Here is a 72,089-nt window from a genome sequence, read left to right as displayed (position 1 = left end):
TCCAATCTTCCTGGCGATTGTGGTATTGGTAAATCTATTAATCGACTAGGCAGAAGTGATTCGGAAATAACGGCATCTGGATTACCGTTTTCCCGTGATACTCGTCTCCGGGGATAACCTCTCATGTTGGGACGTCGGGCAGGTTTGACTTCAGCTGGGGCTCGACCTTGTTGCACCGGGCTAGGGCGACAGAGCCTTAATCTTCCTTCGGCCTGAGTGGATCGCTGTCCATATCTTTCTACTTCGTACGTATGATTTTCGTGACTCCTTAGTACGCGATTGGGCCCCACATACTTGGCCGCTAATTTCGGATTTTCCCCTTTTCTTCGCCGCTTGCTTAGCAACCATACGAGGTCACCCTCATTGAACAGCGGAGGCTCTCTCATATCGGTTGATACAATTTCTTTCTGTCTATCTCGGAGGAGAGTATGAGCTTGTATCAACCGGTCGTGAACAGTCTGGGCATACTCGTGTGTGCCCGTAAATGACTCCAACCTATTTCCATGCAGCAATTGGTCAGGAAGACGAAGCTCTCGACCCAACATCAAATAATTGGGTGTTTCCTTAGTGGCGGAGTGCGATAGCCCTCGCAGCGTCTGCATGATCTGTGGCAATAATTGATCCCAGTCCTCTTGTCCTCTGCCCAGTAAAAGTGCTCGTAGGGAGTCACCCAATATTCGATTGTTTCTTTCAACCACACCATTTCCTTCGGGGTGGTACGGAGTGGTCCTAGATTTGTCGACTCCCTACAAGTCACATAGCTCTTGAAACAAAGAGGACTCGAATTGGCTCCCCTGGTCGGTGTAGATAATTTTGGGCAGACCGAAGTAACTGAATACTCTTTCATCCAAGACTTGGGCCACCGTTGGAGCTGTAGCCTCAGGGATAGCTAAGGCATCCGACCACCGAGTGAAATGGTCAGTGAGTAACAATCCCCAGCTATTTCCTCGAGGTGTCCGAGTTAGGGGTCCCACTAAATCGACTGCTAGACGTTGCCATGGCCTCCCAGCGTACAACCGTTGTCGATTCCCGGAGGTCCGGGCCTTTCCCGTCTTAGCCCGCTGGCAAACTTCACAGGAGAGAACTGCCTTCCTGATATCTCCAGTCATGCCCGGCCAGTACCAATCCAGCTGGACGCGCTTCAGGGTCCTTTCCACGCCGCAGTGAGTTTGTTCGTGGGCCTTCCACAAGATCTCCTGTCGCAGAGTTTGGGGGCATACCACCACCACCCTTTCTCGCCCATTCTGAATGAGATGAAGGGTCAATACACCTGATTCGTCAATCTAGAGCTGATGGAACATCCGGGCCAACCGCTGCAACTCGGAGCTGCCTACTTGTAATACTGCCTCTTCGACTCTTTTCCGGTTCCTGACGGCCTGGTAAATTATCCCTAGGTCGATAGCGGGTTTCTGTTGCAATGCTCGTACTTCATCTAGTGAGGTTTGCACTACTGTCAACAATTCCGGAACCTTTGGAGCAGCTGGCGGTGAGAGATCTAAACTCGTGGCTCTAGCGTCTGATTGTACTGCAACTTGGTCATTCTCCACGCCGAGTCCTGGCTCACCTGCCACCTTGATGGCCCGTAACCGAGGGTTTTGAGACTTTCTGAGGGGGTTGTCCAACACTCTGGGTGACCCCGCACCTCATGGCAGCCGTACTGGAACTTGGCTGGCTGGTGTGGGAGTCGGGAGGCTGGGCCCTGATGTATGTCTGCTGCTGGGTAGTCGAGGCCATTCGTCTTTGTCCAACTGGTGGGCGCTAGGACTTGGTTCTCCCGTACCTCTTGGTGGTTGTACTGGAACTTGGTCCACTAGTACAGTAGTTTCCCAATTAGTCCCTGGGGGTACTAGCGAGTCACACACTTGTAACCTAGTTGGCCCCCGATCCCGCTTCTCAATGGCAGCACACTGCCGGCACTCGATGCACTGTTGTCGACTCAACCCATCGGCGTTACCGTGCTTAACGCCTTTTCGATGGATGATTCGATATTTGTGCTCGGCTAGGCTTTCCAGCCACCGGGCCACCTGGCTAGAGGGTTCCTTTCTCCGGTGCAGCCAAACCAAGCCTCGACAAGGTCGACAAAGCGACAAGGTCGACCGGAGGTCGACGAGGTCGACAGTGTTTTTATGAGTTTATCCCCACAGCACAGTCCATAGACTAGGTCCTTGGAGATAGCTATATGCCGGGGTGGTTCTGGTATCACGCAAGGTAGCAGAAAGAGTATGGTTCCAAATGCACTGCATGTATTGAACGAACATAAAGAGCCGAGGCCCTGCCTTAAGTACATCAAATTATGCAAATGAGATGCTAAGACCAGCCTCCATTAGGGGCGTGGCTACAAAAGGATAAAAAGGGAACATAACTCCAGTTAGAAACTGTACAAGAAGGATAGAAACTTGGTGTTCCACCACAGTTGTAGGGCCCAAAAGTGTAGAAATGTGATTACAAGCTCTAAAAATCTCAAAAACGAAAAGCCAGTGTAAATTGGAATCTTTTTATTTCTCTGACGTAGTCATGATAGTTTGGTTATTGTCTTGTGGCGCGATGTTCTCACGTGAATTGAAAGACTAATAACAAGCTCAATAAAAACTTATCGTAGCACTAGTATATGACAAACACTTCGGGTTTTACCAAAGACCCCGTATCAACTATAGATGCTCGCTACTTTACAGTTTTGTTTCGGCTTGAACTAATTGTCGAGTCGTAATCTGATCATGAGACCCAATACTTTGAAAATAATTTTTGCAGCACTTTTCAATTATCACAGTTGACCAACAGGCTCGTCATGCTCATCAGACAATGATATGTACGCCTTTGAGCTAAAGTTAAAAAGGTTAACAAATTTTTATGATTCGTTACAAGAGATCAGTGCTAAATCTGACAACATTACAATGAGGATGAAACAGAAGTGTAATAACAATAGACATGGTTTTATTGAATGCGTGAAGTATATTTGTGAAAATATTTTGACATATAAGGTTGCATGACAGTGTAAACAAAAACCATCTACCACAGCTATGTCATATTGAGCCGTTTTGGCAAAAGAATCCAAACTTCAGTGATCTCGTGTGGCTGCAATTATAACTGTTCCTTTTTTGGCTTTCGAGAGCTTGTAATCACATTTCCACGTATTTTGCACCTCCAGCGCAACAGGGTAAGCCATGGTGAATCTTTTCATATTAAATAACTGTAATGTGAATTTTGTTACAAGTCAACCTTTAATTAAGCAAAAAGAGTTTTGAATTAGTTAGTATCACACATGATTGCACTGTAATGTATCTTTGTGTCTAGTTTCCTCATAAACTGCAAGTATTATCAACAGACTCATTTGATTATCATTATGAAATAAAAAACCTGTTAGTATTCAGTACAAGAGCTATTCTACAGAACTAAACATTCCCAATTTTCAATTACCATAATTATTGCAGGTCTACCATAAACTATTCACTCACTGAGTGTCAGTGTGTGGTACAGCACGTAACTTAAAGTGTGATCTACTGCCATATGTGTAGCAGTTACGAAAATGTTTCTCAAACAGTAACTTTATGATAACAAATAGTTATGACCCATGATAGTGGTTACTGCCTATAATATTCCATTCGCTCGCCTTCTATTTGAACACAGGTAAATGTAATTTTCAAGTTTAGTTACCAAACCTCAACTCTGTCCACACTAACAGGAGTTTGATTCATTGTTTAGTGTAAAATTGAATATATTAACATAATGTGTAATTATAATTGCTTGAAGCTATTAAACAGTATCAGGACATTTTAAATAAATGACAATATACCTCAAGGTCATCATTGCAAACTTTCTCTCCACAGTCTACACAGAAGTTGTATGCTGTATTATTACATGTCGGTCTATCACAGGCCACTGTTGTTGGATGCTCTGACTCATGAAACATCGCAATCAGCAGACTCTGAATGTCAAGCTTCTTGTACACCTTTGCTAAATATATATGCAGTCAAATTTCAAGATGTATCACACCGACTAGTGCCAGCTATAGCATGTAAGTTGGTGTAAATTCGGAATATATATTAACTATAGCATCTCATAACTATAGTTATGAGATATGAAGTTATTATGCGCTGTAATGGACTCTATTGAATCATATTTACTTCTTGAACATAAATAGAAATTGTCAGATTACCAGAGTGAAAGTAGCTTTTCCTATAACAGACCAATAAGGTGAGAGCATGTTTTTACTATTACCTACAGTACTTAATGATGGACATTTGCAAATTCAATCACAGAAAGCCTCAGATACTAGATAAAAGTTTCCATCCTATTTCATACAGCTTTGCTGTTAGGTATTACCATGGTACATAGTAAAAGGGATGAAGTAAAGCTATGTGGTAATATATTCTATTGAATATTCTATTAGGTTTGCGACCTTGTTGAATATTCTATTGGCTCACTTTCAAACAATACTTCAGTACTATTGCTATTCAAGTGAGTGTAAATATCTAAAAATTACATTGACTACATATTACAAGGTTTTACTTACTGGCAGGTTTCACATCTAACACCTTTATGTATCTTGTACTTTGCCTCTAAACACGGGGTGCAGCTGATACGACCACATGGTAAGACACGAGGTTCTGTCAGCTTTGGTAGCTTTCCCCAACAGTGAGAACACTCTTCTTCTTTGTCAAATGTTGTGGCTGATGCCATTTTGAGAGGGAATGATATTTACTTGTTCTAACCGCTGATTGGCTGTCGTTATGAACTGTGTGTTTTACACTTAACTCTATATTCTTATCAGTAATAGATAAGGAATTGATTAGTATTCCATATTTGGTGATTACAATTCGTAATCAGTGACGATGATGTGTAGATGCCACCTACTTAATTTCTATTTAGTCAAGGTCATCTCCTTTAAGGGTCAGCAACAGGAAGCCGACTAAGTGCAGAGCCAGTAGTGAACTGGGTGGTGAACTTGGTGGTGAGATAATGTTCATTAGAAACGAGGCAGAATAAGCATAAGGTGTGTTCAAACTAAGAAGCAGTAAGTCGTATCTAAACATTTAAAAAGTTTGGACATTAAAAATTGACTACTACACGGTTATAACCCAGTAATAGCACAGTAAATAATAACGCAAATTCTTTCAGATTTATTCACAAACACTGACAAAACATTTGAAAAGTTCGCCTATACTCTGGAACATGCAATGCTAGCAACATAACAAGTTTTCTATTGGTCAAGTCATCCTTCGGATAGAAAAAGTTGCAGCGAACCAGAGTCTAAATTCGAGATATTGCCTGAACAATTTAAAGTTGAAGAAAAAGAAATCTGAAAGAGGGGAGGGTTGACCGTATTGTAAAAGCATAGGGCCAACTGAAAGGTAAAAGCGGAAGGTCGACTGTAAAGTAAAAGTGGAGGGTCGACTGTAATGCAAAAGCTCACATAATGCAAATACTGATCAACCCCAGAGCTCTATGTCAGCTATTTGTAGCCTTATCACTATTTTATGGTATCACAGGTGGTATATACCTTATTCTGTGCCATGTATGCAACAAAATACCTTATATTGCTATATCAGCTTCATCAAACTAATAAATCATGCCTAAAACTTTCTTACTGAAAGTGAAAATGTTTAAGATTGTTGATTTGAGTAACAGAAGGATTTTATGTTATTAGCTATATATAAACATGGATTCATGATGTACTAATTCTATGGCCTTTTGTTTACATTAGAACTTTTACTTGGCTTAAGAATATTAGAAGAGCTATTTCAACAGAGAAAATTTACTAAGACTCGGTTATGATGTGCATTATAAAAACAATATGGTGACAGCACATTCGTATCTAATGCTAAAACTAGTGTTTCGTTACATCACTAAGGTATTCTTTCCTTTGCAGTATGAAAGAAATGAGTTTAGAAATGATCATGCATCCAAACCTTGACTTGTTAAAGTGATGTGTACAAAAATATCACTACACAGACTTGACCTATGTAAGTATGAGGTCCCTAACAGTATTAGAAGCCAGAGATAGCTGGTTTCAGTCACACTCCATAAGAGGAAAAAACTGCTTCGACCTAATCTTATTCAAGTTCTAAAGTGTTTGGTAAGAGACCAAGACATACATGTAGTTAAACAGAGCTGAATAAAAAATAACTTCAGGATAAACTGACTTCTCTAAGCAGCCACCCAAACTAGCTAGCTAGTACGTCATTTTTTACTACCTAGTATTAAGAAGTAGGGTTTATATTAAACCCCCAGTCACATAACACCCTGTAGATTAGAAGCTATTAACAACTTCACTATGTACAAATCTCGGAAATAGTGTCTGAACTTCCAAAAAGTGATAAGGTGTAGCAAAAATCTGGGCTGGATGAGAATATGCTTCACCATCATATAATCTATGGCCTTGACCCTGTAGAAACTTACTCATGTTTATACTAGTCATTTTGTCACAAATTCTTTATCTCAATCCTCTTACACGAAAATATAGGATTTTAATCAATGGGTTGTGATGCGCTCAGCTATATCTGCACCAGGATAATCCTGACAATGAGTATTGGATAGGCACAGGCATCATGAATAGTTTTGATAATATGCAAGAATGAGCAATGATGACTTTACCATTCGAGATATAGTTTTTGTTGTCGCAATTTTGATGATTACATGATATAGTAATCATTGTGATCTAAATGACAATCACATGCTCATCCCACTTACAAAGGAGTCTAAATGGTTGTTACAATGATGAGAGTACAAAGTGGTGTATGATAACTGAGTGGAGTTTCTATACCTTAGACATGAGCACTAGTAATAATGTATCATTTCTGCTGTAACCTGAGTCTTGTTTGTAAACTATGATAACTTACCACTTACTGTGTAACAAATATATTTGGTAACTACTAAAGTGTTTGCTTCTAGCAGCTTTGAAGCTAATTCAAAACATACAATCACAGAATAGTCAGAGACTGATGAGTGTCATGCGCAAAAAAATGTTGGAAATGTCACACAAAATAAATTTCAGTAATAAACCATCTAGCATATAATAATGAATCTAAATTAATATCGGTGTTTGTCTGATTGTTGGTCACTGAGTTTTGTGTCAAGTTATAGCGATACAGTTGTAGGAGTGAAAAATCTACATCGCACTGAATTTGAACTCCGATCCTCCAAGATTACAAGCAGAAATTCTCTTTACTAGGCTAAGCGGCTAAATAGCTAAACATAGTAATAATCGTGGTCATATTCATTACTTAACTATTCATTACTTATTCATGACACGTAACGATTACAAACTGGCTGCATGGCTCTTAGAATAGTAAATATTTAGACAAGTTTATGTTACTCAAAATAGTCATCTTGCTTATTTTGACATTGGCTAATTAGTCAACTTAGCCAGTACTGACTACATGACCTGTCACTTTTTATAAGCTGGCACTGTAATATACATGTATGTACTAGCAACACTACTACTGTATCAACACTGCACACTCTGCACTAGGTAATACCACAAACACTGGTTATTATGTATGAATAAAAAGTTGTACTGTGTTTATACGGTACACTGCATGTTCGACTTACACTCCGCTGTTACTCGACATAAGAAAGAATGTACATATATGTACTTCCTGTTGCACGCATAAAGCTAGCATTATGAAGGAAGATTTGACAACTCATCGATTGCATAATGAGTTTTCTATGAAATATTTACAAATATGTGTTACATGAAGACCCAACGCACCAGGTTTCATCTTGCAAGCAAGCGCAACAACAGCAACAACAGCAACAACAGCAACAACAGCAACAACAGCAACAACAGCAACAACAGCACCTTGCTATGCTACATGCCATCAGATAGCATTATTCCAGCCGTTACTCTAGAATGGAGTCAACTTTTGTAAAGTAACAAAAACAATAGTTTTACATTTTTATGCTACAAGACGTATTCAGGCTACGCGTTAGCAACTAGAATTTATTATATACAAACATAACCGATGGCAAGAAACAAAACAGATTAAATATTTCACTAGATACTAACAGAAAACGACTAGATTTTGTACAGTACATGGCTAAGCCAAGGTTTAGATAGGTAAATGTTTGCTAGATCGTGAAATGATACGCTGCAGCGAAAGGTCTACCCATTCAGATTTTGTGAATCAGCTGCTACATCAAAATGCTTGTTCTTGATGTCAAAGTGAAGCTCAGAATGTGCTTCCAAACGTCATAGAAACAGAATTTTGATATCGACTACAAAACTAATTTTTGAGCATAAGAATTGATACCGATCGATATGACAAAACTGTAACCGATGATTTACAGAATAACAAAAAAGGTATCGATTTCAGGTATGCAAGCAAAGTTTCTCGAATCTTTCAAGAGAATGTTCCCAACCAACTGCGAGAGAAAGTCAACCTTACCAATCCTATCTTCAACTGCTTGTTTGTAGTTGCTGTTGACTTACTTCAGCAGTTGGTCAATTCGCTACTCAACCTTTTCAAGAGTATGAAACTGAGCAACTGCGAAAGAAAGTAAACCTTAACGATTCCCTTTTCAACTTCAGCTCTTTATGCCACTGTCTCTGTTGCTCAGTTGTTTTGCAACTTGCTGTTGATCTACTTTGGCAGATGGATGAAAATAATCTCAACTCTTTCAAGAGATTGTTCCTAACCAACTGCAAAAGAAAGTCAACCTTACCAATACTATCTTCAACTTCTGCTCTTTATGCCGCTGTCTCTGTTGCTCAGTAGTTCTGCGAGGTGCTGTTGACTTACTGCTACAGACAATTAGCCTTTTTTTCAAATATTTCAAAACAAAAAGGCCAATGACCTACAGCAGGAAGTAAACCATACCATGCTATTGACTTATTCGGTCTTGACTGATTCTCCTTATCTTCAATCTCTGCTCATCTCGCATGCAACTATTTCTTCTTACCTACAACCCAACCAAAATAAGTTTGCACTCTATATACTTTAATCTTACTGCTATTGAATACTACTATGTATAATACTCTTACTAGCATTTTGCTATACCTCTGAATTAGACACCAAATCTTCCGGCCGCATAGGTTACTCCTTCTTTATGCCGCTGTCTTTGTTGTTTTGTAGTTCTGCGACGTACTTTCGACTTCCTCTGGCTGCCACTGACGATCTTTCTCTTCAATCTGTCCTCATCTTTGGCATCTGCATGCAGTAATGACTTCTCACCTACAAGCAGACCGAAACACTTTTGTACCCTAAATACTTCAGTTCTAACACCATTGAAGACCATCACAGCCATCGTCAAACCCACTGTCACTGCACGCTTACCATACCACTGGGTCTTTGGGCAGCGTCACCAGATTTTCCCATTCAAGCATTCGTTCGCATTCTGAGTACTCACATTCGCACACCGCTCCAACAATCTCTCGTCTGACAATCATTTGTATACGAGATCATACTCAACATCGCAATCGGCAAGTCAGGTTTCGAAGGCAACATGCTGAGATTCTTATACCAGCACTAGCTATCACGAGGGCAATAATCATGCTGCGGGTGCGAGTAATCATACGTGATGTGATACAGCGCGGCAGAAATTGCTTTTTTCATTCCGTCAATGTCGCCTGAATTCTGAGTGATGGCGTTGCGATAATAAGACTGCAAATCTCGCATCAATGTGTCTGCAAGCTTGCCTTTACCGGAAATTGGCGTCGACGTCTTTTTATATAAAACGTTGAGATTTTTCAAGTGAGTCCTCAAACGTTTAGCAACATGATTTATACACTCTTCCTTCTTGACACTGACATCACCGTATACGTTTAGACTACACACCGCATCATACGCTAAACTGTCACCATCACCAAGAAAAGCAGTATATCGTAAAGGCCCTGTTGTAGATCTCTGCCAGATGATCTTTGCTGCGTCTCTCCATAGCACCGCTCGAGCCCCCATGGTTCTTCTCGCAAGCATCTTGGTGTTTCTTCCAGAACTCATTGTAATCACTGTCATCCTTTTTCGGTCCTTTCTCACATACCTGGCAGTAGTTTGACATCACTTCAAAGTCTACAACAGATCCAGTAAGAACATCTATAACAACAAATACACCATTGTGTGAACTATTTCCACGCTTCTGCCATGTACCGTCATAACTTACAGCTATATCTACAGTATCTACATCAACATCAGTCCTACGTTCCTCAAGCTTTAGATGCTCTTCCTTTACAATAATCCTAATGATTCTAAAATGCTTCTCTAAAGCTTTAGTGCATGCAGTAGTTAACTTATCTAACTTAGTGTAGTATGCACAAGAAGTAGTAGGCTGAGGTAAATTTAGATCTGAAATAAAGCTACACGCCTGTGCATATCCTACCCCGTTACACTTACAAGAATAAACATCATTGATATCATAAGCCCTACCAATTACCACACTCGGGGATGTGTGCTGCGACATAATTGTGGCCTCACAATCTTGACAAACTACTTCAAATAAACTAGACATACCGTAGACATTAGCATTCTCAACTAACCTTACATTCGTACTAGAACAGGTGTAACAAACTATATAAGATACTATGCTATTTAGAAATTCCAAACTAACTACCCTATAGCTGCCTGCACAGACACTGCTTGCGGCAGCATCACCAGAAAGAATGTCGGCACTAGCATAAATAGGGTGGCCAGCAGTATATTCCCTGAAGGTCTCCAGCTTGCGCTTGGACGCAGCAACTGGAGTAGCAGCAGAAACTGGAACAGCAGCAGAATCTGTAGCAGCAGCAGAATCTGAAGCAGCAGCAGAATCTGAATCAGCACAAACTGGAGCATAAAATGTTGATGGTGCTGGTGACAGAAGAGATGTGCTCGGCGGTGTTGTGGCGGCATCAATTTTCTAGAAATAAAAAAAATAATGATGCTTAGGAATTATCGGTTACGGATAATTAATTTTTTTGCTGAGCCATCACATTTATCTTGAGTTCATATTCGGCCCTGTAGACAACATAAACAGCATACTGAAGCACCATAGCTAACTTCACCACTGATAGAAGCGCTAATAGGAAATCTCCAACACGAATGTTTTGTAGCGAATAGCATAACACCAACTAGGTATTATCGATACATAACCAACATTTTATATTTGATACTGTTGAATTCTTTGGTTTAGCCTAATGAAATAGATAGACGCTGAAAAGATATCTAGTAACTAATTAAAACTAGTCATAGCGACAAAAAATTGAATCGAAATAAATAAGAAATAGCAAGACGAGAATACTAACATCATCATCAGTTTTTTTAGATGAAAGACTCTTTTCTTTTTCTTCTTGCCGTATGAACTGGGTGTATATGTCTTCACCATCTTGTAATTCGAAATAGCAACTTGTAATAATGTGTGAGAGTTTTAGAAACGCGTACGTTTGGGTCTTCGGTCAAAGACAAAAGGAATGAGCTTATCAATGGCTTCGCAATGTTTACAATCGCTACCTACATCCGCACCGCGGCATTCCATTGGTCAATTTTAATGATGCGTTGATTTCATTTGATAAGAAAAAAGCAGCTCCGACGCAAATCAAACTAGCAGGTTTCACTTGCTTCAAGGTTATTCTTTTGGCGGGAATAAAAAGGCTCTCACTCTTTATTGGTTGATTGAAAGTGAATATTATCAGTACGATTGAAAAGATCACGTGTTGAGCTTTCGCTTGGTGTATAGTTTTCATTTGATAACGGCCGATAAGGAGCCATTTATTATGCCAATAAACAGGTCGTAAGGGTTGCATTTTTTGCGGTTTTCTTGCGGTTTGGTTTATTACAGGGTCGCAATAAAAGGCTTATTTGTATAGTTTGCATTAGTTTCTGTCAATAAAATGCATACCTGTTGAAAGAGCACATTCTACTGCTTACAGTACTTATAAATCTGCAATTTTAGAAAATTTGACAAAAAGTCAAAGATTTTGTACAAAATTGCCATTACATTACATTGGTTGGATAGAAGACTGCCCATAAAGTACATCTAGTGATTCCACCTGCCATAAAGAGATACCAGATTGGTCACTCTCTATGAGAATAACAAGTCCTTAGCTGTAAATGAGATAGACAGGCTGATTTTCAGTATGTTGGGAGAATACAGAAAGTAGATTAATGTTCTAAGGAAACTAAACAAACAAACAAGGATTTAATATTTGTTTCAAACAAATTTATACCAAATGTTAATTGTATATTAGATCTCTTTTAACAAAGGTAATTCATTATAGAAAACCCATTGATAAAGGAATTCATCGTTAAATAGGTCCATCTCATCCTCACTCGGCAATATGGTGCCGTTATATTTGTTCCTCTTTTACACATTAGATTCCTATTCACTGCTTTGGTAGTATATTAAAGTATCATATTAAATATGAGAACTTGTTTAGTAGTATGAAGTAATTAAACTCAATTAAAAATTGATTATGTTATTCTTCTAGTTCAGAATCTCATATCAATCAGAGTGAATGTGTAAACATTGTCTATGTGAGGAAGTCTATGAAACAAAGCTCCACCTACCTGGTGGTGTGACCTGTTTAGTTGATGAAGGTACTCATTAGTTAAATTATTTCAACTAAATAATAGGATGATTATGTTAGTCTTTTAGTTCTGAATCACATATCAAACAGAATGCATGTGTAAACAATGTCTATGTAAATAAGTCTATGAAACTAAGCTCCACCTACCTGGTGGTGTGACCTGTTCCATCAATGCAGGTACTTATGAGTGAGATGCCAAGCCAGGAGAGCAACACAGTAGAGTTGGCAGTATCCCTTAGTTTAAACCACGGCAGCCATCTTTCTCGAATATCATCTGTCCACAGCTAAAGGGCAAGTTGAAGAGATGCATTAGTTTCAAAAAATCGGTATTTGTTCTACCTACAAGGGAAGATAAATACTCTGTATCATTTGAAGAATACGATAGCAAAATACAAGTTGATCAAAAGTAGATCTATGTATGAAAGAACCTGTCTGCCGAGAGGGTGGGTAGCCATGCTACAACATCCCACAAAGATTATGGGTTAAATATTAGTTACCCTAGGACATAGTTACCCTATAATTCGCTAATATTTAGTTTCGTGAGTAGCATACAGAGTAAAGTATTACTGCAACTTAACTTCGCAGCGCTGGAGAGTGCGAAAATATAGTGATGTGAAAATAAAAGCAGTGGAACAAACAATTAGATTCCACAAGTTCAGTTCACTGCAGGCCTGTATTCACTAGTTGCAAGTTGGGGTGGTTAATGTTAGGCGACTGGTTATGAACACCTGGGGGTGTGGAGGGGGCGGTGTAAGCCACCAACAGGTTTTTCTTAAGTAGGGCCTCAGCCGGGCCTCTTGTGTTAGGTTTTAAAAAAAAATTATCGGAAAATATCAACATTTTTCTATCTTTTTGAGATTTGTTTTGTTTTAGGTGATGTAATTGACGAGACGTCTTTAAATTGAAATAGGCAAAACTTGACCACAGTTGAAACGCTCGGAAAAAAGACATCTTTTTCTTTTGAGCGTTTTAACAAAGATCGATTTTGCCGATTTTATTTTAAGTTTATACGGAGATTTCCACGCTTTCGATGGAACATGGCCAAACGGATGTTTGATAAAATTGATATTTTGCAAACCTTTATAAAGATCGCGAACAAGAATATTTTGCCACTGATGAGGATAATAATGATGCCTAAGAACTACTGAAAGGTGATGTTTGTCTGTATGGCTTCGAATGAAGTGATATTCTACAGCGATAAAAACAGTTTCCATAGCCGTTGGGCAAATAACTTTTCGAATAAACGGGGCTGAGGTCGAGTTATCTGAAGCAATTTATCATTGCGTGGGAATGGACCAAACAAATCCGTTCGAGTTAACCTTGTGTTTGAGATGAAATGTTACATTTTATTTGAGGGCGAGTTATCCGAGTTTGACTGTACTTAGCCGCAGAAAGTTCCTAAAAAGTTGGAATGGCTCAGCCGGCCAGCCGCCCCAGGGAATACGGGCCTGGTTCATCGATAAGAAAAACATTTCAATTTGGGAACTGTGAATAATTGCGGGTAATTGTGAACTGCAGGTAGAATGGCGTGGGCGAGGTCGATAATGCAATTTGATCGCTTGCTGCCATTTGTTTCTTCGACTATCAATGAACAAAGCTATTTAATTTCGCGTTTTCGCTCATTCGTTATGATAGTTTAGTTTCGCATATTAAATTTTCGCGGGAGGATGACTCCGCGAAAACACGAAGGTTAGATGCGTGCATCTGATGTGGTGAATACACAAATGTCCTAGGGTATATAGGTCTGACTACAAGATTAATCCATCCAATCACAGAAGCTGTTGTAAGACTACCATGTGGACATATCTAGAAAAGATTTTGTTTTACAAAAGGTCACTAGTCTGCAGTATGCCAATAAGATGGCAATTTGCCAGATTTAACAAGTTCTTCCATAAGCCTGGTTCCCATATCGATTGCAAGACTCCGGCAGTAACACGCCCAGCAAATCGCTTGCGCCGCTCGCTCGGATCTGTTCACATAAAGCCACATCGTTAATAATATCGTAAACATAATTGCGTTATCAAATAAAATACTCCAATGCCGTTTCTATAATGGTGACCTGTACCCGTACAGTGCATTTCGGGAAAGTTTTGTCTGCGGTCTTTGGCGAAATTTGAGCAGTGCAAAACTATTGCGATGCCGCCGGCAACTACCGGCCGTACCCGGCGCGTAAATTCCCATTTCATCGCTAATAGCTTGCGGTACTGATGGGGTGCTTTGCGACGTATATAAGAACCAGGCTTTACTGAATTACTTGGGACCACCAAAGTTGTTCACAGTGTCACAGTTGTTCACAACAAGTCAGTTAGTTTTACCATAGTAACTATGGCACGGTTGGATATTCACATCTAGTTGAATGCTAAGGGGAGGGGTTGATGATGATACCCAGCTATGATCATGATACCATGTGACCCGTTATGATTTTGATACCACGTGACCAGCTAAGCCGTGATACCATATGGCCAGGTATGCCCGTTATACCATGTGACCAGCAATGACTACCAGAGCATTCGACTAGCTATAACCATGATAGCTTGTGACCAGCTGTGATCATGATACCGTGTGACTAGGTAGGGGAGTTATACCATGTTACCAGCTATAAAAATTATATCCTGTGAGCAGCTATGAATGTGATACGATGTGACCAGCTGTGACTGTTATACCAAGTGACCCGCTATGACTGCAATGTGCTCGACAGTCAGGACATCAAAGAGTTAGATTGAAAGTGAGTCCATACAGCGAGGAGATCAAATATCCTTTTTAGTCTGTAGTTATTTTAAGAGCAGAAACAGAAGGTCTATGACTATAACTGCTATCAAAGTTGGCTGTCAGAAGATACGACCTGATTAAAAGCTATAATCTACTCAAGTTTTAAAAAAGTGATATACAGTACATACCTCCTAAACAGCTAGCTATAAAGTACACCATGATGGTTATAGAAACCTCACCTCTTCTGATCTACAAAGTAAATACAAATAGAGTGATAGTATGTATGTCCAGTGCTTATAATGATACAAAGGCCTGAACTAGTTACAACTAACTATAGATCTAAATATTGTTATTAATAAAGTTAAACTTACAAGAGATGATGTGAGTCTATGTCAGCCTGAAGCACTTTATTGCTATAAACTATTATAAAAGTATTTTTAAAATAAGAGCAGTGACAATAACCAGAGTAAGATGTACACACGTTATATAACATTGAGGCATGACGTCATGCAACCTTTGTTAGCCCTGTGTAAGGACTGCTGAATTTTCGTAAGTAGAGTTTAGGTGAATCTTGATATGGCTGGTTTAACCAGCTTCGAAAATGACCACCATATTGACTTTGTTCTTGCTACATTGATATCGCTATCATCAGGAGTTGTGTTTACCTTCTCGTGTTATCTTAACCTAATATAAACAAAACAAGTTGTGAAAGTCACCAAAATGACTCAATCTTTAATTATTACCATTCTGGCCACCAACATCTACATTGTATAGATGGTGTGTAGATAACAGAACAAACAACTACTCTGGTATTAAAGATTCTCTTTTTAAAGACAAAGGGCTTGTTATTAGTTACATTCTTTGTAACTATTTTAAAGCACGTAAATTACATAATATTTTTATTATGTATTTTAATGCATCAGAGTCTTGGCTTTCGAATGAGCCTATATTCAATACACAAAGAATGATAGAACTATAAAAAACGGGGTGTCAAAAGTACGTCCTGCAAAAAAAAACACTTGGTTTAGGTACTCAAAATGTGACGCCCTAATTCTCATTTAGCCTTAGGTCGTCAATCCCTTTTGCCGCCATTGAGGCTGCGTTTTTCTGTGACAATCGATGCTGTTAAATCCGGAGAGCGCTAATAATAAACTAAGATTCTAGATAATCAACAATGCCCGCGATCGTGCTAACGCCCAACCAATACAAACACATGTTCTGGGTTAATTAATTATGCTTCAATAAATGTACTGTTGTTGATAGAGGTAATGAAATCACATCGATTAAATTATGACCTGCGTGGCCCTTAGACTAAATGTCAACCGCATTTTCGCGAAATCACGCAATGCTTGAAATTAATTAGTCTCAGTCGTCACCCTCAACATTACATTAAAAATAAAGAGCTAGCGCATAATATCATCGGGAAATTATAGTATGGTGCTTTGAGTCTGAGGTACTTATCATAGAAATAATATGTACGTGGAGAACTAATGACACTGACTGATTTGTCATCTTCATTCGTTCTCTGGAGTTATCCTACCTTGGCCTGCCACTAGCGTCATTATCGCCATTATCGTAGTTGATAAATAAACAATAAGAGCACACAACAACGAATATGAGAATTGCGACATCACAATTTTCGAGACTATGCCAGTAAACTCTTTCGCGGTAGAGCTCTAGGGAAATCCTATAAACACCAACCAATGTCTGTCTCACTATGGCAAACAATAGCTAATTTGAAAGCCAAGACTCTAATGTATTGAAATATACCATAAAAAAATTATGTAATTTATGAGCTTTAATGTTAAAGGTTGACTTGCAACAAAATTCACATTACAGTAATTTGGTATCGGAAAATTAGCTATGTCTTACTCTGCTGTGTTGCAGGTGCCAAATATGTGGAAATGTGATTACAAGCTCTAAAAAGCTCAAAAACGAACAAATAATCGCCGCCATCACAAAACCGCTGCAGATTAAAATTTCTTTAAAAAAGATCTTGAGCTTTTAAGATCTTGTAACCACATTTCCCCATATTTTGCACCTACAACACAGCAGAGTAAGACATGGTGAATATTTTGATACCAAATAACTGTAAAATGAATTTTGTTGCAAGTCTATCTTAAACATTCTTTGAAATTCTCTTCATATGGGGGATATCTATTTAGCACGTGTGCATACTAATGTATTTAGGAGGTGTCATTTATGTTACAACCATATCACTGTACAATAATTGCAGCCGTTATATTCTAATGACTTGGGCGCGCAATGTTACAATTGTCCTTGACCTTGCACACATATTAATAACCACCAATATAGTCAGTTTGTAAACCATGGGGTGAAGGAGATAGCGGTAAAACAAAAATATACAGACGCATAGATATGTTTGGTTCATCTTAGGTTTTATGCAGACGTTACCATCAATAAATGTTTGTGATATACCTACTTTCAAATGTTAAAAAATAACTATGAGTGGGAACTGTCAAAAAGCTTTTGGGATCCTACAGTAAGCTGAGGGATCCCAACAGAAGATCTCGCAGTGAGTGGGATTCTCTGTTGGGATTCCACTCACTATAGCTGGTACCCTGCTCTGGTGAATGGGACCAGTTCACTAGAGTCCAAACTGTTAATGAACTATTTTAATGGTTTTCCATAAATACTGATCAATATGTTATGTTTACACGCCAAATAAGAATTAACTGCAGTCACAAAAAATGGAACAAATCTTGGAACGTACCTCCAGCTGTCTCACTATTTTGCAATTCATGAATTTATACGCTTCCTGATGTGAAAGGCATTCAAATCTGTCACAATCTATAGGTTGAATACGACTGTAGATGGTGAAGGTATAGAACTTGGTCTGGAAGTTGAGGTACTCTTGACAATCCTCCTCAGCTAACACTAAAGGAGACAGGGTAAGGTACAACATGACAGTTCTTTGGTTCAACAAATTACAGAGAAAAACAGCTCATCAGTTGACTACCTGAAGAAAATATAACAAATTTTTGTATTACTAACCACCAGTGATAGAGCTCTGGTCACAGCTTACTGTCTACTAAGCTGTGACCAGAGGAGAGGAGCTTTAATAAAGTGACTAGAACTAACAGAACTACACTCAAGACACACTAACACCCACAATGCACTAGTCTGTTCTTTGAAACTTCCTGTTAGGCACAATCAGTCTTCTCTACTTGAGAGAGATTTTCCAATATCTACACTAATATATTTCTAACCTTCTGATCAATAATATTTTCTCAGTGTATTCCAAAGTTTCTCACATAGTACTCGGTTAGAACTAGCTTGAAAACCTTACAATATACTTCAACTTACGAGTGCCCCAACTTACGAGAAACTTGAGATACGAGTCAGCTTTCAAGCAAGTTTTAGCACTACCATACGAGCCATGTTTGATATACGAGCACCTGAATCAGTTGCCCAGTACGTCGAAGGTGTTTTATGAGAACAGCATCGCGCTATATTTTTTAACTGCTCTGGTTACGCTTTTGTACTGTGTTTTTGTTGTGCGCAATTTTCAGTGCAGAATCATGTGAACTAAAAGTACTGTGCGTCGACCGAGTTTTTGCCAGTAAAATAAATAATAATGCAAAAAAAACTGAATGATAGCAATTGATATTAAATGGACAAGTATTGAAAAATAGGCGAAATTTGTATGCGTGATTGAGCTAGCTCAGTAAAATGACAGAAATACATCCACAATTATCAAACAGAAAGTTTATGTTCAGGGCATTTAGTTTGCTAAAGGCCAACCATAGTTTCTACACAACACAGCGATCTTCACGACCGCTGATGGAGAGACTGCTCAGGTATTGAATTAAAGACAAACAATTGGCCGGCGACAGCGTAACTGAAACGATGCTATGTGAAAAAGCCGGTGATATCTATCACAACTATAAAAAATAGACATTCGGACAAGCTGGTTAGTGGTCGTGCATTAACCCTTTGTGATGACACCTGTGTTTGTCCTAATCGCAACATATTGAAAGGGCGACAAAGGCAAATGTCCTTAGATAGGTTTCGGTTAAACAGCCAGCTGGTCGTGAGAGCGAAACGCAGGAAAATTAGCTAACTAACGTGAAACTAGAACCACCATACCATACCAGAATACCATAGAACCTTACAATAGATCAAACAGCATAGAATGTTACAAAGATCAGCAATCATAGCACCTAAAGCCGGGTTCCCATATACGTCGCAAAGCACCGGCGACACACCGCAGGCTATTAGCGATGAAATGGGAACGTATGCGCCGAGGACCGCCGAGCATCGCCGGTAGTTGCCGGCGGCATCGCAATAGTTTAGCGCTGTTCAAATTTCGCAAACGACCGCAGGCAAAACCTTCCCGAAATGCACTGTACGGGTAAAGGTCACCATTATAAGAACGGCATGGCGAGCGAACATTTTATTTGTTTACGCAATTATGTTTACAATATTATTAATGATGTGGCTTTTATGTGAACATTAAACTGCGCCGAGCACCGCAAGTGTTTTGCTGCGCGATATTACCGCCGGTGCTTTGCGACGTATATGGGAACCAGGCTTAAGAATAGATCAGGTACCATAGAACCTTACAATAGATCTGATAACATAGAACCTTGCAATAGACCAGGTACTATAAAACCTTATAATGGACCAGGTACCAAAGAACCTTATAGTAAATTAGGTACCATAGAACCTTACAATAGATCAAATACCATATAAACGTACAATAAATCAGCTACCATAGAACCTTACAATAGATCGGGTACCATATAATCGTACAATAGATCAGATACCATATAACTTTACAATTTATCATGTACCATTGCGGCTTATAATAAATCAGGTACCATATAATCTTACAATACTGACATTAAATTTGATCTTGATCGAGGATGTAACAATAGAATACATATATCAAAGCAAAAACTTGCATTAGATTATTGTTAGCCTGAGTAACTTACGTTAAAGTAAAGCTAGTTGCATCTCTGGCGCTAGGTTCACGACCTTCAATTAGATTAAAACTAACTTGTGTGCATTGCTCTATGTTAAAGTTAGTTTCAGAAAGTATGAGTTATAGCTTCATTTAAGATTTACTAAATCACAAGATATTTGTACTTACTAATAATACCGGATAGAACGGAGTTGAGATTGACAATCCATCTTTGAAGACAACCCAATGTCCTGGAGTTGATTGAACAGGATCACAGCAATCAATGAACCTCCGATAAAAACATGTGGTTGGCACTATGGATCCAGCTGCAATAGAGGTAACTCTCAAATCTAAGAGACATTCTCTATAGATAACACAAGCTTAACAGCAACATTTTAACTAGTACTCAACTATTCCTCTACAGATTTAGAGTTTATAGAGAGAAATTTCTTATAAGTTGACAGTGAGATAAACATCAACTATTAATCAAATATTATACTGAGTTTATATACTACATGAACATGTCTAATATACCATATTATACAAATGTGGTACTTTATGGTTGAATTATTAAAACATAAAATGATGGCTTGTGATGTTAGAATTACTGAGACAAGCTTGTGAAGAGAGTTTGGTGCTTTGAGTTAACAGCTAGGAGTGAGGCGGAACAATGAATGAAACACCAGTGAGACGATGACTAACCTTAACGGTATTCAGAGAGTGAGTTGCCAGGCAATCAGCTATTCCTAAATCAAACAAAGTTAATGGGCTAGATATTACTTTGTTGATTCTGACCCGCAATGGCTATGACACCGTGTGATCAGCTTTGACTGTGATATCATGTGACTAGTTATGAACATGATACCATATGATCAGCTATGATTGTGATACCATATGATCGAAGTGACCAGCAATGATGCAGGAGCATTCGGCCACATAGCATGATGTAAGGTAAAACAGTCATAGCTGGTCACATGGTAGAACTCCTTAGTTGGTCACGTGGTATCATGGTCATATGTGGTCACAAGCTATCATGGTCAAATGATGGCTTGTGACCAGTTATGACTGTGATACTATGTGACCAGCTATGACCATAGTAATATCATGTTTGCACGAGGATGAAATCTGACAAATATAAATTATTTTTATGTAAAAAATACATTAATAAGCATATATCAAGAGTTACATTGCCAGAAAATGAAAAAAAATTTGAGTTTTACGTGACGCTAAAATAGCTTAAATCTACAAAACTTGATAAAAATAAGGCCCGCTGACCTACTTTAGCGACCTCTGACCCTAAATGACAGCCTCCGACAGAAAAGTTTTTAAATGAAAATGATAGATCACATGTGGAAGAAGACAACTAAAAATTCAGATTTTTAGAAGATATAGTTTTCGAGATATTTGTTATCAAAAAACCTAACAAATCCGACTCGGAGTTGACCCTCCTGAATGGCAAACTTTGAGGTGATGCCGGCAGCGCCACTAAATGTTGAGAGGCTAAGAAATTTAGATTCCCACCAAGTTTGACATGCTCTTTAACATAGAATTAGTTTTAATCATATCTGTGACAGGTCAGCACACACATTGGACCAGTCCCCATGGAATGGCCCTTATGCATGAGATAGCATGGGACTAACTAAGACAGTGATGTGATCAACGGCCAGCATATCAAAGAGTTGCACTTAAAGGGAACACTAAAGTTCACCTCAGAGTTCTAATACCCTTTTTAGCTTCTGCATGTTTTAAAATTGGAGGCAGCAGATTATGTTACTATAGGCAACCCTAGTTGTTCGGACTAATATCGGCACCTAAGAAACTGGTTAAAGATCACTAGCCCGCATCACTTGGCTCGTCTGTCATGACAACATCTATTGGTCAGAGCCATCATTCCTCAGACAGGCCTGGCGTATCGAACGAACGACTGGACAACTGAATGTTCAGAGTTGTCAAGATTTATAGAGAGGATCTATGGGTATATCTACAAACAAAGTTGACTGTCAAAGATGTAACCTTATCCAATACTATCAGTATCTACTCAAGTATAGTAATGACATACAGTACATACATCCTATACAGCCAGCTATAAAGTGCATCATTTTGGTTATAGAAAGATGGAGACAACCTGTGATATCAAACACTACCTTCTCCTGTTCTGATCTACAAAGTAAATACAAATAGAGTGATAGCATGTATACCCAGTGCTTATAATGATACAAAGGCCTAAACTAGTTACAACTAACTAAAGATATAAATATTATTATTAATAAAGTTAAACTTACAAGAGATGATGTGGGTCTATGTCAGTTTGGAGCAGTTTATTACTATAAACTATTATAAAAGTATTTTTATAATAAGAGCAGTGACAATAACCAGAGTAAGATGTACACGCATTACATAACATTGAGGCATGGCTTCGTGTCACCTTTGTTAGCCCTGTGTAAGGACTGCTGGCTTTTCATATGTGGAGTTTAGCTGAATCTAGATTTGGCTGGCGAAACCTGATTTTACAATGACTACCATATTGAAACTGTGGTACGTGTTACTACTATGCGCTACCGTGACAACTATGTGTCATTTCATATAAGCATGCACATATTAGCAAAAGTGTACAAACTATGTATCACATACACAATTTTACATACGACATTTGAAGGTTTTGAAATATTTCAGATAAATCTATCACCAAATTGTAACAGAGACTTCACTTAGTTTACTAAAGCTAACAATAGAGTGTTTGTTGTGATATAAAGAGAAACTTGGAGACATATAAAACTACTTGGTAAGCACACAATAAATTCGTTAAAACAATAGATAGTTTTACACAAGTGTAGATACAGATATGATATATATACAAATACATGGACATGTTGAATATAGATAGCAACTGATCATAAACAGGAAATGAAACTATAGGTAAACAAGTAGAGTTCTCACTGTATGGCCTTGCACGTAAAGCTGACAGAATCTACTTCACTTTTTTGTTCTCAAATTAATTTTTTTTCACTAGGACATACTTACATATTTGTTAAAACCTAATATTTCATTAAGGTGCATCCAAAGTTCAAAGCTTTTGAACAGCACGGTCTTTAAAGGTTGACTAGCAACAAAATTTCCATTACAGTTATTTGGTATCAAAAGATTCACTATGTCTTACTCTGCTGTGTTATAGATGCAAAATATGTGGAAATGTGATTACAAGCTCTTGAGAGCTCAAAAACAAACGGTTAATTGCGGCCATTACAAAAACGCTGTAGATTAAAATCCCTTTGCAAAACGGCTCAAATGGGACGTAGTTGAACGAGATGGCTCCCGGTTACACTTTCATGCAACCTTATTCGTCAAAAAATTTTCACAAATATACTTCAAGCATTCAATAGAACCATGTATATTGTCATTACGCGTCAATTACATAATCATTGTAATGCTGTCATTTTGAGCATCGATATTTCAAAACCTAACGTAAAAATTTGCTTAATCTTTTAACCTTAGCCCCTAGGAGTGCATATCATCCTCTGATAAACATGACGAGCCTGTTGATTACCTGTGATAGTCGAAAAATGCTGCATAAAATTATTTGCGCTGCTTGGCAGGAAGTATGGGTCACATGATCAGATTACGACTAGACGATTAGACCAATCCGAAACAGAACTGCAAAGTAGCGAGCATCTAGATTTGACACGGGCTTTTCGGTAGAACCCCCGAAGTGTTTGTCATAAACTAGTGTTACAAAACGTTTTATATTGAACTTTTTATTAGCCGTTCAATTAACGTGATAACATCGCATGTCAAAACAATAATCAAATTGTTTGAATACGTCAGAGAAATAAACTAATTCCAACTTACAGCGTTTTGTGATGACGGCGATTAACTGTTCATTTTTGAGCTTATAAGAGCTTGTAATCAGATTTCCCCATATTTTGCACCTACAACACAGCAGAGTAAGACATGGTGAATCTTTTGATACCAAATAACTGTAATGTGAACTTTGTTGCGAGTCAACCTTTAAAGTTTATTTAAAGGTGTAAACCTTTTAATGTATTCCGATATACTGTACAGTTAATCAGCATAAATTGGTTTTACCAACCACAAAAATGTCCGAAATGTTTTGCAGGAATTGCTTGGACATTTTCAAAGCCAGTTTAGCTTCTACCGCAAGCACGTTCATCTCAGACGAGCAATTAATATTATTACAGCGTGCAACATTATTATTACTAAAAAAGTAAAATAATAACTTTCAGTAGAATGATTGTACAACTTATATTAATCTGTGAATGATTTGGTCAATCGATACAAATATATACAATTATGCCTATTCATAAGGCTTATGGTCTGAGATGATTATATTTCTTTTAATGTATGTTCATTCATTTTTGGAAATTGAAATATATTTACTGACTATCTCTGTTGAGCTGGTGGCCATAATAGGCCGATGTAAGCAGATTAATTCTGATGATTTATTTTTAGCAACAAGTACAAAGCATTGCCGAACAGAAACAGGAAACAGAAAATGTGATTCACACAATCGTAATACATGAATAGATTGGAGTTGCCTACTCCGTACCGAGAGCATAATTCCTAATTAATAGTGAATATACTATTTATCACATGTCTAGCATACAGTGCCAGATTGTCAGTTCAACATGCCCCCTCAAGCTGGAGCTCGTGTGTTTGGTTGTAATGAGCAATTCGACCAAGTGGTTTAGTTAGGAGGTCAGCTAGGTTGCTCTTAGTATCGACGTGTACATACGATATAGCAGTTTGTTGTCGAACGAAATGGAAACGGATGTCGATATGCTTAGTGCGGCTATGTTTGCTGGCCGTGTCCTTAGTTAGTGCAATAGCACTTTGGTTGTCAACATGTATAGTAGTAGGATTAGATTGTGGCATACCAAGAGAAGAACACAGTTGTCGTAAATACAATGCCTCTTTGGTGCCTTCTGCAATCGCCATATATTCAGCTTCGCTGGATGATAATGCAACAGTAGGTTGCTTACGCGATTTCCAGCTAATGGGTGTGCCTCCGAGATTAAAGAGGTACCCTGTGGTTGAGCGTCTGTCATCGCAGTCACCACCCCAGTCAGAATCAGTAAAGCCTAGCAATGTGCCATTAGTTGGTGTGAATGTGAGAGAGTATGATTTTGTAGCTTTTATGTAGCGCAGAACTCTTTTCACAGCAGCAACATGTGACTTAGTTGGTTTCTCTAAAAATTGAGAAAGCTTGGAAACGATCCAACTGATATCAGGTCGGGTTCCTGTCATAAGGTATATAAGGCTTCCTATAGCTTGGCGGTATGGAAAGTTAGTGTCGATATTGTCGGTATCAGTAGCCTTTCTGAGTGTTAATGTATTCTCGGCTGGCGTTTTAGCTGGCTTACAGCCTGTCATGTTGAAACGCTTGAGTATCGCTTCTGCATAACGTTCTTGACACATTTGGTAATTGCCGCTAGCTAGTCGTCGAAAATCAATGCCTAAGAACCATTGTAACTTACCACGGTCATCCATTCTAAACTTGTCATGTAGGGATTGCTTTGTGGTAGTTATCAGCTCTTGGCGGTTGCTTCCAACTATGATGTCGTCTACCCAGAATAAAATGATTATCTGATCATCTCCATCTTGTTTAGTGTATAAACATGGATCAATATCATTGGCAGCGTAGCCTATAGATTTCAGATAGTCGGTTAGCGTGGTGTGCCAGTTCCTGCCACTCTGTTTTAGTCCATATAGTGACTTGTTTAGATGACATGTGAGATGTGTGTTTCTGGCATCCACTTGCTCATATCCAGGAGGCTGCTGTACATAGATATCTTTGTCTATAAGAGCATTTAAGTATGCACCCTTTACATCAAGTTGATGTAGGTGTAAGTTCTCATTTACAGCTTTCTGTAGTAGAATTCGAATAGATGTGAACCTAGTAGTAGGCGAATAAGTCTCGTCATAGTCTATACCCTTTATCTGTGAATAGCCTCGGGCTACATACCTTGCTTTGTACTGTATCTTGCCTGGTTGGCTACCTTGTTTAATGGTGTACACCCAGCGGCCTTTGGTCTCCTCACGATTGACAGGAAGAGGTTTTATGGTCCATGTATCATTAGCTTGCAGTGTAGATATTTCAGCGTCCATTGCAGCTTTCCACTGAGTAGAGTTATCAGATTTGATTGCCTCTTCATAAGTCGTTGGTATGAGAGGAACCAGGTTTGTAGTGTATGCATAATCAGTTACTGACAGATAATAATCAGATAGATAAGGTGGAGTTTTCCTCTCTCTACGTGGTCTGGTAGCTACATGAATGGAAGTTGTCTGCTCAGTACTATGGTCAGCTTGCTGTAGTGTTACTGGCTGGTTCACTGGCTCAGGTTCCTGGTCCGAAGGCATGGTACCAGAATCATTGTCCCTTGTTATGGCTTGACTTGTACCACGGAGAGGCATGCTACACGGATCTACCTCAGGCATTTCATGGTTTCGGGAACTGTTATCATGTATAGTGACATTACGCGTCGTGATGACTTTGTTGTCACTGAGTACATAATATCCATGGTTTTGCAGATTGACACCTAAGTATATTCCTACATTCCCACGTTTATCTAGCTTTTGTTTGTATCCGTCAATGTAGTGGGTACAAGGGGAACCAAAATTATGAAGTTTTGACATGTCGGGTTTTGCGTTAGTAAATAACTCGTAGGCTGTAGACTTAGTGCGTCTTTGATAGCTCCTGTTTCTCAGATATTGAGCATGTCGCACAGCGTAGGACCAGTAGCTTTTAGGAAGCTCTGTATCAGCTAACAAGCATCTTGACATTTCTAGTAGCGAACGCCAAGACCTCTCGGATTTTCCATTCTGATATGGAGTATGGGGTGCCGTAGTTGTGTGTTTAATACTATTTGATAACAGTATCTTCTTGAATGAGTCAGACATGTACTCACCTCCATTGTCACTGTGTAGTTCCTTTACCTTTCCAATAGGTGCAATGTCTGCGAGAAACTGTTGTAGCGCAATGTGTGCTTCACTTTTAGCTCGTAGTAGATAGATAAATATCATGCTTGAATATTCGTCAATAAAGTTCATGATATAATGATGTCCTTCTCTAGAAGATGATGATATGGGACCACATAGGTCTGAGTGTACACGCTCTAGAGGTTTTGTAGCATAGATAGGAGGATTGTCATGTGACTTTGGTAGATGTGTCATTTTGTTGGTGGTGCATGTAGTACATGTTGGAGTTGATGTAGTTTGGCTTACTTTCATACCAAGTGTTACTTTTTGTAGGTTGAGAACATCTTCGTGGTTTAAGTGTCCTAGGGCTACATGCCATTCATCTAGTGACTTCATAACATTGGCTGATTCGTCAGCGGTGTTGATAGTTGATGGCGTATCGGATACAGTGTGTAAGTAGTACAGTTTACCGTGTTGGGCTATGTCGAAATCTGTACCGTTAGCTGTGAGTTTGGTGTTATCTTTCGCAAATGTTATTTCCGCACCAGTTTGCACAGCAGATTGCACCGAAAACAAACTAACTGGAAACTCAGGGGCTAGTAGTGCATCATTTAGTGTCACATTTTGTTGCCTGCCTTTAGAATCGATTATGGTAAATTTAGCTTTACCTTTGGCTGTCACCAATTCATTTGTCTTGTGTCCATCTGCCATTTGTATGAAATGTCGCTTCGGGTCGAAACTTCTATCGTAAGATACAAAATGGCTGGAGTTGTTGACCATGTGGCATGTGGCCCCACAGTCTACTAATAGTTTATTGTCATTGTGATATATCGTGTTGGCGTATTCAGTGTCATCTGCGCTGACGGTGAATGAGAATTCAGTTGATTCTGTAGCAGTATTTGCAGTTGAGTTAGAACCTGTTTTATGGGCTCGTTCTTTGGTACGACATACCTTTTCAATATGTCCCTGCCTTAGGCAGAAGGTACATTTCAGTTTAGACTTAGAACGGCATTCAGATGAAGTGTGATTGAACTTACCACATGCCATACATCTTGGTTGTGTAGTAGTGGCATTGGCAGTAGCACGCGGTTGTTGTTTTCTTATTGTAGATCGAGTCGCTAGTGCAGATGCTGTTTGTGATGCAAGACGCATTGCTTCGGTATTAGCATAGTTGTGGACGGCAGCTTTGAAGTCTGATAAAGACTTTGCTTTGTCTAGCTGTGTGTGTATGACCACAAATGGTTTATATGCTTCAGGTAAACCTTTTAGTATCATAGCAATGATGAGATTGTCGGAAATGGTTTCCTTTGCACTTCTCAAGCCTGTAGCTGCACGCTCAGCTCTGATAATAAAGTCAGTAATATCCTCGTTATCGTGCATACGTAAGGTTGTAAGTTCTTCATATAGTGTTAATACTCGCGGCTTTTCTATAGACGCGTAATGTTGTCTTAGTACTTTGAGAGCATCTCTGCCATTGTCTTTGGCATCATTCATAATTAATTGTAATGATCTCTCATCCAGAACTTGAACCAGTTCTGCATATGCTGTTCTGTTCTTGGTAGGAAAATCACTATCATCATCATCGTCTCCTTTAGGTAATATGGCTTTGTATACTGCCCTATCCTGTGTGTAGAGATAATTGATGAATCTCGTTTCCCATATTGTGTATGATTGCTGATTTCCATCAAAATATAGTCTGCTTCTAGCACTGGGCCCATAACCTGTTGAGCTGGTGGCCATAATAGACCGATGTAAGCAGATTAATTCTGATGATTTATTTTTAGCAACAAGTACAAAGCATTGCCGAACAGAAACAGGAAACAGAAAATGTGATTCACACAATCGTAATACATGAATAGATTGGAGTTGCCTACTCCGTACCGAGAGCATAATTCCTAATTAATAGTGAATATACTATTTATCACATGTCTAGCATACAGTGCCAGATTGTCAGTTCAACAATCTCAATAAAAACAATTTAATATGGTAACCTGCCAGGCTGTTCTAGAAGGAATTGAACTTACCACAATAATGTGGAACAGATCATTCAATACCAGAGGACGTGTGAAGCCACAAAAAGTAAGTTGTTCCATGAGCAAATACTCTGTACTATAATTTATCAAGGTAAGTATATTAATACTATAAACTAGGACTAAAGAACTGAAGCTTTGTAGACAGTTGTAGATAGGTACTGACACTTAGTGTTCAGTACTAGCTTATGATTGGCTTAGCAAAATGACTAAAATCTCGTTCTTTAGACTTATTTTGTCTTAACTTGTCCAAGTTTTGGACAAACACAAATCTGGTATTCACATGTTACAGATGAGGTTGGACCAACTATTTTGTTGGAAATACATATCATAATCATTATGAATAATATTGATTGTGTATAAAGCAATAGAAGACAATTTTAACAACCAAACTCAACCTTGGTTGGGAATATATATAAATTAATAAGCAACTAACTTACATCTATTATTAACAGTAATTCTCAAGACAGTTTGTGAATTTTCAGTAGAAGTAAATCATAGGGTTTAAAAACATACTTGGCAAATTATTAAAATTTGTCGTTTAATTATTCGATTAATAATCCATAATTAATTAAACATATGACTATATGAGTACCTAATGTGAAAATAATTGAATGCTAAAAAAAGTGCATTTCCTCTAGTATCAGTTCTGTCACAAAAAATCCCAAAGAGATACTATTTGTACATCACCTGGCTTTTTAAAAAAAATTTTTTTATCATACCTTTTTTTAAATAACTACACACTGACATATAGACAAAGATTTTAATGGATATTATTTTACAAATTTGATTCGATGTGGGAAAGGAAATTGTTATCTTATCTCAAACATTCATTACCTTTATTGACACTAAAGTTATAATTATCTGATTTTAGCTTGATATTCTTTATTCTGTTTGATACTTATAGAAAACGTCTGTGCAAATAGGAAAGACAGGCATTGCCATATAACTCATTGGCTTATGGTGGTAAAAGGTTTAGAAGATGTGTTCTTTAAACTGAAACCAGATGTTTCATGTGATAATGGACTCAGCTTTGCTGTAACAATGAACTAGCCAGATGGAGAGCATCAAAAATACAGCTAACTCGTTGTTTTATTGCTTTAAACTTCCTTTTTGATTGGTTAATTCTACACAGCAAAAGTGCTTCGTGATTATGAAACGACCTTCAACAAAACCTTGAATGTTAAATGACAGCATTTTAAAATGATTTTAATTTCTCCAATTATAATAATGATATATCCTTGTTCACCAAAGATTTTGAACTTGAAAAATCAAAACAGTTTGGAAAACACAAAATAATTATGATGGAAGCTCTATGCTGTGACACAAGGTCACTTGTTTGGTAAAACACAGACATATTATATGTGTTGTCAATACCGAGGATGAGCAATGTATGATTGCAATATATTTTTACACACTTTCTATCATCTAGACGTCAAACTGAAGGCTTTGATTGCCAAAAATGGCAGATAATCATAATGTGAGGTGAAAACATATTCCACAAAGTTCGAAAAAGGTTGCTTCGTATTTATACGCCCAGCATTAACTTTTAAGTGGAGGTTATAGAATTATACTAACCAGCTTGTGAGCTAGCAAAATGTTCTTTTACACAAACGGGTCCATTAGAAAACTCGAATTCATCAAAGTCGTAGGGTTCGTAGAATTAGCTATTCTCAAATTGTTTGTTCAAAACACAAGTTTTAAACAATAAGCTTAGAAGATGTGTCAGTTTTAATGCTTGAGAATTGCTTCCATCTTATAAACACTTGCTCTGCCTTCATGCTCAAAGATAGTCAAGTTTAAAAATAAACGTTTTAATATGATTATATAATATTGCAACTATTTCTAGTCAAAATTTCCCAAAGCTCTGTCTATTTTTACAATTTAAAAAAGTTGATAAAAACCAGTACATGTTTAAAGTTACACAACAATATTACTCAACCACTAATCTGTAATGTTATCTCTGATTATTAATGCAGTAACAGTTTGTGTCATCACTGTACTTTTAAACAGGCCATGATAAGTGAGTGTTGTGTCTTGTTACCATATTAGCTGTTGTGAGTGTGTTTTATCAGAGCAGCTAATCCGCACTTGAATATGATAGATTATTCATTGTATAAAATAAACATGTACATGGTAATATTTTTATAGCAGCCTCCTTAATGGGCTTAAAATAGGCAATAAACCTATAGAGTTGCATTTCACCAGATATTATCTACTAAGAAGTTCTTGTTTTACCACCACACTTCAATTTTACACAACATCTGAATTCTCAGTAGTGATTAGCCCATTTCTCACAGCACAAACTACTGCTTCCAATTAAAAGGCGCCCAAACTTTTTCATAGCTTAGCAATGCTGGTTCTTTTGTAATTAGTATTAAATGCTTGTCTTTATTACTATTACTACTATTTTCTTCTGGCAGTTAATGTTTTCATGTTAAAATATAGAAGGTTGTGATCAGACACTCAAATATTAAGTTTGTAGTTTCAGTGTTTTCATGTACTAGGTCATACTTTAAAATTATTAACAAAGACAAATCCTTACAACTAAACAGTCTGCACCCTGAAATATTTTACATGTTACTATCAAATTGTATACTTCTTTATACCCCTAATTGTCTGTTTGTTTGTTTCACCTGACATCCAATAGCAACCCAGAGTGGATGTTTAAACAGTGACAGCAATTATTTCACCAACATCTATGGGAAATGGTTAAACAATGATTATAGTTTAACCTGAATCTTCCCGTTATAAAGGCACAAACAAGCATACTTTTATCTATGACAGGAAATCATAGCATAAACTAATAATAAAATATGATTCTGTAAAAAATTCAGAACAAATTCTTAACAATTAACTTGTTACATACACTTAAATCATTTCAATTTGTCTCAAGGCAGAATTCATATTAGTGCAATCAAGCTAAGAAGTTTCATCTTTCTGAAAAGCTCTTATCACAGCTTTTCTTATCAACTTAAACCATAACTGCCACGAACAACTTTTATCGTATTTACTAGGTAAATCAGACATGCTGATTCCGATTTTGTAATCAAAATAAAGATTAGGCCACTAACTTTCAGAGTAATAAAGGATTTTTTATAGCGTTTTAATATCGGTCTCGAAAACAACACGATCGGCATAACAAGCTCCGCCCATAAATACTTGACGTAACCTAGCTTTTTAGGAACAGAAGTTACGTAAAGATGTTTAGACCGATTTAGAATAATAGAGATGGGTGTTTTAAAATCTATTAATATCTAAATCCAGCTTTAAAAATAATATCAGTTTTTTCTGAAAGATAGATAAGCTATTCAGCATTGCGTATTTAAAAAGCGCGATAACAACGCTAGCTCGTGATAAAACCGCGCTTTTTGAGCTCCTTTTTCTCGGCGTCCAGCCCATTTAAACGTCAAGTAACAAGCTGCGAGCAGTTTTAAATAGTTTATATCCCTTTCATAAAAAACTGAAATTATTTTACAGACTGGATTTAGACAATAATGGGTCTTAAGACACCCATCTCTATTATTTTAAATCGGACTAAACTTTCCTAACTTCCGTTTCTGAAAAAGCTAGGTTTCGTCACATATTTATGGGCGGAGCTTGTAATGCCGATTGTGTTGTTTTCGAAACGGATATTGAAACGCTTTAAAAAAGCCTAAATGACTTTGAAGGTTAGTGGACTAATCTTTATTTTGAGTACAAAATCGGAATCAGCGTGTCTGATTTACCTAGTAAATACAATAAAAGTTGTTCGTGACAGTTATGGTTTAATAGATGATACAGTTTTATCAGCTTATGTATTTACATTAACTGATATCACAATCTACGGTATCTTTTACAGGAACTAAAATTTCCGTTACAAACATTTGCGCACATAATTTTATTCTGTAAGCAAACTGAGCAAAGCAATGAATTTAAACAAACTACAAGACTTAAAACTATCCCAATGACTAGAAATGTTTCAATTAATAATACAAAAATCAGCTTGCATAAAAAATCAAATGACAGAAAACAAGACTTTCTATAAAAAAACAATGGCAACCCAAAATGCTGGTAGAGATAAAAGAGAGAATGAAAAACCTGTGAACAATGAAGCAAAGAGTAGCGAAATTGACAACTACAAAGAAAGGTACTTTTTAAGTCACCTAAAAGACCACACTGTGGTAACAATGATAGACCTCTGCACAGCGGGGTTCGAATATACACCATGTACATGTTTGCATTTGCTTGTGTAACTATTTGGGTACTTACTAATGTACACCCATTTCAGTATTATGTTTGATATTATCCAGATGTATTTGATTGCTATCTACCTTTTCATCCTTACTGTAAAATATGAAGAATGCGGAGCCATACTGAGCAACCGGTGGTGTTGCTTGCAGCGATTGAGGTTGTGCATGAAAGCTCTTACTTATCCCTTGTAAGACAACTCGGACGCCGAACAAACTCACAAGTGGCTGGTCGACACCGACTTTCTCAACACTTTTTATACAAACTAACCATCTGATCTCTTGAAATCTTCTGGTTTTTCGAAATGATATAATGCATAAAAAGCTATTGAAAATTCACTATTTACTATTTTTGATTATAGCCGTGTGATCAAATGTTAAACGAACAAAATGATCATTGAAATTACTATTGAACTTATTGTTTGTTAGTCGTTAGTATGACTAAATTTTCAAGTAAAAGATCAATGAGAATAACGAAAGCAAATTTAATTTTCCTTATCTGTAGAAAAGGTCAGATCAATATTGTAAATCAAGTCTTTTAGGTTAATTCATGTAGCCGTTGTCGCCAGTAAGGCTTACCAAACAACTGAAAAAATAGCACACCTGAAGCAAATGTCATCTGTGACATACAAACAATCCCTCGGGTTTAGTAAAACGCGTGACGCGTGACGAGGCGTGATGGTCAAAAACACTTATAAATAACGTAGAAGCATTCTAGAACACTCATAGATGATATTTTGATGGTTTTCAGTAGGGTCAAAAAATTTTCGTGACAACGCGTGATGGCTAAAATCGCCCAGAATCGTCATAAAATCGTTCCCAATGGCTAACCGGATGCATTCTACGTAATATCTCGACTGACCAAAAAAATTTTTGAGAAAAAAATTTGATCAAAATGTATTAAAATTGTTTAGAAACACTTAAAAATTGACCCTACATAGTCAGGAGACATATTTACAGTGCTTAGAAAAAAAATTCGACCTGTATTAGCCTGAAAATATTCAACCGTCACGCGTTTTACTCAAAAACGGCGACCGTTTAGTACGATGACGGCCACGTTATAGTAAAACGGCAACCGTTTCGCACACGTTTTACTAAACGGGTTGCCGTTTTAGTAAAACGCGTGATGATTTAAAACACTTCAAAATGACATCAAATCTTTCTAAAACACTCCTAGATAATATTTTGATGGTTTTTGGTTGGGTCAAAAATTTGACCAAAAATTGCGTGACAACGCGTGACGGCTAAAATCATGCCAAATCATCGTGAAATCGCTCCTAATGGCTTACTGGATGCGTTTTACGTAATATTTCGACAAACTTTGAAAAACGCGTGATGGTCAAAGTCGGTTTAAAACGACTGTAAAATATTTACAAATGTATTCTACATCGTCAGGTGTCATATTCACGCATGCCTGACAAAAATTTCGACCTGTATTAGCTTGTAAACCGTCACGCGTTATACTATGCGGCTACCGATATAGTAAAACGGCGACCGTTTCGCACACGTTTTACTAAACGGGTTGTCGTTTTAGTAAAACGCGTGATGAGTCAAAATACTTCAAAATGACATCAAATCTTTCTAAAACACTCCTAGATGATATTTTGATGGTTTTTGGTTGGGTCAAAAATTTGACCAAAAATTGAGTGACAACGCGTGACGGCTAAAATCATGCCAAATCATCGTGAAATCGCTCCTAATGGCTTACTGGATGCGTTTAACGTAATATTTCGACAAACTTTGAAAAACGCGTGATGGTCAAAGTCGGTTTAAAACGACTTTAAAATATTTACAAATGTATTCTACATTGTCAGGAGTCATATTCACGCATGCCTGACAAAAAAATTTCGACCTGTATTAGCTTGTAAATCGTCACGCGTTATACTATGCGGCAACCGATATTGTAAAACGGCGACCGTTTCGCACACGTTTTACTAAACGGGTTGCCGTTTTAGTAAAACGCGTGATGAGTTAAAATACTTCAAAATGACATCAAATCTTTCTAAAACACTTCTAGATGATATTTTGATAGTTTTTGGCTGGGTCAAAAATTGACCAAAAATTGCGTGACAACGCGTGACGGCTAAAATCATGCCAAATCGTCGTGAAACCGCTCCTAATGGCTTACCAGATGCGTTTTAAGTAAGATCTCAGCAAACCAGAAGTAATCAGTCAGATTGCTACTTGAGTCAAGTTCCTAAATGATATAATCGTAAACCCAAACCTATATACAGAGTCCCGTAATGATTGTTTACGGGAGCTCGCTCGTTTGCAAACAAACAGGCAACGCCCATTTTTTTTATAGAAGTTACTTGTATAATGGAGAGGCCGCAACATCAGCCAACATAAGTTACTCCTATTTGTGGTTGCTCTTAAATTGATTGTTATATTATACACCAATTGAAAAAGGAGAGAATATCCTACAAGAAGCTTATAAAAAATGTTTTACTTTAAATATATAACCGTTATGAAGCTAAAATTAAAGCACTTCTCACCTAAATTGGCATATAGCTCAAGTTCTGATAGGTTTTTATATTTGTAACCAGTTTCTGGTTTCTGTTTCTAGAAGAATTGTATGTTGTGATGTTTGTGTTAAAGCCTTAGGTGCTGCTGCTAAACTGATGTAACAACATAGTGGCTGTTGACAATATTAATTTGAATACTGTATGTGGATAACTTTCATTCAAAACATGTAATATGCAAAAGATATTGTATACAGTATCGCAATAAATATGTAAAACTAGGCTGAGGTCAGCAGTTACAGATATTATGATTATCTGCACATGATTAAATAAAATAAAATTTATGTAGCAGTAACAAACAACAAAAACTAAACAATATTGCAGTAAAACGTTGAATTGTGTTAAAAAGGTTTACGCTGCATTCGCAACACTGGTTTCAGGTGAGCAATTGGATACTACTAATATTTTGACAATGTGTCAAGATGAATGATATTAATCAAAAAAAAATTTAAACATAGAGGGAGTAATGAAAAGAAAATTCCACTTAGAAGGCGCACTTCAGCTCTGCTTCTCAGACCTCAACAGACGCTTTAAGCTAAGAGTTAATTGATGCCGCCAACTCTGTACACAATATCTCACATTGAAGCATTCCCAAAGCTCACAGGCGAATCATTCTTCAGTACTTCAGTGGCTTTTCTACACATGAAGTGTATATGTACCGTGACAAACTTATTCGCAAGACGATGCGCTAGCTGATGTTGGGAGTTTGACGGTGTCAGTGCATGGCACCCTGCTGCCATGGCAAAAACCGCATCCTTATCTTGCGCTGTCTAAGCTAGGCCTCATCCGCCCTTTTCTCTTTTGTTTTTGGCCTAAAACCAAAAAATTCTAAACACAACCCAAGCAAACGTAAGTATTTTAATATGCATATTACAGAAATATTTAATGTGATTTAATCCATGATTTAATGTGCGAAAACACAACCCACTGTAACAATTGTACCAAAATGGGTAAAAATGTTATTCTTTACAAAAAAAATGGCAGTATGTATAATTACCCGATTTAGTCTTTTTTGAAGGTCAATAACCTTGCGTTTGAGTTGGTCAACCTCCGAATGACTGGTATGATGGACTAGAAATAGAAATGAGAATGACCATTAAGGAATATACATGGAGCTTCTTTAGAACAACCTATAAAATTCAATTACTCAGCTTTCACTCTGTCCTGTGCTTCTCCTTCTTGTGTCTAAACATATGATCTCCGACAGAGAAACTATGGAGAGACCTGCAGGCATGACCAGGCATTCAGCTGCGAGAAGAAAATATCATTGATGTTTAAGGTGGATAAAAGGTTAAATGACAAACATGTCACAACTGTTAGTATTTGGTTAGCATTTTTGGTAGCATCATTCCGTTAGTATTTCTTCAACCAGACAAGCAGAAGAGAAAGTGTTAGCTGTTTGGTGATATGTTAGCCATAGCATTACATTTGGTTATCGTTTTGTCACGCTGTTTTCACGGAAATTGAAAGGTCAATAAAAGGCTCAATCTAAAATGTCTCGTAGCACTAGTTTATGACTATTACTTTGGGTTCTACAGAAAAGCACGTGTGAAATATAAATGCTCGCTACTTTACACTTTTGTTTCGGCTTGGTCTAATCGTCTAGTCAGAATCTGATCATGTGACCCGTGCTTTCTGCCAAACAGTGCGAATAATTCCTGCAGAATTTTTTGTCTATCACAGATGACAAACAGGATCCTCATGTTTATCAGAAGATGATATGCACTCCTTCGAGCTAAGGTGAAATGATTAAACAAACTTTTGCGGTAGGTTTTGAGATAGCAGTGCTCAAAGTTACAGCATTACAATGGTGATGAAATAGACGCTTAAGAACAATGGACATGGTTTTATTTAATGCGTGAAGTGTATAATTAGTGGAAATATTTCGACAAATGAGATTGTGTGAAATGTAAACAGAAGCCATCTTGTACAACTACGTCCCATTTGAGACGTTTGGGAAAGAGATTCTAATCTACGGCGGTCTCGTGATGGCGACGATTAACTGTTTAACTTTTAAGTGCTTGTAATCACATTTCTACATTTTTAGCACCTACAACGCAGCAGAGTAAGACATAGTTAATCTTTTGATACCAAATAGCTGTAATCTGAATTCTGTTCCAAGACAACTTTTAAGGGTATTAGGTTTTATATGAATAAGACATTCATTTTGGTTGATTATATGTAATTGTTATTATGTTAATTGATGCTTTTGTTTGGGTGGTTGGAATAAGAATCCTACTGTTACTCAGTTTAAGGCTACCTTTCGCAAACTTATCAGCAAATGTGGCGCAAAATCAGATGCTGGTAAGACAGGTAATGTTAGTGCTCGAGACGAGATTCTCATCATACAGGCTACTCCAGAAGTTGATCAGTTTTTGGAGCTCACAATGATTACAGATGTCTAAGTTCTGTTATAGGTAACAGTACATTCAATATAGCTGGATACAAAGTGCGGTCATGTAACATTGGCCGTCAGTCCCTGGTTACGACTAAGTCAAGTATCCATTACCGACATCTCTATACTCTACTCGAGCTACAAAACAATGGAGGATTGGTGTGTCCATCAGACGGTGTCATCACAATCCTGCTAGTTACAGAGCGATACTTTCGAATTAATGCAAAGCCAGATCCACTCCATTGCGTGGTGTATGTTACCAGTAGTGTAGGATCTAGTGATGTGTTATGCCTTGGGAAACACCTTACGGACACAGCAGATGGCATACCAAACAACGCTTCATTGATGAAAAACTTTATTCAGTCTTTCTATGATCTCAGACAGCATAATTATGCTAAAATCGTACATTCAAACTGCAAGGTGCATCTTTGCGGCATAAAATACTAAAGTAGTACTTTTTAAAGGGCAGTAATAATGTAATTACTATAATATTCATCTGTAGATGTTGTTGTACTCCTATTTATAATATGATTTAGTTGTAAGACACTCTGACACTGGCTCAATCTCCGGTGGTATCCAAATCTCACCTCTCAATCTCATCTCTCAATTCACACAGTTTCTGTAAGGCTTACTTATAGGTTTAATCATATAATTACACTAATTCCTGCATATCTTTGTTTGCATTCTTTCGATTATCCTCTATTACAACTGTTTTTAATTTCCGTGTAGTTGTTGCGGTAGTTTATTCCATTTTTACAGATTCTACATATCATACATTCATGAGCTATTTATTATCACTTACATCTTAAAAACCGTTTCTGTTTTTTCAGCATGTGTTGTTTTTATCAAGATACTTCATGTGCTAAGTTTCTCCATTATGGTTTATGCATATGTAATATAATTTTAAATATAATGGAACAGTGGTTATTTGCCTGAATATATCATTTGCTGGGTTTATGCATCTGTAATACAACCGTTTGTATGAATAATGTGGTCCACGGAAATCTATTTCACTTCCAGTTCTCATTTATTATAATCCACTCCATTTGTCATAAATAGGAATTCTTCTTTCAGGCATTCTAAACGCTGTGTAGGAGTAGTTTTCATTACCACCAGGTGGAAAATATATTTTCGACATGTGCGTTTATATCATTTTTCACGGTTTGTTTACATACGAAACTAGAACACGATTAGCTCTCCAATATGGCGCTTACATTACGTTTCGCTACCAAAGCAAAAGTCACGTAATTACCATTCCAGGGTTTGTGAAGTTCAAAGGTCATAAAATTACTCCCAATGGCATTCTATGTGTTTTTAAATAATGTCTTAACAAACCGGGGAGTTTGTTTTCAAGGTAAAACTATTTGAAGGCTGATTTAGAAAGATTTGATGTCATTTTGAAGTATTTTAACTCATCACGCGTTTTACTAAAACGGCAACCCGTTTAGTAAAACGTGTGCGAAACGGTCGCCGTTTTACAATATCGGTTGCCGCATAGTATAACGCGTGACGATTTACAAGCTAATACAGGTCGAAGTTTTTGTCAAGCATGAGTGAATATGACTCCTGACAATGTAGAATACATTTGTAAGTCTTTTAAAGTCGTTTAAAACCGACTTTGACCATCACGCGTTTTTCAAAGTTTGTCGAAATATTACGTAAAACGCATCCAGTAAGCCATTAGGAGCGATTTCACGACGATTTGGCATGATTTTAGCCGTCACGCGTTGTCACGCAATTTTGGGTAAATTTTTTGACCCAACCAAAAACCATCAAAATATCATCTAAGAGTGTTTTAAAAAGATTTGATGTCATTTTGAAGTATTTTGACTCATCACGCGTTTTACTAAAACGGCAACCCGTTTAGTAAAACGTGTGCGAAATGGTCGCCGTTTTACTATATCGGTAGCCGCATAGTATAACGCGTGACGGTTTACAAGCTAATACAGGTCGAAATTTTTGTCAGGCATGCGTGAATATGACTCCTGACGATGTAGAATACATTTGTAAATATTTTAAAGTTGTTTTAAACCGACTTTGACCATCACGCGTTTTTCAAAGTTTGTCGAAATATTACGTAAAACGCATCCAGTAAGCCATTAGGAGCGATTTCACGACGATTTGGCATGATTTTAGCCGTCACGCGTTGTCACGCAATTTTGGGTAAATTTTTTGACCCAACCAAAAACCATCAAAATATCATCTAAGAGTGTTTTAAAAAAATTTGATGTCATTTTGAAGTATTTTGACTCATCACGCGTTTTACTAAAACGGCAACCCGTTTAGTAAAACGTGTGCGAAATGGTCGCCGTTTTACTATATCGGTAGCCGCATAGTATAACGCGTGACGGTTTACAAGCTAATACAGGTCGAAATTTTTGTCAGGCATGCGTGAATATGACTCCTGACGATGTAGAATACATTTGTAAATATTTTAAAGTTGTTTTAAACCGACTTTGACCATCACGCGTTTTTCAAAGTTTGACGAAATATTACGTAAAACGCATCCAGTAAGCCATTAGGAGCGATTTCACGATGATTTGGCATGATTTTAGCCGTCACGCGTTGTCACGCAATTTTGGGTAAATTTTTTGACCCAACCAAAAACCATCAAAATATCATCTAAGAGTGTTTTAGAAAGATTTGATGTCATTTTGAAGTATTTTAACTCATCACGCGTTTTACTAAAACGGCAACCCGTTTAGTAAAACGTGTGCGAAATGGTCGCCGTTTTACTATATCGGTAGCCGCATAGTATAACGCGTGACGGTTTACAAGCTAATACAGGTCGAAATTTTTGTCAGGCATGCGTGAATATGACTCCTGACGATGTAGAATACATTTGTAAATATTTTAAAGTCGTTTTAAACCGACTTTGACCATCACGCGTTTTTCAAAGTTTGACGAAATATTACGTAAAACGCATCCAGTAAGCCATTAGGAGCGATTTCACGATGATTTGGCATGATTTTAGCCGTCACGCGTTGTCACGCAATTTTGGGTAAATTTTTTGACCCAACCAAAAACCATCAAAATATCATCTAAGAGTGTTTTAGAAAGATTTGATGTCATTTTGAAGTATTTTAACTCATCACGCGTTTTACTAAAACGACAACCCGTTTAGTTAAACGTGTGCGAAACGGTCGCCGTTTTACTATATCGGTAGCCGCATAGTATAACGCGTGACGGTTTACAAGCTAATACAGGTCGAAATTTTTGTCAGGCATGCGTGAATATGACTCCTGACAATGTAGAATACATTTGTAAATATTTTAAAGTCGTTTTAAACCGACTTTGACCATCACGCGTTTTTCAAAGTTTGACGAAATATTACGTAAAACGCATCCAGTAAGCCATTAGGAGCGATTTCACGATGATTTGGCATGATTTTAGCCGTCACGCGTTGTCACGCAATTTTGGGTAAATTTTTTGACCCAACCAAAAACCATCAAAATATCATCTAAGAGTGTTTTAGAAAGATTTGATGTCATTTTGAAGTATTTTAACTCATCACGCGTTTTACTAAAACGACAACCCGTTTAGTTAAACGTGTGCGAAACGGTCGCCGTTTTACTATATCGGTAGCCGCATAGTATAACGCGTGACGGTTTACAAGCTAATACAGGTCGAAATTTTTGTCAGGCATGCGTGAATATGACACCTGACGATGTAGAATACATTTGTAAATATTTTAAAGTCGTTTTAAACCGACTTTGACCATCACGCGTTTTTCAAAGTTTGTCGAAATATTACGTAAAACGCATCCAGTAAGCCATTAGGAGCGATTTCACGATGATTTGGCATGATTTTAGCCGTCACGCGTTGTCACGCAATTTTGGGTAAATTTTTTGACCCAACCAAAAACCATCAAAATATCATCTAAGAGTGTTTTAGAAAGATTTGATGTCATTTTGAAGTATTTTAACTCATCACGCGTTTTACTAAAACGGCAACCCGTTTAGTAAAACGTGTGCGAAACGGTCGCCGTTTTACTATATCGGTAGCCGCATAGTATAACGCGTGACGGTTTACAAGCTAATACAGGTCGAAATTTTTGTCAGGCATGCGTGAATATGACTCCTGACGATGTAGAATACATTTGTAAATATTTTAAAGTCGTTTTAAACCGACTTTGACCATCACGCGTTTTTCAAAGTTTGTCGAAATATTACGTAAAACGCATCCAGTAAGCCATTAGGAGCGATTTCACGATGATTTGGCATGATTTTAGCCGTCACGCGTTGTCACGCAATTTTGGGTAAATTTTTTGACCCAACCAAAAACCATCAAAATATCATCTAAGAGTGTTTTAGAAAGATTTGATGTCATTTTGAAGTATTTTAACTCATCACGCGTTTTACTAAAACGACAACCCGTTTAGTAAAACGTGTGCGAAACGGTCGCCGTTTTACTATATCGGTAGCCGCATAGTATAACGCGTGACGGTTTACAAGCTAATACAGGTCGAAATTTTTGTCAGGCATGCGTGAATATGACACCTGACGATGTAGAATACATTTGTAAATATTTTAAAGTCGTTTTAAACCGACTTTGACCATCACGCGTTTTTCAAAGTTTGTCGAAATATTACGTAAAACGCATCCAGTAAGCCATTAGGAGCGATTTCACGATGATTTGGCATGATTTTAGCCGTCACGCGTTGTCACGCAATTTTTGGTCAAATTTTTGACCCAACCAAAAACTATCAAAATATTATCTAGGAGTGTTTTAGAAAGATTTGATGTCATTTTGAAGTGTTTTAAATCATCACGCGTTTTACTAAAACGGCAACCCGTTTAGTAAAACGTGTGCGAAACGGTTGCCGTTTTACTATAACGTGGCCGTCATCGTACTAAACGGTCGCCGTTTTTGAGTAAAACGCGTGACGGTTGAATATTTTCAGGCTAATACAGGTCGAATTTTTTTTCTAAGCACTGTAAATATGTCTCCTGACTATGTAGAGTCAATTTTTAAGTGTTTCTAAACAATTTTAATACATTTTGATCAAATTTTTTTCTCAAAAATTTTTTTGGTCAGTCGAGATATTACGTAGAATGCATCCGGTTAGCCATTGGGAACGATTTTATGACGATTCTGGGCGATTTTAGCCATCACGCGTTGTCACGAAAATTTTTTGACCCTACTGAAAACCATCAAAATATCATCTATGAGTGTTCTAGAATGCTTCTACGTTATTTATAAGTGTTTTTGACCATCACGCCTCGTCACGCGTCACGCGTTTTACTAAACCCGACAATCCCTCGCATTACACAGCCTCCCGTTATTACGATGACAGACTGGATTCAAAAAGCTTCGTTACTAAGCTCCGCCTACTTAATTAGTTAATGACATAGAGCGTGTATGTGATTGCACTTGCGAGCTTATGTGTCAAAAAATAATTAGCGTAGCGTAAATGTCAAGGAACTCTGCCGTCATAACGTGTCCATTGTTGTACGTTTATACAAAACAAATCGCTCATAATAACCGTGGCCAGGCTATCAGCAAACCATTCACAGCTAGTATTATGAACGGTTTCCACTGTGCAATAAACTTTTCTATAGTGTAAGTAAAACAAAGGTCAAGTAGCCCTACAACTTTGTATTAAGTCATTATATCTTGTTTTGTTGCTCGCGTGTCAATGGCGTACGTGTCATTTAAACCTCGCCTTGTTACATATGAGCAATCTTTATTGTGGTAATCAATAGTCATATTTTACAATATGTTTTCCACAAGGTACCACGGCAAGTAAACTAACTAAAAAGCGGTATACAACAAAAAAAAATAAAAAGGACTGCAAAGAAACTATAGTCTAACTAAAAAACTAGTGAATAGTCTAACTAATATAATAATATTAGAACTGAATGCATAAAATATGTAGAACACAAGCTTGGAGATTGATATGAGTATTGTTTAAACAAAAAGTGGACAAATAATAGCTCAGTGAAAATAGTATACAAATATATGACAAGTTTTCTAGTCATGAAAACAAAGTGTAATATGAAATGGTTAAAATAGGTAAGGCTATATGGTGAATAGTATTATTGGTCAGAGGAAAGTAGATGTAGTTTGAGTTTTGTTTTAAAAAATTGCAGAGGAAGAGTTCTTAAATGAGTGCAGAGATTATTAAATGAATTTAGCAGGTTGCTGTTGAGTTTGTTGTGGCTTATGGCACTAGGTAATTTGAATCTGTTTCTGGTTTTGTGACTATGGTTTACGGTTTGAAAGCTATAGCTGAGATATTTAGGGCAGTTATCGTGGAGTATTGAATGAGCAGCGAGGCAGGTGAAGTAATGTGATAGCTTAGGTAAGGGAAGAACACCGGTAGTGCTTGTTATTAAGTTGGTAGATGGTAAGTGCTGGTTTTTATGGGGTATGTTTAGGTCTTTGCATATAAGTCGTAAAGCTTTTTTTGCAAAAATAAATAGCGTGTTGGTATATTTTACAGGTGTTGTAGGGTAAAACACATGCAGGCCATATATAAAATAGGAATGGATAAAATTATAGTGATATAGTCTGGCAGTATCAAAGTTCATAAGATGACGAATGTTATAAAATAAACGTAGGTTAGATGATATTTTATTTGAAATGAATGAGATGTGGTCTAGCCATGATAAAACGTCGTTGATGATGAAGCCAAGTAGTTTAGAAGTAGATTGTCTTGTTAGGGTACTGTCAAATATAGAAATTGTCAGAGGGAAATTCAATGGTGGATTTACTAAGATATTGTGAGATTTTGAAATTGTAGCTGTACCTTTTCATCACATTTGCTTGCAGTGCTGGACCATCGTTGTCATTGTTTGCTTATCGTTCATGCGGTGTTATTTTTGGTATATTTTTGTAAGGTATATTGTTATATTGCTCGGGGGAGCGATTAAGCACTCACCGTTGACTCAAGATCACAAGAGGCCTTTGTCAGCTTTGTCTCCAGTCACTATATATCCATGGAGGTCACGTGTCTCCTAGGCGTTTAAGCCGCAGCCTAATAGCCGACTAAGCCGTAGATTCTAGTAGCTATAACTTCTAGTAGTCTATTTAGCCCAGGGGTTCCCAACCTTTTTTACTATGTTCCCCCTCAGACATGTTCAGAAATTTGAATTCCTCCACACATACTTCATGGCTAAAAACAAAGACTAATACAAATTATAATGAGACTTTATTGTACATTTGCAAACACATAACAAAATATTTTTATACAACGTGTAACTATGTAATTATTGAGAATTCTGTTGCCGCTCATTCGCGCACAGTACTTCAACGTGAGGCTTTGTTTTGGACAGAACACAGCGCTGATCATTTTGTACGATCAATTGATCACAAGTTTTAGACTGAATGGGAAGTACGTGTAATGTTGAGAAGCCTAACTCGCACAGTTATGTAGTCACAAATGGCAGCAGTTTGTGGAGTTCAATTTTCACTACCTTGGGATAACATGCGGTCATTGTTGGCTAAAAGTCAGCAATGGACGTTATTCCAAATGAAAGTTTTGCAGCCGACTCAAGTTTTAACTCTAGAAACTTTTTCTGACAGTCATCTGGTACCATGTTGACTTCACACTGAAATGGATGGTCAGATCCAAGTCCTCGCTAGGTATTTTAGGGAAATATCTTTTGGACTCTGTGTGAAGGTGTTCTAGATGTTCTGCAATCTCGTCCTGGATTTCAGGAGGAAGATCCAAGTTGCCACTGTCCAGCAAGTTGTCTAAGCTTTAAACATTGCAAAGTTTCCACAGAAGACTTTCCTCTTCTAGCTCATCAGCTTTGCTTGAAAAGCATTCAGCTGGTTGATAAATATGATCATGTCAGTATTAGGAGGCTGCATATTCAGATTTAGTTAATTAAACTGCTCAAAAATATCTACTAGATATGCAATCTGAATAATCCAGTTGTTGTCTGTGAGATGCTTATGGAAACTCTCTTTTCCTTGTTGCTCGGTAAACAATATCAGTTCATTTCGGAGGCTGTAAACTCGAGCTGTGACATTACCTCGTGATAACCAACGAACATGTGTGTGATACAAAAGTGTTTGGTGCTCAACATCCATGTCTTTGCAAAGTACCTTAAATAGCCTTGTGTGCAGTGCATTGCTCTTCATGTAGTTAATTAATTCGATTACCTCCTGTAAGACAATGGAAAGAGATGAAGGAAGGGTTCTAACTGCCAATGCATGCCGGTGCAGCATACAGTGAGTGCTCTCTACATTAAGTGAAACTTTTTTACAAGAGCTTGAAAGCCTGATTTTGTGCCTAGCATAGCTGGTGCCCCATCTGTACAACAGCTAATAACATTTTCCCATTTTAGATCTACTTCATCAAAAAAGTTGGAGACAACATTAAAAATGTCTTTAGCTTTGGTTGTGGTTTCCAGAGGTACACAAAACAGAAATTCCTTTTTTATTTTTTCGTTGTGTACATAGCGGGCATACACCATTAACTGTGAGCATGAAGCTACATCAGTTGACTCATCCAACTGAATAGCAAAGAGCCCAAATGGAGATAACATTATCTGCTGGACAACGTGATCTTTAATGTCATTGACCATGCTGCAATTTCTTCTCTGCACTGTGTTATTAGACAATGACACTGCAGCCAGCTTCTTCTCAGCCTCCTTTCCCAATATAGGTTTCGCCATCATCAGTGTACATGGCTTTAATAAATCTTCTCCAATGGTATGGGGTTTTTTCTGATTAGCGATTTCATATGCTACCTTGTACGGAGGCTTCCAGTAGTTTGGAGTTTCATTCATGAAAAGCCCCAATTGTGTCTAGCCTCATCTGCTTGAGCGGTTTTCCATGTCGCTCAAAGAAGTTTTGTTCCTTTGCTGAGGAGAGATGATGCTTCAATTTGTTAGGTCGTATTGAATCATTGCCCAATACTTTTATGCATCACATACATTTGGCTTTTCTTCACCCTTGCTAACTAGACATTGAAATAAATATTGCATGTAGCTTGCATCATATTTTTGTTTCTTGCTAGTACTCATTCTGTAATGAAAGATATTATTAGTTCAATATTTAAGCCGCATTTTAACATGAAATCTGTAGTAAGAACAATATTACACACTGTATTACATCCCAAATACACAAATGCAAATTATATAATATATACCGTAAGTTCTCGTGCTCAAGTCGCGCGGCTTGTCGTTGGGCATGGCTTCTGGTTCAAGGTCATAGACAGGCGTGGCTAAGGCCATTCTTTTAAAACTTATGTGGAGCTCAGGGCGGCTTCTCGATAAATGCGGTCTCTGCTCAGTTGCCGCACTATAACCATAGAAGCGCATTCATAATAAACTTTTATGTATGGGGTCTTGGCAACCTACTTGTTTATTTTCAAGAACATGTTTAAGGAATACTTTACACTAAAGAAGAATTTATCGCCCAAGTCGAGATGAATTATCAGTGAATTATCAATGAAAATTTTGTTTAGTTTGAATTCATGACACTCAAATTCTTGGGTGTTTTTTCGGTATTTTTTAAAAGTAAATTTAAATTCCAAACGAAATTTTTATCTATGAAGATGATGAGGTATGTTTAGCTCACCACAGTCATAGATTATTAACACCTTTTCATTCTTGACCGGCATCTTTTCATAAAGATGAAGCCCTCTAACAGTGCAATAATGATCTAGCTGAGACATGGCAAGTGAGTTCTTGATGCAAGGGTTCAGGAATTTTAATTTGAACATGGAAGTGAACGAAAATTCTTTTCACATGCACTGATGTAGCCTGTTTTCTTATTCAAAAGGACACAAGTATAGCGAAACCCGTCTGAACACTCGCTCCCGAAGGAGTCAATGATGACAAAACTTCAGTCGTTAGCCGCGTGTTCTGTGAGCATATGGGGCTTGTTGGTAAGGGCGGCTAGATACCACTGACAGCTTATTTGAGAGTTATTTTTCCGTCATGAGTCATCTGTTTGTGAGCATAAGCCCACGGCTTGAGCATGAGGACTTATGGTACTGACCTGATGAAAATCAGAATGTACCGTACTGCAGCTTCCCTGTTGACTGTAGAGTAATTACTGTTATTAACATCCACTATTACTTGGTACAAGCAGCCAATAAAAATGCAGCACTACTAAACATCATACTACAGGATTTCCCAACCATAGGGGAATTCCCCTGGTTGCCTTATCATACTACAGTGCACCCTCGAGATACGATGTTAATCCGTTCCAAGATTGGCATCGTATGGTGAAAAAATTGTATGTCCGGGTATAGAAACCATTGTAATTATACAAAGAAAAAAAAGAAGGTAAAAATCGTCCAAATTTTTATAAAAATGCGGTACATATTGAAATGTAGTAACAAAATGGTATGTTAACTTTAGTAACTATAGTTACATACAGTAGCTACATTATATTAAGAGCACCTAGTGATTATAATCTGCAATACTGTAAAACGCAAAATTACGTATAATCTGTTTACCAAATGCAGATTGTACAGTAAGAAGTTCTTACCTTCAAAATGTACACATAACATAAGCATTGAATTCACTTCGAATAAGTTTGGCTTGCAAAACTTACACTTATGGTACCTGACCGATTGTAAAGTTTTATGATATCTGATATATTATCAGGTTCAATGGTATTTGATATATTGTAAGGTTCTATGGTATCTATTCTATTTGGGTGTAATGGATTGAAGGTTGCAAATTCGAATCCTACGCAATGTAATGTTTTTCTAAACCTGTAATTGTGGTTTCAGACAGACAAAAGGACACGACTCATATGATAGCATAGAATGCACATGTTGCATATTATTCATTGAGTATGCTCACTAAATTATTCCCTGAAAAAGAAACTGTTCAATTGCTTCACATCTGGTTAAAGTTGAGAATTCTTTTGAAACTAGTTAACATATGATTGGTTTTTATGACATGGTTATTTTTTCTTTAATTCAGAGTAGCAGAGGACATTTGGAACCTTATGCTTCTGCATGCCTTTGATAGCGAGGACAAGCTGTTATCAACCTTAATGAGGTCACACGCTTACCATACCAGTTACCATACACCCGCTTACTGTCATACCAGTAACACCTACTGGTAAAAAGCTCAACTTCCCACAAGATCTGATAAATCCAAAAAGTCAGCTCGCTGTTCTCTACTGCAAAGGTACCAGTCAACCTGACAATGTAGAATTGACATCACAAGATAGTTTTAAAACAGTTGTTTTCAAATAAACATGAGTGTTGAATTTGCTTGTCATATTATTCTATTTTGACTATGTTTAGTTTGTGCACTTTTACTTAACTTGTAGGTGCTAATTCAAATATTATTGGTTCAGATATAGTGAAAGTGTTAAGCTCTTGTAAGTAATGCTGATATTTACCAGTACAAGTTACTTCTTTATTCTATAAGTCAAACAATCATCTATTGTACCTGATATATTGTTAGGTTCTATGGTATCTTATCTATTATGAAGCTTTATGGTACCTGATATATTGTAAGGCTCTGTAGTACCTGATGTATCGTAAGGTTTTTGGTACTTGATCAATTGTAAGGTTCTATGGTACCTGATCATTTGCAAAGTTCTATAGTAACTGAGCTATTGTCAGGTTCGCCCTTCACTCAGTTAGAGTACAGCAAATGGGGTATCGATAACTAACCATTATATTTAGAAGGTTGAAGTAGAGTAATAAAACTATGATGGTAAAATCTTATTGGTAAAGACAGTGACGGCTGTATTTGTACTTTAATACTTTTTTTGTGCTACGCTAGGTAACTCTATGTTTACACATAGAATTACCTAGCGTAGCACAAAAATACAGTTCAAGTTGATATTATTTACTGCTGTAACAAAACCTCTTTTACTAGTAGTTAGTAACACAAGAGATCTGTTATATTTTTTTGAGGTGGTAAACTGATGAGCCGCTATACACTGTTGCACTATGGAACTGTCACATTTCCCTGTTTTCTTTAGTGCTCGCCGAGGAGGAATGTCAGTTATACCTAAACTTTCATGCCAAGTTCTATACCTGCACCATCTACAGTTATCGCCACCCGATAGATTGTGACAATTTTGCAGGCAGTTCCGATCAGCAAGAGTATAAATTCATGAATTGCGAAATAATGATTCAGCTTGAGGTACGTTCCTAGAGTTGTTCCATTTTTCCTGACTAAAAGTAATTTTTATTTTGCGTGTAAATTTTAATAAGTGGCTAGCATTGATAGAAAGATATGTATTTTCTCTATTTTAAAGTTTTATGGTACCTGATCAATTGCAAAGTTCTATGGTAAATGAGCTAATGTCAGGTTTGCCCTACATACAGTTAGAGTACAGCAAATGTTGTATCGATAACTAACCATTAGATTTGGAAGGTTGAAGTAGAGTAATAAAACTATGATGGTAAAATCTTATTGGTAAAGACAGTGACGGCGGTATTTATACTTTAATACATTTTTTGTGCTACGCTAGGTAACTCTATGTTTACACATAGAATTACCTAGCGTAGCACAAAAATACAGTTCAAGTTGATATTATTTACTGCTGTGACAAAACCTCTTTTACTAGTAGTTAGTAACACAAGAGATCTGTTATATTTTTTTGAGGTGGTAAACTGATGAGCCGCTATACACTGTTGCACTATGGAACTGTCACATTTCCCTGTTTTCTTTAGTGCTCGCCGAGGAGGAATGTCAGTTATACCTAAACTTTCATGCCAAGTTCTATACCTGCACCATCTACAGTTATCGCCACCCGATAGATTGTGACAATTTTGCAGGCAGTTCCGATCAGCAAGAGTATAAATTCATGAATTGCGAAATAATGATTCAGCTTGAGGTACGTTCCTAGAGTTGTTCCATTTTTCCTGACTAAAAGTAATTTTTATTTTGCGTGTAAATTTTAATAAGTGGCTAGCATTGATAGAAAGATATGTATTTTCTCTATTTTAAAGTTTTATGGTACCTGATCAATTGCAAAGTTCTATGGTAAATGAGCTAATGTCAGGTTTGCCCTACATACAGTTAGAGTACAGCAAATGTTGTATCGATAACTAACCATTAGATTTGGAAGGTTGAAGTAGAGTAATAAAACTATGATGGTAAAATCTTATTGGTAAAGACAGTGACGGCGGTATTTATACTTTAATACATTTTTTGTGCTACGCTAGGTAACTCTATGTTTACACATAGAATAACCTAGCGTAGCACAAAAATACAGTTCAAGTTGATATTATTTACTGCTGTGACAAAACCTCTTTTACTAGTAGTTAGTAACACAAGAGATCTGTTATATTTTTTTGAGGTGGTAAACTGATGAGCCGCTATACACTGTTGCACTATGGAACTGTCACATTTCCCTGTTTTCTTTAGTGCTCGCCGAGGAGGAATGTCAGTTATACCTAAACTTTCATGCCAAGTTCTATACCTGCACCATCTACAGTTATCGCCACCCGATAGATTGTGACAATTTTGCAGGCAGTTCCGATCAGCAAGAGTATAAATTCATGAATTGCGAAATAATGATTCAGCTTGAGGTACGTTCCTAGAGTTGTTCCATTTTTCCTGACTAAAAGTAATTTTTATTTTGCGTGTAAATTTTAATAAGTGGCTAGCATTGATAGAAAGATATGTATTTTCTCTATTTTAAAGTTTTATGGTACCTGACCGATTGTAAAGTTTTATGATATCTGATATATTATCAGGTTCAATGGTATTTGATATATTGTAAGGTTCTATGGTAGCTAATCTGACATGGTTATTTTTTCTTTAATTCAGAGTAGCAGAGGACATTTGAAACCTTATGCTTCTGCATGCCTTTGATAGCGAGGACAAGCTGTTATCAACCTTAATGAGGTCACACGCTTACCATACCAGTTACCATACACCCGCTTACTGTCATACCAGTAACACCTACTGGTAAAAAGCTCAACTTCCCACAAGATCTGATAAATCCAAAAAGTCAGCTCGCTGTTCTCTACTGCAAAGGTACCAGTCAACCTGACAATGTAGAATTGACATCACAAGATAGTTTTAAAACAGTTGTTTTCAAATAAACATGAGTGTTGAATTTGCTTGTCATATTATTCTATTTTGACTATGTTTAGTTTGTGCACTTTTACTTAACTTGTAGGTGCTAATTCAAATATTATTGGTTCAGATATAGTGAAAGTGTTAAGCTCTTGTAAGTAATGCTGATATTTACCAGTACAAGTTACTTCTTTATTCTATAAGTCAAACAATCATCTATTGTACCTGATATATTTTTAGGTTCTATGGTATCTTTTCTATTATGAAGCTTTATGGTACCTGATATATTGTAAGGCTCTGTAGTACCTGATGTATCGTAAGGTTTTTGGTACTTGATCAGTTGTAAGGTTCTATGGTACCTGATCATTTGCAAAGTTCTATAGTAACTGAGCTATTGTCAGGTTCGCCCTTCACTCAGTTAGAGTACAGCAAATGGTGTATCGATAACTAACCATTATATTTAGAAGGTTGAAGTAGAGTAATAAAACTATGATGGTAAAATCTTATTGGTAAAGACAGTGACGGCTGTATTTGTACTTTAATACTTTTTTTGTGCTACGCTAGGTAACTCTATGTTTACACATAGAGTTTGCTAGCGTAGCACAAAAATACAGCTCAAGTTGATAGGCTATTACTTACTGCTGTGACAAAACATCTAATACTAGTAGTTAGTAACACAAGAGATCTGTTATATTTTTTTTCTCACTTTATTATTCACTGAAAAAGAAACTGTTTAATTGCTTCACATCTGGTTGAAGTTGAGAATACTTTTGAAACTAGTTGACATATGATTGGTTTTTATGACATGGTTATTTTTTCTTTAATTCAGAGTAGCAGAGAACATCCGCAACCTTATGCTTCTGCATGCCTTTGACAGCGAGGACAAGCTGTTGTCAACCTTAATGAGGTCACACGCTTACCATACCAGTTACCATACACCCGCTTACTGTCATACCAGTAACACCTACTGGTAAAAAGCTCAACTTCCAAAAAGATCTGATAAATCCAACTAGTCAGCTCGCTGTTCTCTACTGAAAAGGTACCAGCCAACCTGACAATCCAGAATTGACACCACAAGACAGTTTTAAAACAGTTGTTTTCAAATACACAAGACTGTTGAATTTGCTTTCCATATTATTCTATTTTGACTATGTTTAGTTTGTGCACTTTTACTTAACTTGTAGGTGCTAATTCAAATATTATTGGTTCAGATATAGTGAAAGTGTTAAGCTCTTGTAAGTAATGCTGATATTTACCAGTACAAGTTACTTCTTTATGCTATAAGTTGAACAATCATCTATTGTACCTGATATATTGTTAGGTTCTATGGTATCTTATCTATTATGAAGCTTTATGGTATCTGATATATTGTAAGGCTCTGTGGTACTATTTTCTCGGTTTTAAGGTTCTATGGTACCTGATCAATTGTAAAGTTTTATGATATCTGATATATTATAAGGTTCAATGGTATCTGATATATTGTAAGGTTCTATGGTAGCTAATCTGTTTCGGTGCAGCGGATTTAAGGTTGCAAATTCGAATCATACGCAATGTAATGTTTTTCTAAACCTGTAATTGTGGTTTCAGACAGACAAAAGGACACGACTCTTATGATAGCATAGAATGCACATGTTGCATATTATTCATTGAGTAAGCTCACTAAATTATTCACTGAAAAAGAAACTGTTCAATTGCTTCACATCTGGTTAAAGTTGAGAATTCTTTTGAAACTAGTTAACATATGATTGGTTTTTATGACATGGTTATTTTTTCTTTAATTCAGAGTAGCAGAGGACATTTGGAACCTTATGCTTCTGCATGCCTTTGACAGCGAGGACAAGCTGTTATCAACCTTAATGAGGTCACACGCTTGCATACCAGTAACACCTACTGGTAAATCTCAACTTCCCAAAAGATCTGATAAATCCAACAAGTCAGCTCGCTGTTCTCTACTGCAAAGGTACCAGCCAACCTGACAATGCAGAATTGACATCACAAGATAGTTTTAAACAGTTGTTTTTAAATAAACATCAGTGTCGAATTTACTTGTCATATTATTCTATTTTGACTATGTTTAGTTTGTGCACTTTACTTAACTTGTAAGTGCTAAATTAAATGTTAATGGTTCAGATATAGTGAAAGTGTTAAGCTATTGTATGTAATGCTGATATTTACCAGTACAAGTTACTTCTTTATTCTATAAGTTGAACAATCATCTACTGTACCTGATATATTGTTAGGTTCTATGGTATCTTATCTATTATAAAGCTTTTTGGAACCTGATATATTGTAAGGCTCTGTAGTACCTGATGTATTGTAAGGTTTTTGGTACTTGATCAATTGTAAGGCTCTATGGTACCTGATCAATTGCGAAACTCTATGGTAACTGAGCTATTGTCAGGTTCGCCCTACATACAGTTAGAGTACAGCAAAGGTTGTGTTGATAACTAACTATTAGATTTAGAAGGTTGAAGTAGAGTAATCAAACTATGATGGTAAAGTCTTGTTGGTAAAGACAGTGACGGCTGTATTTATACTTAAATACATTTTTTGTGCTACGCTAGGTAACTCTATGTTTACGCATAGAGTTACCTAGCGTAGCACAAAAATACAGTTCAAGTGCATATTACTTGCTGCTGCGACAAAACATCTATTACTAGTAGTTAGTAACACAAGAGATCTGTTATGTTTTTTTTCAGGTGGTAAACTGATGAGCCGCTATACACCGTTGCACTATAGAACTGTCACATTTCCCTGTTTTCTTTAGTGCTCGCCGAGGAGGAATGTCAGTTATACCTAAACTTTCATGCCAAGTTCTATACCTACACCATCTGCAGTTGTTGACAACCGATAGGTTGTGACAATTTTGCAGGCAGTTCCAATCAGCAAGAGTATAAATTCATGAATTGCGAAATAATGATTCAGCTTGAGGTACGTTCCTAGAGTTGTTCCATTTTTCCTGACTAAAGGTAATTTTTATTTTGCGTGTAAATTTTAAAAAGTGGCTAGCATTGATAGAAAGCTATGTATTTTCTCTATTGTAAGGTGCTATGGTACCTGATCAATTGCAAAGTTCTATGGTAAATGAGCTAATATCAGGTTTGCCCTACATACAGTTAGAGTACAGCAAATGTTGTATCGATAACTAACCATTAGATTTGGAAGGTTGAAGTAGAGTAATAAAACTATGATGGTAAAATCTTATTGCTAAAGACAGTGACGGCGGTATTTATACTTTAATACATTTTTTGTGCTACGCTAGGTAACTCTATGTTTACACATAGAATTACCTAGCGTAGCACAAAAATACAGTTCAAGTTGATATTATTTACTGCTGTGACAAAACCTCTTTTACTAGTAGTTAGTAACACAAGAGATCTGTTATATTTTTTTGAGGTGGTAAACTGATGAGCCGCTATACACTGTTGCACTATGGAACTGTCACATTTCCCTGTTTTCTTTAGTGCTCGCCGAGGAGGAATGTCAGTTATACCTAAACTTTCATGCCAAGTTCTATACCTGCACCATCTACAGTTATCGCCACACGATAGGTTGTGACAATTTTGAAGGCAGTTCTGATCAGCAAGAGTGTAAATTCATGAATTGCGAAATAATGATTAGGCTTGAGGTACGTTTCTAAAATTTTTCCATTTTTCCTGACTAAAGGTGATTTTTATTTTGCGTGTGAACATATAAAAGTGACTAGCATTGCTAGAAAGCTATGTATTTGCTCTATTGTAAGGTGCTATGGTACCTGATCAATTGCAAAGTTCTATGGTAAATGAGCTAATGTCAGGTTTGCCCTACATACAGTTAGAGTACAGCAAATGTTGTATCGATAACTAACCATTAGATTTGGAAGGTTGAAGTAGAGTAATAAAACTATGATGGTAAAATCTTATTGGTAAAGACAGTGACGGCGATATTTATACTTTAATACATTTTTTGTGCTACGCTAGGTAACTCTATGTTTACACATAGAATTACCTAGCGTAGCACAAAGATACAGTTCAAGTTGATATTATTTACTGCTGTGACAAAACCTATTTTACTAGTAGTTAGTAACACAAGAGATCTGTTATATTTTTTTGAGGTGGTAAACTGATGAGCTGCTATACACTGTTGCACTATGGAACTGTCACATTTCCCTGTTTTCTTTAGTGCTCGCCGTGGAGGAATGTCAGTTATACCTAAACTTTCATGCCAAGTTCTATACCTGCACCATCTACAGTTATCGCCACACGATAGGTTGTGACAATTTTGAAGGCAGTTCTGATCAGCAAGAGTGTAAATTCATGAATTGCGAAATAATGATTAGGCTTGAGGTACGTTTCTAAAGTTTTTCCATTTTTCCTGACTAAAAGTGATTTTTATTTTGCGTGTAAACATATAAAAGTGACTAGCATTGCTAGAAAGCTATGTATTTTCTCTATTTTAAGGTGCTATGGTACCTGATCAATTGCAAAGTTCTATGGTAAATGAGCTAATATCAGGTTTGCCCTACATACAGTTAGAGTACAGCAAATGTTGTATCGATAACTAACTGTTAGATTTAGAAGGTTGAAGTAGAGTAATCAAACTATGATGGTAAAGTCTTGTTGGTAAAGACAGTGACGGCTGTATTTATACTTAAATACATTTTTTGTGCTACGCTAGGTAACTCTATGTTTACGCATAGAGTTACCTAGCGTAGCACAAAAATACAGTTCAAGTGCATATTACTTGCTGCTGCGACAAAACATCTATTACTAGTAGTTAGTAACACAAGAGATCTGTTATATTTTTTTTCAGGTGGTAAACTGATGAGCCGCTATACACCGTTGCACTATAGAACTGTCACATTTCCCTGTTTTCTTTAGTGCTCGCCGAGGAGGAATGTCAGTTATACCTAAACTTTCATGCCAAGTTCTATACCTGCACCATCTGCAGTTGTTGCCAACCGATAGGTTGTGACAATTTTGCAGGCAGTTCCAATCAGCAAGAGTATAAATTCATGAATTGCGAAATAATGATTCAGCTTGAGGTACGTTCCTAGAGTTGTTCCATTTTTCCTGACTAAAGGTAATTTTTATTTTGCGTGTAAATTTTAAAAAGTGGCTAGCATTGATAGAAAGCTATGTATTTTCTCTATTTTAAAGTTTTATGGTACGTGACTGATTGTAAAGTTTTATGATATCTGATATATTATAAGGTTTAATGGTATCTGATATATTGTAAGGTTCTATGGTATCTATTCTATTTGGGTGTAATGGGTTGAAGGTTGCAAATTCAATTCCTACGCATTGTAATATTTTTCCCAACTTTTAATTATGGCTTCAGACAGAAAAAAGGACACTACACTTATGATAGCATAGAATGCGCATGTTGCATATTATTCATTGAGTATGCTCACTTTATTATTCACTGAAAAAGAAACTGTTTAATTGCTTCACATCTGGTTGAAGTTCAGAATACTTTTGAAACTAGTTGACATATGATTGGTTTTTATGACATGGTTATTTTTTCTTTAATTCAGAGTAGCAGAGAACATCCGCAACCTTATGCTTCTGCATGCCTTTGACAGCGAGGACAAGCTGTTATCAACCTTAATGAGGTCACACGCTTACCATACCAGTTACCATATACCCGCTTACTGTCATACCAGTAACACCTACTGGTAAAAAGCTCAACATCCCAAAAGATCTGATAAATCCAACTAGTCAGCTCGCTGTTCTCTACTGAAAAGGTACCAGCCAATGAGGTACCTGACAATCCAGAATTGACATCACAAAATAGTTTTAAAACAGTTGTTTTCAAATAAACATGAGTGTTGAATTTGCTTGTCATATTATTCTATTTTGACTATGTTTAGTTTGTGCACTTTCACTTAACTTGTAGGTGCTAATTCAAATATTATTGGTTCAGATATAATGAAAGCGTTAAGCTCTTGTAAGTAATGCTGATATTTACCAGTACAAGTTACTTCTTTATTTTATAAGTTGAACAATCATCTATTGTACCTGACATATTGTAAGGTTCTATGGTATCTTATATGTTATAAAGCTTTATGGTACCTGATGTATTGTAAGGCTCTGTAGTACCTGATGTATCGTAAGGTTTTTGGTACTTGATCAATTGTAAGGCTCTATGGTACCTGATCAATTGCAAAGTTCTCTGGTAACTGAGCTATTGTCAGGTTCGCCCTTCATACAATTAGAGTACAGCAAAGGTTGTATTGATAACTAACCATTAGATTTGGAAGGTTGAAGTAGAGTAATATAACTATGATGGTAAAATCTTATTGGTAAAGACAGTGACGGCTGTATTTGTACTTTAATACATTTTTTGTGCTACGCTAGGTAACTCTATGTTTACACATAGAGTTTGCTAGCGTAGCACAAAAATACAGCTCAAGTTGATAGGCTATTACTTACTGCTGTGACAAAACATCTAATACTAGTAGTTAGTAACACAACGTAGTAAAACTGTCATAATAAAGTAAAACAGTCATAGTAAAACATCATAGTAAAACTATGATGGTAAAATCTTATTGGTAAAGATAGTGACGGCGGTATTTATACTTTAATACATTTTTTGTGCTACGCTAGGTAACTCTATGTTTACACATAGAATTACCTAGCGTAGCACAAAAATACAGTTCAAGTTGATATTATTTACTTCTGTGACAAAACCTCTTTTACTAGTAGTTATTAACACAAGAGATCTGTTATATTTTTTTGAGGTGGTAAACTGATGAGCCGCTATACACTGTTGCACTATGGAACTGTCACATTTCCCTGTTTTTTTAGTGCTCGCCGAGGAGGAATGTCAGTTATACCTAAACTTTCATGCCAAGTTCTATACCTGCACCATCTACAGTTATCGCCACCCGATAGATTGTGACAATTTTGCAGGCAGTTCCGATCAGCAAGAGTATAAATTCATGAATTGCGAAATAATGATTCAGTTTGAGGTACGTTCCTAGAGTTGTTCCATTTTTCCTGACTAAAAGTAATTTTTATTTTGCGTGTAAATTTTAATAAGTGGCTAGCATTGATAGAAAGATATGTATTTTCTCTATTTTAAAGTTTTATGGTACCTGACCGATTGTAAAGTTTTATGATATCTGATATATTATCAGGTTCAATGGTATCTGATATATTGTAAGGTTCTATGGTATCTATTCTATTTGGGTGTAGTGGATTGAAGGTTGCAAATTCGAATCCTACGCAATGTAATGTTTTTCTAAACCTGTAATTGTGGTTTCAGACAGACAAAAGGACACGACTCATATGATAGCATAGAATGCACATGTTGCATATTATTCATTGAGTATGCTCACTAAATTATTCACTGAAAAAGAAACTGTTCAATTGCTTCACATCTGGTTAAAGTTGAGAATTCTTTTGAAACTAGTTAACATATGATTGGTTTTTATGACATGGTTATTTTTTCTTTAATTCAGAGTAGCAGAGGACATTTGGAACCTTATGCTTCTGCATGCCTTTGACAGCGAGGACAAGCCGTTATCAACCTTAATGAGGTCACACGCTTACCATACCAGTTACCATACACCCGCTTACTGTCATACCAGTAACACCTACTGGTAAAAAGCTCAACTTCCCACAAGATCTGATAAATCCAAAAAGTCAGCTCGCTGTTCTCTACTGCAAAGGTACCAGTCAACCTGACAATGTAGAATTGACATCACAAGATAGTTTTAAAACAGTTGTTTTCAAATAAACATGAGTGTTGAATTTGCTTGTCATATTATTCTATTTTGACTATGTTTAGTTTGTGCACTTTTACTTAACTTGTAGGTGCTAATTCAAATATTATTGCTTCAGATATAGTGAAAGTGTTAAGCTCTTGTAAGTAATGCTGATATTTACCAGTACAAGTTACTTCTTTATTCTAAAAGTCAAACAATCATCTATTGTACCTGATATATTGTTAGGTTCTATGGTATCTTATCTATTATGAAGCTTTTTGGTACCTGATATATTGTAAGGCTCTGTAGTACCTGATGTATCGTAAGGTTTTTGGTACTTGATCAATTGTAAGGCTCTATGGTACCTGATCATTTGCAAAGTCCTATAGTAACTGAGCTATTGTCAGGTTCGCCCTTCACTCAGTTAGAGTACAGCAAATGGTGTATCGATAACTAACCATTATATTTAAAAGGTTGAAGTAGAGTAATAAAACTATGATGGTAAAATCCTATTGGTAAAGACAGTGACGGCTGTATTTGTACTTTAATACATTTTTTGTGCTACGCTAGGTAACTCTATGTTTACACATAGAGTTTGCTAGCGTAGCACAAAAATACAGCTCAAGTTGATAGGCTATTACTTACTGCTGTGACAAAACATCTAATACTAGTAGTTAGTAACACAAGAGATCTGTTATATTTTTTTTTCAGGTGGTAAACTGATGAGCTGCTATACACTGTTGCACTATGGAACTGTCACATTTCCCTGTTTTTTTTAGTGCTCGCCGTGGAGGAATGTCAGTTATACCTAAACTTTCATGCCAAGTTCTATACCTGCACCATCTACAGTTATCGCCACACGATAGGTTGTGACAATTTTGAAGGCAGTTCTGATCAGCAAGAGTGTAAATTCATGAATTGCGAAATAATGATTAGGCTTGAGGTACGTTTCTAAAGTTTTTCCATTTTTCCTGACTAAAGGTGATTTTTATTTTGCGTGTAAACATATAAAAGTGACTAGCATTGATAGAAAGATATGTATTTTCTCTATTTGAAAGTTTTATGATACCTGATCAATTGCAAAGTTCTATGGTAAATGAGCTAATGTCAGGTTTGCCCTACATACAATTAGAGTACAGCAAATGTTGTATCGATAACTAACCATTAGATTTGGAAGGTTGAAGTAGAGTAATAAAACTATGATGGTAAAATCTTATTGGTAAAGACAGTGACGGCGGTATTTATACTTTAATACATTTTTTGTGCTACGCTAGGTAACTCTATGTTTACACATAGAATTACTTAGCGTAGCACAAAAATACAGTTCAAGTTGATATTATTTACTGCTGTGACAAAACCTCTTTTACTAGTAGTTAGTAACACAAGAGATCTGTTATATTTTTTTGAGGTGGTAAACTGATGAGCCGCTATACACTGTTGCACTATGGAACTGTCACATTTCCCTGTTTTCTTTACTGCTCGCCGAGGAGGAATGTCAGTTATACCTAAACTTTCATGCCAAGTTCTATACCTGCACCATCTACAGTTATCGCCACCCGATAGATTGTGACAATTTTGCAGGCAGTTCCGATCAGCAAGAGTATAAATTCATGAATTGCGAAATAATGATTCAGCTTGAGGTACGTTCCTAGAGTTGTTCCATTTTTCCTGACTAAAAGTAATTTTTATTTTGCGTGTAAATTTTAATAAGTGGCTAGAATTGATAGAAAGATATGTATTTTCTCTATTTTAAAGTTTTATGGTACCTGATCAATTGCAAAGTTCTATGGTAAATGAGCTAATGTCAGGTTTGCCCTACATACAGTTAGAGTACAGCAAATGTTGTATCGATAACTAACCATTAGATTTGGAAGGTTGAAGTAGAGTAATAAAACTATGATGGTAAAATCTTATTGGTAAAGACAGTGACGGCGGTATTTATACTTTAATACATTTTTTGTGCTACGCTAGGTAACTCTATGTTTACACATAGAATTACCTAGCGTAGCACAAAAATACAGTTCAAGTTGATATTATTTACTGCTGTGACAAAACCTCTTTTACTAGTAGTTAGTAACACAAGAGATCTGTTATATTTTTTTGAGGTGGTAAACTGATGAGCCGCTATACACTGTTGCACTATGGAACTGTCACATTTCCCTGTTTTCTTTAGTGCTCGCCGAGGAGGAATGTCAGTTATACCTAAACTTTCATGCCAAGTTCTATACCTGCACCATCTACAGTTATCGCCACCCGATAGATTGTGACAATTTTGCAGGCAGTTCCGATCAGCAAGAGTATAAATTCATGAATTGCGAAATAATGATTCAGTTTGAGGTACGTTCCTAGAGTTGTTCCATTTTTCCTGACTAAAAGTAATTTTTATTTTGCGTGTAAATTTTAATAAGTGGCTAGCATTGATAGAAAGATATGTATTTTCTCTATTTTAAAGTTTTATGGTACCTGACCGATTGTAAAGTTTTATGATATCTGATATATTATCAGGTTCAATGGTATCTGATATATTGTAAGGTTCTATGGTATCTATTCTATTTGGGTGTAGTGGATTGAAGGTTGCAAATTCGAATCCTACGCAATGTAATGTTTTTCTAAACCTGTAATTGTGGTTTCAGACAGACAAAAGGACACGACTCATATGATAGCATAGAATGCACATGTTGCATATTATTCATTGAGTATGCTCACTAAATTATTCACTGAAAAAGAAACTGTTCAATTGCTTCACATCTGGTTAAAGTTGAGAATTCTTTTGAAACTAGTTAACATATGATTGGTTTTTATGACATGGTTATTTTTTCTTTAATTCAGAGTAGCAGAGGACATTTGGAACCTTATGCTTCTGCATGCCTTTGACAGCGAGGACAAGCCGTTATCAACCTTAATGAGGTCACACGCTTACCATACCAGTTACCATACACCCGCTTACTGTCATACCAGTAACACCTACTGGTAAAAAGCTCAACTTCCCACAAGATCTGATAAATCCAAAAAGTCAGCTCGCTGTTCTCTACTGCAAAGGTACCAGTCAACCTGACAATGTAGAATTGACATCACAAGATAGTTTTAAAACAGTTGTTTTCAAATAAACATGAGTGTTGAATTTGCTTGTCATATTATTCTATTTTGACTATGTTTAGTTTGTGCACTTTTACTTAACTTGTAGGTGCTAATTCAAATATTATTGGTTCAGATATAGTGAAAGTGTTAAGCTCTTGTAAGTAATGCTGATATTTACCAGTACAAGTTACTTCTTTATTCTAAAAGTCAAACAATCATCTATTGTACCTGATATATTGTTAGGTTCTATGGTATCTTATCTATTATGAAGCTTTATGGTACCTGATATATTGTAAGGCTCTGTAGTACCTGATGTATCGTAAGGTTTTTGGTACTTGATCAATTGTAAGGCTCTATGGTACCTGATCATTTGCAAAGTCCTATAGTAACTGAGCTATTGTCAGGTTCGCCCTTCACTCAGTTAGAGTACAGCAAATGGTGTATCGATAACTAACCATTATATTTAGAAGGTTGAAGTAGAGTAATAAAACTATGATGGTAAAATCCTATTGGTAAAGACAGTGACGGCTGTATTTGTACTTTAATACATTTTTTGTGCTACGCTAGGTAACTCTATGTTTACACATAGAGTTTGCTAGCGTAGCACAAAAATACAGCTCAAGTTGATAGGCTATTACTTACTGCTGTGACAAAACATCTAATACTAGTAGTTAGTAACACAAGAGATCTGTTATATTTTTTTTCAGGTGGTAAACTGATGAGCTGCTATACACTGTTGCACTATGGAACTGTCACATTTCCCTGTTTTTTTTAGTGCTCGCCGTGGAGGAATGTCAGTTATACCTAAACTTTCATGCCAAGTTCTATACCTGCACCATCTACAGTTATCGCCACACGATAGGTTGTGACAATTTTGAAGGCAGTTCTGATCAGCAAGAGTGTAAATTCATGAATTGCGAAATAATGATTAGGCTTGAGGTACGTTTCTAAAGTTTTTCCATTTTTCCTGACTAAAGGTGATTTTTATTTTGCGTGTAAACATATAAAAGTGACTAGCATTGATAGAAAGATATGTATTTTCTCTATTTGAAAGTTTTATGGTACCTGATCAATTGCAAAGTTCTATGGTAAATGAGCTAATGTCAGGTTTGCCCTACATACAGTTAGAGTACAGCAAATGTTGTATCGATAACTAACCATTAGATTTGGAAGGTTGAAGTAGAGTAATAAAACTATGATGGTAAAATCTTATTGGTAAAGACAGTGACGGCGGTATTTATACTTTAATACATTTTTTGTGCTACGCTAGGTAACTCTATGTTTACACATAGAATTACTTAGCGTAGCACAAAAATACAGTTCAAGTTGATATTATTTACTGCTGTGACAAAACCTCTTTTACTAGTAGTTAGTAACACAAGAGATCTGTTATATTTTTTGAGGTGGTAAACTGATGAGCCGCTATACACTGTTGCACTATGGAACTGTCACATTTCCCTGTTTTCTTTAGTGCTCGCCGAGGAGGAATGTCAGTTATACCTAAACTTTCATGCCAAGTTCTATACCTGCACCATCTACAGTTATCGCCACCCGATAGATTGTGACAATTTTGCAGGCAGTTCCGATCAGCAAGAGTATAAATTCATGAATTGCGAAATAATGATTCAGCTTGAGGTACGTTCCTAGAGTTGTTCCATTTTTCCTGACTAAAAGTAATTTTTATTTTGCGTGTAAATTTTAATAAGTGGCTAGCATTGATAGAAAGATATGTATTTTCTCTATTTTAAAGTTTTATGGTACCTGATCAATTGCAAAGTTCTATGGTAAATGAGCTAATGTCAGGTTTGCCCTACATACAGTTAGAGTACAGCAAATGTTGTATCGATAACTAACCATTAGATTTGGAAGGTTGAAGTAGAGTAATAAAACTATGATGGTAAAATCTTATTGGTAAAGACAGTGACGGCGGTATTTATACTTTAATACATTTTTTGTGCTACGCTAGGTAACTCTATGTTTACACATAGAATTACCTAGCGTAGCACAAAAATACAGTTCAAGTTGATATTATTTACTGCTGAGACAAAACCTCTTTTACTAGTAGTTAGTAACACAAGAGATCTGTTATATTTTTTTGAGGTGGTAAACTGATGAGCCGCTATACACTGTTGCACTATGGAACTGTCACATTTCCCTGTTTTCTTTAGTGCTCGCCGAGGAGGAATGTCAGTTATACCTAAACTTTCATGCCAAGTTCTATACCTGCACCATCTACAGTTATCGCCACCCGATAGATTGTGACAATTTTGCAGGCAGTTCCGATCAGCAAGAGTATAAATTCATGAATTGCGAAATAATGATTCAGCTTGAGGTACGTTCCTAGAGTTGTTCCATTTTTCCTGACTAAAAGTAATTTTTATTTTGCGTGTAAATTTTAATAAGTGGCTAGCATTGATAGAAAGATATGTATTTTCTCTATTTTAAAGTTTTATGGTACCTGACCGATTGTAAAGTTTTATGATATCTGATATATTATCAGGTTCAATGGTATCTGATATATTGTAAGGTTCTATGGTATCTATTCTATTTGGGTGTAGTGGATTGAAGGTTGCAAATTCGAATCCTACGCAATGTAATGTTTTTCTAAACCTGTAATTGTGGTTTCAGACAGACAAAAGGACACGACTCATATGATAGCATAGAATGCACATGTTGCATATTATTCATTGAGTATGCTCACTAAATTATTCACTGAAAAAGAAACTGTTCAATTGCTTCACATCTGGTTAAAGTTGAGAATTCTTTTGAAACTAGTTAACATATGATTGGTTTTTATGACATGGTTATTTTTTCTTTAATTCAGAGTAGCAGAGGACATTTGGAACCTTATGCTTCTGCATGCCTTTGACAGCGAGGACAAGCTGTTATCAACCTTAATGAGGTCACACGCTTACCATACCAGTTACCATACACCCGCTTACTGTCATACCAGTAACACCTACTGGTAAAAAGCTCAACTTCCCACAAGATCTGATAAATCCAAAAAGTCAGCTCGCTGTTCTCTACTGCAAAGGTACCAGTCAACCTGACAATGTAGAATTGACATCACAAGATAGTTTTAAAACAGTTGTTTTCAAATAAACATGAGTGTTGAATTTGCTTGTCATATTATTCTATTTTGACTATGTTTAGTTTGTGCACTTTTACTTAACTTGTAGGTGCTAATTCAAATATTATTGGTTCAGATATAGTGAAAGTGTTAAGCTCTTGTAAGTAATGCTGATATTTACCAGTACAAGTTACTTGTTTATTCTAAAAGTCAAACAATCATCTATTGTACCTGATATATTGTTAGGTTCTATGGTATCTTATCTATTATGAAGCTTTATGGTACCTGATATATTGTAAGGCTCTGTAGTACCTGATGTATCGTAAGGTTTTTGGTACTTGATCAATTGTAAGGCTCTATGGTACCTGATCATTTGCAAAGTCCTATAGTAACTGAGCTATTGTCAGGTTCGCCCTTCACTCAGTTAGAGTACAGCAAATGGTGTATCGATAACTAACCATTATATTTAGAAGGTTGAAGTAGAGTAATAAAACTATGATGGTAAAATCCTATTGGTAAAGACAGTGACGGCTGTATTTGTACTTTAATACATTTTTTGTGCTACGCTAGGTAACTCTATGTTTACACATAGAGTTTGCTAGCGTAGCACAAAAATGCAGCTCAAGTTGATAGGCTATTACTTACTGCTGTGACAAAACATCTAATACTAGTAGTTAGTAACACAAGAGATCTGTTATATTTTTTTTCAGGTGGTAAACTGATGAGCTGCTATACACTGTTGCACTATTGAACTGTCACATTTCCCTGTTTTTTTAGTGCTCGCCGTGGAGGAATGTCAGTTATACCTAAACTTTCATGCCAAGTTCTATACCTGCACCATCTACAGTTATCGCCACACGATAGGTTGTGACAATTTTGAAGGCAGTTCTGATCAGCAAGAGTGTAAATTCATGAATTGCGAAATAATGATTAGGCTTGAGGTACGTTTCTAAAGTTTTTCCATTTTTCCTGACTAAAGGTGATTTTTATTTTGCGTGTAAACATATAAAAGTGACTAGCATTGATAGAAAGATATGTATTTTCTCTATTTGAAAGTTTTATGGTACCTGATCAATTGCAAAGTTCTATGGTAAATGAGCTAATGTCAGGTTTGCCCTACATACAGTTAGAGTACAGCAAATGTTGTATCGATAACTAACCATTAGATTTGGAAGGTTGAAGTAGAGTAATAAAACTATGATGGTAAAATCTTATTGGTAAAGACAGTGACGGCGGTATTTATACTTTAATACATTTTTTGTGCTACGCTAGGTAACTCTATGTTTACACATAGAATTACTTAGCGTAGCACAAAAATACAGTTCAAGTTGATATTATTTACTGCTGTGACAAAACCTCTTTTACTAGTAGTTAGTAACACAAGAGATCTGTTATATTTTTTTGAGGTGGTAAACTGATGAGCCGCTATACACTGTTGCACTATGGAACTGTCACATTTCCCTGTTTTCTTTACTGCTCGCCGAGGAGGAATGTCAGTTATACCTAAACTTTCATGCCAAGTTCTATACCTGCACCATCTACAGTTATCGCCACCCGATAGATTGTGACAATTTTGCAGGCAGTTCCGATCAGCAAGAGTATAAATTCATGAATTGCGAAATAATGATTCAGCTTGAGGTACGTTCCTAGAGTTGTTCCATTTTTCCTGACTAAAAGTAATTTTTATTTTGCGTGTAAATTTTAATAAGTGGCTAGAATTGATAGAAAGATATGTATTTTCTCTATTTTAAAGTTTTATGGTACCTGATCAATTGCAAAGTTCTATGGTAAATGAGCTAATGTCAGGTTTGCCCTACATACAGTTAGAGTACAGCAAATGTTGTATCGATAACTAACCATTAGATTTGGAAGGTTGAAGTAGAGTAATAAAACTATGATGGTAAAATCTTATTGGTAAAGACAGTGACGGCGGTATTTATACTTTAATACATTTTTTGTGCTACGCTAGGTAACTCTATGTTTACACATAGAATTACCTAGCGTAGCACAAAAATACAGTTCAAGTTGATATTATTTACTGCTGTGACAAAACCTCTTTTACTAGTAGTTAGTAACACAAGAGATCTGTTATATTTTTTTGAGGTGGTAAACTGATGAGCCGCTATACACTGTTGCACTATGGAACTGTCACATTTCCCTGTTTTCTTTAGTGCTCGCCGAGGAGGAATGTCAGTTATACCTAAACTTTCATGCCAAGTTCTATACCTGCACCATCTACAGTTATCGCCACCCGATAGATTGTGACAATTTTGCAGGCAGTTCCGATCAGCAAGAGTATAAATTCATGAATTGCGAAATAATGATTCAGTTTGAGGTACGTTCCTAGAGTTGTTCCATTTTTCCTGACTAAAAGTAATTTTTATTTTGCGTGTAAATTTTAATAAGTGGCTAGCATTGATAGAAAGATATGTATTTTCTCTATTTTAAAGTTTTATGGTACCTGACCGATTGTAAAGTTTTATGATATCTGATATATTATCAGGTTCAATGGTATCTGATATATTGTAAGGTTCTATGGTATCTATTCTATTTGGGTGTAGTGGATTGAAGGTTGCAAATTCGAATCCTACGCAATGTAATGTTTTTCTAAACCTGTAATTGTGGTTTCAGACAGACAAAAGGACACGACTCATATGATAGCATAGAATGCACATGTTGCATATTATTCATTGAGTATGCTCACTAAATTATTCACTGAAAAAGAAACTGTTCAATTGCTTCACATCTGGTTAAAGTTGAGAATTCTTTTGAAACTAGTTAACATATGATTGGTTTTTATGACATGGTTATTTTTTCTTTAATTCAGAGTAGCAGAGGACATTTGGAACCTTATGCTTCTGCATGCCTTTGACAGCGAGGACAAGCCGTTATCAACCTTAATGAGGTCACACGCTTACCATACCAGTTACCATACACCCGCTTACTGTCATACCAGTAACACCTACTGGTAAAAAGCTCAACTTCCCACAAGATCTGATAAATCCAAAAAGTCAGCTCGCTGTTCTCTACTGCAAAGGTACCAGTCAACCTGACAATGTAGAATTGACATCACAAGATAGTTTTAAAACAGTTGTTTTCAAATAAACATGAGTGTTGAATTTGCTTGTCATATTATTCTATTTTGACTATGTTTAGTTTGTGCACTTTTACTTAACTTGTAGGTGCTAATTCAAATATTATTGGTTCAGATATAGTGAAAGTGTTAAGCTCTTGTAAGTAATGCTGATATTTACCAGTACAAGTTACTTCTTTATTCTAAAAGTCAAACAATCATCTATTGTACCTGATATATTGTTAGGTTCTATGGTATCTTATCTATTATGAAGCTTTATGGTACCTGATATATTGTAAGGCTCTGTAGTACCTGATGTATCGTAAGGTTTTTGGTACTTGATCAATTGTAAGGCTCTATGGTACCTGATCATTTGCAAAGTCCTATAGTAACTGAGCTATTGTCAGGTTCGCCCTTCACTCAGTTAGAGTACAGCAAATGGTGTATCGATAACTAACCATTATATTTAGAAGGTTGAAGTAGAGTAATAAAACTATGATGGTAAAATCCTATTGGTAAAGACAGTGACGGCTGTATTTGTACTTTAATACATTTTTTGTGCTACGCTAGGTAACTCTATGTTTACACATAGAGTTTGCTAGCGTAGCACAAAAATACAGCTCAAGTTGATAGGCTATTACTTACTGCTGTGACAAAACATCTAATACTAGTAGTTAGTAACACAAGAGATCTGTTATATTTTTTTTCAGGTGGTAAACTGATGAGCTGCTATACACTGTTGCACTATGGAACTGTCACATTTCCCTGTTTTTTTTAGTGCTCGCCGTGGAGGAATGTCAGTTATACCTAAACTTTCATGCCAAGTTCTATACCTGCACCATCTACAGTTATCGCCACACGATAGGTTGTGACAATTTTGAAGGCAGTTCTGATCAGCAAGAGTGTAAATTCATGAATTGCGAAATAATGATTAGGCTTGAGGTACGTTTCTAAAGTTTTTCCATTTTTCCTGACTAAAGGTGATTTTTATTTTGCGTGTAAACATATAAAAGTGACTAGCATTGATAGAAAGATATGTATTTTCTCTATTTGAAAGTTTTATGGTACCTGATCAATTGCAAAGTTCTATGGTAAATGAGCTAATGTCAGGTTTGCCCTACATACAGTTAGAGTACAGCAAATGTTGTATCGATAACTAACCATTAGATTTGGAAGGTTGAAGTAGAGTAATAAAACTATGATGGTAAAATCTTATTGGTAAAGACAGTGACGGCGGTATTTATACTTTAATACATTTTTTGTGCTACGCTAGGTAACTCTATGTTTACACATAGAATTACTTAGCGTAGCACAAAAATACAGTTCAAGTTGATATTATTTACTGCTGTGACAAAACCTCTTTTACTAGTAGTTAGTAACACAAGAGATCTGTTATATTTTTTGAGGTGGTAAACTGATGAGCCGCTATACACTGTTGCACTATGGAACTGTCACATTTCCCTGTTTTCTTTAGTGCTCGCCGAGGAGGAATGTCAGTTATACCTAAACTTTCATGCCAAGTTCTATACCTGCACCATCTACAGTTATCGCCACCCGATAGATTGTGACAATTTTGCAGGCAGTTCCGATCAGCAAGAGTATAAATTCATGAATTGCGAAATAATGATTCAGCTTGAGGTACGTTCCTAGAGTTGTTCCATTTTTCCTGACTAAAAGTAATTTTTATTTTGCGTGTAAATTTTAATAAGTGGCTAGAATTGATAGAAAGATATGTATTTTCTCTATTTTAAAGTTTTATGGTACCTGATCAATTGCAAAGTTCTATGGTAAATGAGCTAATGTCAGGTTTGCCCTACATACAGTTAGAGTACAGCAAATGTTGTATCGATAACTAACCATTAGATTTGGAAGGTTGAAGTAGAGTAATAAAACTATGATGGTAAAATCTTATTGGTAAAGACAGTGACGGCGGTATTTATACTTTAATACATTTTTTGTGCTACGCTAGGTAACTCTATGTTTACACATAGAATTACCTAGCGTAGCACAAAAATACAGTTCAAGTTGATATTATTTACTGCTGTGACAAAACCTCTTTTACTAGTAGTTAGTAACACAAGAGATCTGTTATATTTTTTTGAGGTGGTAAACTGATGAGCCGCTATACACTGTTGCACTATGGAACTGTCACATTTCCCTGTTTTCTTTAGTGCTCGCCGAGGAGGAATGTCAGTTATACCTAAACTTTCATGCCAAGTTCTATACCTGCACCATCTACAGTTATCGCCACCCGATAGATTGTGACAATTTTGCAGGCAGTTCCGATCAGCAAGAGTATAAATTCATGAATTGCGAAATAATGATTCAGTTTGAGGTACGTTCCTAGAGTTGTTCCATTTTTCCTGACTAAAAGTAATTTTTATTTTGCGTGTAAATTTTAATAAGTGGCTAGCATTGATAGAAAGATATGTATTTTCTCTATTTTAAAGTTTTATGGTACCTGACCGATTGTAAAGTTTTATGATATCTGATATATTATCAGGTTCAATGGTATCTCATATATTGTAAGGTTCTATGGTATCTATTCTATTTGGGTGTAGTGGATTGAAGGTTGCAAATTCGAATCCTACGCAATGTAATGTTTTTCTAAACCTGTAATTGTGGTTTCAGACAGACAAAAGGACACGACTCATATGATAGCATAGAATGCACATGTTGCATATTATTCATTGAGTATGCTCACTAAATTATTCACTGAAAAAGAAACTGTTCAATTGCTTCACATCTGGTTAAAGTTGAGAATTCTTTTGAAACTAGTTAACATATGATTGGTTTTTATGACATGGTTATTTTTTCTTTAATTCAGAGTAGCAGAGGACATTTGGAACCTTATGCTTCTGCATGCCTTTGACAGCGAGGACAAGCCGTTATCAACCTTAATGAGGTCACACGCTTACCATACCAGTTACCATACACCCGCTTACTGTCATACCAGTAACACCTACTGGTAAAAAG

The 72,089-nt window shown here is 36.7% G+C and overlaps 1 protein-coding gene across 1 annotated transcript; it reads right to left on the bottom strand.

Moving 5' to 3' along the window:
• Positions 1-46,430: 46,430 nt before the first annotated feature.
• Positions 46,431-46,865, bottom strand: LOC137410071 (protein FAM200C-like). The gene has a single exon (XM_068095655.1). The coding sequence runs from the start codon at positions 46,863-46,865 to the stop codon at positions 46,431-46,433; it is 435 nt and encodes a 144-aa protein (XP_067951756.1).
• Positions 46,866-72,089: the final 25,224 nt, after the last annotated feature.

This window comes from Watersipora subatra, unplaced genomic scaffold (genome assembly GCF_963576615.1).
Source record: "Watersipora subatra unplaced genomic scaffold, tzWatSuba1.1 SCAFFOLD_64, whole genome shotgun sequence".
Lineage (NCBI taxonomy): Eukaryota > Metazoa > Bryozoa > Gymnolaemata > Cheilostomatida > Watersiporidae > Watersipora > Watersipora subatra.
This window is presented reverse-complemented; position numbering and strand designations above follow the sequence as displayed.

Excerpts from the sequence above, each read along its gene's own strand:
- LOC137410071 (XM_068095655.1), bottom strand. The coding sequence starts at position 46,865 with ATGGCGAAACCTATATTGGGAAAGGAGGCTGAGAAGAAGCTGGCTGCA.